The sequence below is a fragment of the Polypterus senegalus genome, chromosome 12 (genome assembly GCF_016835505.1).
Source record: "Polypterus senegalus isolate Bchr_013 chromosome 12, ASM1683550v1, whole genome shotgun sequence".
Taxonomy (NCBI): Eukaryota; Metazoa; Chordata; class Cladistia; order Polypteriformes; family Polypteridae; genus Polypterus; species Polypterus senegalus.
This window is the reverse complement of record NC_053165.1, coordinates 151891547-151963635: the sequence shown is the minus strand read 5'-3', so window position 1 is coordinate 151963635 and position 72089 is coordinate 151891547.

The window sequence follows — 72089 nt, the reverse complement described above, 5'->3', positions numbered from 1 at the left end:
TTGGCCTGTCCACCTTATGCCCATGTTATGTGCTGGCACCCTGCCCGGGGTTTGTTTCCTGCCTTGCACCCTGTGTTGGCTGGGATTGGCTCCAGCAGACCCCCGTGACCCTGTAGTTGGGATATAACGGGTTGGATAATGGATGGATGGATACTTCCTAGGGCAGTGGCATTAGGCAACCCGCCTCTTCCTCCCCTACAACTATAAAACCCACTCCCCTAATCCTCTTGTTTAGTCATTGTTATTGACTCAGTCTCCTATGATTACTTGCTATTTGTGGACATTGACAATATATGGGTCCTCCCTGCATGGAGTTTGCAGGTTCTCCCCGTGACTGCGTGGGTTTCCTCCTGGTGCTCCCACAGTCCAAAGACATCCTAAATCGTCCCTGGTGTGTGTGTGTGTGCCCTGCCAAGGGATATGTTTCCTGCCTTGCACCCTGTGTTGACTGGGATTCCATCCAGCAGACCCCCGTGACCCTGTAGTTAGGATGTAGTGGGTTAGATAATGGATGGATGGATGGATAGTCCTCACAAGATCAGTAGCAATGCAAATAGAGAGATGAGTGGTGCCTCTCCTTTAGGGGTAAATGGCTTAAGTAGGTTTGGAAATGAATGTCTGGATAGATGGAAGGATGGATGGATGGATGGATGGATGGAATGTGTAGAGATAATTAAGGAGGAACAGTGGCCCTCACCAAGTTGAATATGAATGCCACCAGTATAGGTGTAGTCTCCAACCCCACCAACAACCTTTTCATTGGTTTAGGAAGGTTAGAAGATGGACGGACAGATAGACAGTGAGCCCTCCCAAGATGGGTATGAGTGCCAGTAGTCAGCACACAGCTTCAGTCCCTTCTGGAGAAATGAATTAAGTAGGTCTGAAAATGAATGCATGGATGAATGGAATATAAAGAGCTAAGGAGTTACACTGATCCTCAACAAGATGGACATGAATGTCACCAGAAGGGATGGAAGCTTCAGGTTCTCCTGTTAATATTCTAAGAATGTTCGAAAATGAATGGATTGAGAGATGGATGGATGAAGTGGGTGTAGATGGGTAATGAAATCCATTGGCCGTCACCAGGTATGAATACCACTAGTAAAGACCCAGGCCATTGACCCTAAAACCTTGTAAATGAACTAGAGAAGTTTGAACATGGACAGCTGGACAGATAAGTGGTGTCTACATAGCTAAGGGGGTGATAATAATAATAATAATAATAATAATAATAATAATCCATCCATTTTCCAACCTGCTGAATCCGAAAACAGGGTCACAGGGGTCTGCTGGAGCCAATGCCAGCCAACACAGGGCACAAGGCAGGAACCAATCCTGGGCAGGGTGCCAACCAACACACACACACACACCAAGCACACACTAAGGACAATTTAGAATCGCCAATGCACCTAACCTGCATGTCTTTGGACTGTGGGAGGAAACCCACAGAGATATGGGGAAGCAAACCCGGTCTCCTTACTAAGAGGAGGCAGCGCTACCACTCGCCACCCATAATAATAATAATAATAATAATAATTCTTTATAATAATAATAATAATAATAATAATAATAATAACAATTCTTTATAATAATAATAATAATAATTCTTTATAATAATAATAATTCTTTACAATTACATTGTGCTGTTCTCGCTCTGCTCTGACCCTTAACAAAACTAGACGTGAATGCCACTCATAGGGAAGCAGGCTCCAGATCCAGAAGTATATTGGAAAATTAAAGTATGGATGGATGGACAGATAGATGGATCGGTGGATGGATACATGAATGGATGGGTGGGGTGTATATACTGAGTTAGACATGGATGCCAACAGTAAGGGTGCAGTTTTCAGCTGCCATCAACCTGTAAATGGATTATGCAGGCTTGAAAATGAATGTCTGGATGGATGGTTGGATGGTAGGGTAGATGGATGAAGAGTATGTAGATAAAAAAGGAGGAGGATTGGACCTCACCAAGGTGGACTTGAATGCCACCAACCAGAGTGCGGTCTCCAGCCCCCAACGACCCTGTAAATAGGTTATGCAGGTTTGAAAATAAACAGGTGGATAGACAACTGTTAAAGCATCAGAGATAACACTCCAGCTAAACCATAACCATACAGGCCTTTCCAAAGTGATGTTAAACCCCTGTCCACTGGGCACAGTAGCTCACCGCTTACATTTTCATGTTTTGTCCAAAGCGACTTACAGATATACTGCACTCCCTCACACTAGTTGGCTCTGACCATGAGAACCCTGCAGGGTCACTTTCTTCCAAGCCATTGAACCACTCGTGGGTCCTGAGTGAGTCCCAATTTTTGTTCCAGTGCCACCAATCCACAGCATCCTTTAGTGCCCCCTGGCATCCCTTGCATCGCTCAGTCTCCATGGCTGTTGGCTTTTTAAGGGGGGCACTGCTATCCAGTATGTCCCCCCCCCTTAGCCACACCCCTTTTTCTGGACATTCTTGCCCTCTTTAGGGAGCACTGCATGCGTTTGTCACACACTGGCACTGTTACCCAGCCTAATGCCCTTCATTAGCATTACAGCATGAAAACAGGACACACTGCCACCTTGTGGCTGCTATGCTCTGGTGCAGGCACCTTTCCTGCTTCCAGTGTGGCTCTTTGCTTCTCTCATAGATGCTTAAGAGGAACCCAACCATCCTGATGGTACTCCCCACCACCTCCACTCCCACCCCAGTCTGCCTCTTCCCACCTCTCAGCCTTATCATTCCAGCAAAAAAAAACAGGAATGCAGTATCGGCTTTTCTTATAGTTAACATTTAAATAACAAAATATAAGGCCTTGTTCTTTTTGTGTGTTCAATATGGAGGAATAAAAGAAAACTACATGTTTTTTTTTGGTTTGTTCTTATAAATCCAGAGCTGGGCCCCGTAAGTTAAAACAAAGAAAAGCAAAGACCGGGAAAAAAAAAATCGAAAATCGGAGGTCTTCCGTGTGAAGAGGAAATGAAAGAAGTACCTGAGCCAGAACAGTGGCGCTTTGTGAGAATGAAAGGCCCGTCTGCCTCCTTTCATGTATCCTCACACGGCGCCGAGATGTTCAGAATGCACAACGGCGCAGGCTTGACGTCCTCGCTGTTTGCTCAGCGGATGGAGGCCTCGGCGAGAAGTCAGGAGGGATCAGGAGGCAGCATTTGAGTGCCTGACATTTGCATCGCTTTTCTCCTTCAGGCTGAGCGCACTTCGGTTTGCCTGTGAGGTTTTCAAAGTGTCACGGCGCTCCTCGCAGATAACCAAAAAAAAAAACTTGAAAGGGGTAAAGCTGGTGGACGGGGACAGCGGGCATATTAGGGGCGCAATCGTGTACACAGAACGCTGGATTTTATTTAGCATCTTAGCTGAATCTAATGAGGAAACCACAAAAAAAGGACAAAAATCAAAATGAGGAATTAAAGGCGGAAAGGGGCGCAAGTTAGGTAAACTCTGAACTTATGAGTATTTTACGTTTTATGATTAATTGTTTCTCGGTCCGTAACTACAAATTTCACGGGTTAACACTTAAGGCTTTCCAACTCTGGTCCTGGAGGGCCCAAGTGGCTGCAGGTTTTCATTCTAACTCTTTTCTTAATTAGTAATCTGTTTTTGCTGCTAATTAACTTCTTTTCCTTTCATTTTAATTGACTTGTTTTTTAAGATTTGTTCCCCTGAATTCCTTCATTTCTTTCCTTAAATGGCACCCAAACAGAAATGCAATGTGAAGTGAATGAGCCAACAGAAGGCAAATGAAGTCAGGGCCTCAAACTCTACTTTCATTCCAACCAGTTGCTTCATCAGGTGCCGAGTCTCGTTGTTAATTAAACTTGTTCTTTAATTTCATGGCGTGTTGCTGCTCTTGTGCAATGGCAGACATTTCTGAAATTGTTTTCTAAGAGCAGCATGGTTCAAATGTTTTGTGGACCTGAGCAGATCAACATTCCTGAGACCTTCATCTTTCTTTATTTTCAGATATTGTATGATGGACACCAGTTGTTTGGGCTCATTTTGTATCTCATTATTATTTGGCTGCTAATTAAGGAAAAAGAAACAATTAAGGGGTCTGAGTCTTCAAGCGCAAGTCAATTACAATGAATTCAAATGAAGTTAATTGGCAGCAAAAACAGGTCACTCATTAAGAAAAGGGTTAGAATGAAAACCTACAGCCACTGTGGCCCTCCAGGACCGGAGTTTGGCGACCCCTGGTTTAAACCACTGCATTCACTTTCTGGATTTTATGTGTTGGTACCACCACAGCTCATTCTTGGTCCCCTGTGTGCCTGTGCCAGTTTTAAACCCGAGGAATAGGGTTATTCAAGTAGGGAAAAATAATTTTAGGATTTGGGTAATACAATAATAAATTAAGATAAGTATGAAGGGAGGTATAGGGGTATGTAAAAAAAAAAGTTGAAAAAAAAATTAACATCAGGGCACCAAACAATAGGGTTAAGATGAGGGTTAAGAGAGGGTAGAACATATAAAGACTACATTAAAATGAAGATAAAAATTTAATATAAGGGCACAAAGACAATAGGGTTTAAGATAAGGGTTAGGATTAGGGTTAAGGTTAGAGGAAATAAAACTCTGAAGAGTGGGCACTGGCACACATAATCCAAAATATATATATATATATATATATATATATATATATATATATATATATATATATATATATATATATATATATATATATATATATATCCATCCATCCATTTTCCAACCCGCTGAATCCGAATACAGGGTCACGGGGGTCTGCTGGAGCCAATCCCAGCCAACACAGGTCACAAGGCAGGAACCAATCCTGGGCAGGGTGCCAACCCACCGCAGGACACACACAAACACCCAGCACACACTAGGGCCAATTTAGAATCGCCAATCCACCTAATCTGCATGTCTTTGGACTGTGGGAGGAAACCGGAGCGCCCGGAGGAAACCAACGCAGACACGGGGAGAACATGCAAACTCCACGCAGGGAGGACCCGGGAAGCAAACCCGGGTCTCCTAACTGCGAGGCAGCAGCGCTACCACTGCGCCACCGTACCGCCCACTATATATATATATATATATATATATATTTAACCCTTAAACCACCAAATACTTGGGAGGCTTAATGCACCCCCTGGACATAAATATGTTTTTGCTGCACTTTTTAAGGAAACGTCACAATTCACCAAGAAAAAGTGAAATTTTAATGGAACACATATTTTTTTCAAGCTGATCATTTTTCACACTGCCAATGAACTGTAAAAACTATAAAAAAACTACTGCAATAATCTATTCAGTAAATCAACTGCGCTTAAACTGGCTGCACACAGAGGCCAGCACTGACACTCGCAGGCCAGTCTAGTACAGAGGCTGAATCCCCAGGACAGTGATGCTGATTCGCTAGGGGCACCAGTGGTCATGAGCTGGCTGCTCAACGAATGTACGGCATGGACTGATCCATTCCGGCGTGTTGGCAAATTGCAGTGGGAACCGGTTATAGCCGGTTGCGGCGGTTTAAGGATTAAGTCACTTATACCCAATCAGAATTCTATTATAAAACGTATAAAACTTAAAATAATAATCTTAATACATGTTCTAAAATGATTTGTAAAATGCTGAAACTATCTTCAAATGATATTTTAAAATATGCATTAAAACCTGCTATACACTCACCTAAAGGATTATTAGGAACACCTGTTCAATTTCTCATTAATGCAATTATCTAATCAACCAATCACATGGCAGTTGCTTCAATGCATTTAGGGGTGTGGTCCTGGTCAAGACAATCTCCTGAACTCCAAACTGAATGTCAGAATGGCAAAGAAAGGTGATTTCAGCAATTTGGAGCGTGGCATGGTTGTTGGTGCCAGACGGGCCGGTCTGAGTATTTCACAATCTGCTCAGTTACTGGGATTTTCACGCACAACCATTTCTAGGGTTTACAAAGAATGGTGTGAAAAGGGAAAAACATCCAGTATGCGGCAGTCCTGTGGGCGAAAATGCCTTGTTGATGCTAGAGGTCAGAGGAGAATGAATGGGCCGACTGATTCAAGCTGATAGAAGAGCAACTTTGACTGAAATAACCACTCGTTACAACCGAGGTATGCAGCAAAGCATTTGTGAAGCCACAACACGCACAACCTTGAGGCGGATGGGCTACAACAGCAGAAGACCCCACCGGGTACCACTCATCTCCACTACAAATAGGAAAAAGAGGCTACAATTTGCACGAGCTGACCAAAATTGGACAGTTGAAGACTGGAAAAATGTTGCCTGGTCTGATGAGTCTCGATTTCTGTTGAGACATTCAAATGGTAGAGTCAGAATTTGGCGTAAACAGAATGAGAACATGGATCCATCATGCCTTGTTACCACTGTGCAGGCTGGTGGTGGTGGTGTAATGGTGTGGGGATGTTTTCTTGGCACACTTTAGGCCCCTTAGTGCCAATTGGGCATCGTTTAAATGCCACGGGCTACCTGAGCATTGTTTCTGACCATGTCCATCCCTTCATGACCACCATGTACCCATCCTCTGATGGCTACTTCCAGCAGAATAATGCACTATGTCACAAAGCTCGAATCATTTCAAATTGGTTTCTTGAACATGACAATGAGTTCACTGTACTAAAATGGCCCCCACAGTCACCAGATCTCAACCCAATAGAGCATCTTTGGGATGTGGTGGAACGGGAGCTTCGTGCCCTGGATGTGCATCCCACAAATCTCCATCAACTGCAAGATGCTATCCTATCAATATGGGCCAACGTTTCTAAAGAATGCTTTCAGCACCTTGTTGAATCAATGCCACGTAGAATTAAGGCAGTGCTGAAGGCGAAAGGGGGTCAGACACCGTATTAGTATGGTGGTCCTAATAATCCTTTAGGTGACTGTATAACTGCAATTAAAAACAAGTTCAAAAGAACTGTTCCCTACTGGCAAGTAAAATACTCTTAAAATAATTTTAAAGCAAATAAATAAAACTGAACATCTAACAAAATCTAAAAGTATATTTTTCAATTGAAGTTTTTAAAAAGAAAATGAAACAGGGACTAGTCTAAAGGTTAGTATTGGGGACTCATGGGAGAATTTTAACCTCAGGGCTCCAAATGTGATTTTTAACGTTAAGGTCTAAGATTAAGAAACTTTAAGATAAGGGTTGGGTGATGGAAGGACCAAATACAGTAAGGATATGTTGATGGACAGGGCATCTAAAAAATGAAGATGAGGATAAAAAGCCAATCTGTGAGGGTTAGTAAGGGTCAGGGTTAGGGATATGGAAGTTTAGCTCATGACGTAAACTGGGGAGTGGATGAGGATGAGCCGCAGCTCCTAACCTCTCGTCCTCTTTCAGTCCTAGAGTAGTGGGTGGGCCACTCTTAAGATGAATGACAGCCCTTCAGCGTTACCCCGCGCCTTCCAGTTACCCCCACTATAAAAGAAGTAACACAACTGAAAGTTGGTGTTTATTCCAAGGACCTCAGCAGTCTGAGCCCACAGAAGCATAGAAAATACGATTGATAAAGATCCGTGGACATTCGCCACTCATCTGTGTTTGGTGTTGATCTTTCTTTCAAATTGGCGTCGTCACTATTAAATGGGATATCAGCACTTTACCTAGAGAGGCCTCATTTCTCCTCACAGTGCCCTTTGTCAGATTTTCAGGTCTTTTTTCTATCCCAATTGTCAATTGTTTAAAACCAACAGCTTGCCAAACAGTTCCTGTGTGCCAGGGCTGGATTAACCCCTTGGGGCAACTGGTCATCAATGAACCTAAACACGAGAAACTGGACTCATATTTGACATGCAAGGTTGCATTAGCCCCCTTCGTTCGACAAGGGATCAGAGAAAGTAAAATAAGACATTTTTTAATCGGCGATTTTAATTTCCAGAGTGCGAATTTCAAACCAGCAGTCCGACTTTAATCCCATTATTTTTGCTTATTTACTTGCTGATGACGATATTTCAAACCAACAGGCAATTTTTCATTTTCTAGATCCTGGTGCCAGTTTTTAAGTCTGTTATTTCTGTATGCTGGTAGGTTTTACCTTTGATGTGATGGTGCCAATGCTCACCTTGTTAGCACTGTAGAAATGTAAAGAATTTTTTTATTAACTAACATGTGCCCACTTACTTGGAGTTATGAATTTTTGACTTTTTCTGTGCTAGTGCCAATTTTATTTTCTGCTCCGATAACCTTGTGCCAGTTTTTTTTTTTTTTACCTCAGCTCAGAGACTGTCAGTGGTGGTCTTAGAACATTGAACCCCCAGCCTGTTTTCATCCCCCCACCCTCTTTGGTTCTCCTGCCAGTTTCTAACCTTGAATGTTGTGGTCCCCGGCCGGGACACCCAGGAAGACCAGAGGAGGGCTTGTGCCTCCTCCAGACCGCAAGGGGGCGTCCGTCCTGGTTATGTTGGGGGCCTCGGGTACAGGGCTTGGAAGCCCAGCCCTGTAGGGACCCGTGGCCACCGCCAGGCGGCGCCCCAATGCCTGCATATCCCTGAAGATGACAGGGGACACCCGGACGGCTTCCGGGTGCGCAGCCGGCACTTCCGCCACACCGGGGTGTGGCCAGGACTGATTGCCGGGAAGCAGCTGGAGCCCATCCGGGTTCCCATATAAGGGGCCGTCTCCCTCCAGTCAGCAGTGGATGTCGGGTGGAAGAGGACAGAGCTGGAGAAAGGACGGGAGGAGGCCAGGAGAAAGGCATTGGACTTGTGTGGCCTGGATAGTTGGGGTAACGGTACGAGGGGCACTGGGGGTGCACGCGAGCACAAATTTGTATATATTACTGTAAATAAACGGTGTGTGGTGGAACTATGTTGTCCGTCTGCCTGTGTCGGGGTCCCAGTTCACAATGTCTGTTTCTTTAGTGCACCTGTGCCACTTTTCAGTTTTATTAATTTAACAGCCTGGTTATCACCTCCTCTATGCCCATGCCAATGTTTAACCCTAATTGCCTTTTTTTATTTTTTTATTTTTCCCTATTCAATACAAGGAGTTCATTTTTACCCAGTTTTTTATGTTTTGAGATTTTGATTCTCAGAGCATACATTTCACACCAGCGGTCCTTCTTTATGCAGGGTACCCAATTTCCAGATTTTGTGCACTGGTGCCAACATTTTAAAGCAGCAGCCAGTTATTTTTCCATTTCTATATCCCGAAGCCTATTTTTATGCCAGTTATTTTTGTATACTGGTAGCAGCTTTCCCTATTTATACAGCAAAGCCAATGTTTATCTCAAATGCCCCTTTGTAACTATTGGGTGCCCATGTCAGTATCTTATCTGGTGTGCTGGTGCCAATGGTTTATGCCAGTTGTCATGCCAGTTTCTAGCCCAATTGTCCAGTTTTAGGACCCAGGTGCTAAAGTGTTTACCCCCTATGTTCTTGTTGCCAGCATTTTGGCTTTTTTTACCTCATTGGTTCATTTTTCATTCATTGAGCTTGTGCCAGTCTTTTAGCTTAGAATAATTATCTTTCAGATTATTCTCTTTCAGTTCCAATATTTTAAAATAAACAGCTCAGTTTTTAGCCAGTTCCAATTTTTTTTTTCACTTTGACTGTCCATGTGTTGTAATGACAACAATTGGGGAAAAAAAGATCACAAGGGGGTTGGAGACCAACAGAGCCCCCCCCCAATTAACACCAGCAAAACAAAGGCCAACATAAAAGTTCAGACAACAATGATGGACATCTCAGTCCTCTGTAGGCTATGCCTGCCATCTCTCGGTGGCTTTCTCTATAATCAGTGTCTTCTGTGGAGCTCTGGGCTTGTCGGATGTGGGGTCTGATCGCAGACCGTCATGGAAAGTCAGAAAACGGCACACAACCTGAGTGCAAGTCAAATGTCACTTCAGTCAAGCCTGAGTGAAGATGGTGCGGTGCCAGTCAGGCTGGTAGAGCATCACGTGCGACCCCCAGCCGTTTACAACCTTTGTGATCTGTGGACCTGCTGAAGGATCACAAACTCTCTGTGGAGCGGGAAAGGTGGAAACCGAAGGTGTGGTGTAGGGGCTTCCATCTTGGAGTTTCGAACAGAACAGAATTCAACTCATTAGATCAGGGAGTCTGGTCCTCTCTGAGTTCTGTTTGTGCAGCGGTAGATCAGGGAATGGGGGTCCCTTCTGGACTTCAAGACATCCAGATTTATTAGCATTAGATTAGAGAGTAGGGGTCCCTATCTGAATTTTGCTTGTACAGATTTATAAGAATTAGATCAGAGAGCTGGGGGGTCCCTCTTGGAGTTTTGAGGATCCTGAATTAATCGCATTAGATCAGAGAATGCAGTGTGTAGGCTCCTTCTCTGAGCTTTGTTTGTACAGATTTATAAGCATTAGATTAAAGAGCTGGCGGTCCCTCTTGGAGTTTCAAGTGACCAGATTTATTCACATTAGATCAAAGAGCTGAGCGGGGTCCCTCTGAAAATTTCAAGCATCCAGAATTATACTCATTTGATCAGGGAGTCTGGTCCTCTCTGTGTTTCGTTCGAACAGCTTTATCAGCTGTAGATCAGGGAGATGGGGGTCCCTCCTGGAGTCCCAGACATCCAGATTTCTTAGCATTAGATTAGAGAGTGGGGGTCCCTATCTGAATTTTGCTTGTACAGATTTATAAGAATTACTGTATTTTTGGCTCCTTAAGACACACCTGACCATAAGATGCACCAAGGTTTAGAGGAGGAGAGCAAGAACAAAAATATCCTGAACCAAATGGCGTACTGATATATTTAATAAAATATAGCAGAATAATATTCAACCATGTAGAGCCAACAGCGGTTTTAAGTACCATCATCCATCCATTATCCAACCTGCTATATCCTAACTACAGGGTCACGGGGGTCTGCTGGAGGAAATCCCAGCCAACACAGGGCGGTAAACAAACCCCGGGCAGGGTGCCAGCCCACCGCAGGGCACACACACACACTAGGGACAATTTAGGATCGCCAACCCACCTAACCTGCATGTCTTTGGACTGTGGGAGGAAACCCACGCAGAGACGGGGAGAACATGCAAACTCCACGCATGGAGGACCCGGGAAGCGAACCCGGGTCTCCTAACTGTTTGGCAGCAGCGCTACCCACTGCGCCACCATGCAGCCCTAAGAACCATCATCACTGTCATTAACAAATGAGGAGAGACCTTAAGGTTCAAGCACTCTTCTACTTTTCTAGAAACCCTAAGAACTCCTCATCGCTAGGGTCAGAATTTATGAAGCTCAGCTGCTCACAATCACTTTGCAGGAGCTCGTACCTATCATCACGCGGCATGAACTGTCCAAAGCACATTTGGACCAATGCTCCCTGAAGTTATATCGCCAGTCCAGTCCCATCTCTATTTGTAAGGCCACAAAGCCCTTCATCTCGTCTTTTGTTGTAGGTTTCCACTTTGAAAAACGAGAATGGGGTGCAAGCGTAGCCCGCGATTCAAAAAATTGCTCAGCATACCTGTTTGTCTCATCTGACAGTAGTTTAAAGGCAGCCTCAGGAAAGAACAGCCTGAAGTAGTCCAGCGGGCTGGTAATCCGTCATGTCCAACAGCGAGCCATGGCGTCTTGTGAAGTCCGGTAGCCAGTTTGGCTCCCACGGATCAATCTCTGGGTATTCCTGCCACACGCACCTTGCCGTAGGTGCGTCGGCTGCGCGAATGCACTCAGCTGGGGTGGCATTGGCTGGTGTCCAATCAGCTGATGCCAGTTCCTCAATCTATTGCACAATCTCCTGATCACTCTCAACAAAATGAGATTCCGAAAAATCAGAGTCCGATTCCGCGATAATGCACAAAACATCGTCTGCTGAGTATTTTCTTTTCTACACTCGCTTCGCTCCCTCGTGAGATGTCGATGCCATCTTGCCTTTGTTTACATTTGTTTTCATTTCGTAACTCACGCACACGCAAGGATTAGATGCCGAGTCAATGAGTCTAACAGTCCTCCAAGCAGAGAGGGAATGCCTGTAACGTAACGGTGAGTTTTGTCGCCATTAACAGCTGATTGTCGCCCTCTAGCCCTGGAAGTCGACTTTTGTCAGGTGATACACATCACGGTCTGTGACGCAATATTCGCTCCATAAGACGCATAGGCATTTCCACCCTTCTTTTGGGGAAAAAAAGTGGGTCTTATGGAGCGAAAAATACAGTAGATTAGAGAGCTAGGGGGTCCCTCTTGGAGTTTCAAATGTCCAGATTTATTTACATTAGATCAGAGAGCTGAGGAGGGTCCATCTTGCATTTTTTGAGCATCAAGAACGATACTCATTGGATCAGAGTGTCTGGCCCTCTCTGAGTTTTGTTCGTACAGATTTATCAGTGTTACATCAGGGAGCTGGGGGTCTCCTCTGGACTTCCGGACATCCATATTTATTAGCATTAGATCAGAGGGTGGGCTACTCCTGTCTAGAATAACTGTTAGTAATTTATTCACAACTACTTCCTAGGGCCTGTGGTGGGCTGGCGCCCTGCCCGGGGTTTGTTTCCTGGCTTGCACCCTGTGTTGGCTGGGATTGGCTCCAGCAGACCCCCGTGACCCTGTAGTTGGGATATAACGGGTTGGATAATGGATGGATGGATACTTCCTAGGGCAGTGGCATTAGATCAGACCGCGTCACTATCAGATCACACACTGGTGACACACAAGCCGGCTCTCTAAATGGAATCTGTCACAACTTTTTTAGTCGCTTGATTACAGCCGCTGTAAGTTAGCAAAAATAAAATAAATAAATTCTGGGAATGGAATGTGGGAGGTGTGGGTAGTAGTAGTTGTAGTACATAAATATTTTGTAAAATGTGGAGCTGCTTACTTTTCCAAGATAACTTTTTGAAGTCAAGTCAAGTTGGGGAGCATGCACTGGCACAGCGTGTTGCCACACCCACTACACAACGAAACATCTCGGGATCCCACTTTGCAACCCCCCCAGGCAGATACCCGGTCTAGTCCCACCCTCTATCTGCTGCAGCCAGGTGTTACGTGGGCGACCCCTTGGCCTGGTCCAGCCACTCGGGTCCCCAACAATGAGGATCTTAGAAGTTGGATGACCCTCGGGGAAACGCGCCACATGGCCGTGGTGCCGTAACTGACGCTCCCTCACAATGCAGGTAATGTGCCTCATTTGGGACTCCATGAGCAACACAAAGTCAAACCAGCGGTACCCACCAAAGAGACACAGTACCAAAGGAGTCCAGTCTTCGTCTCAGGTCACTGGATAGCGTCCATGTCTCACATACAGGAAGCACCAGGACTCTAAAGACTTGGACCTTTGTCCTTTTGCAGAGATATTATCAGAAGTGCCTCACACCCCTTTTCCAGGGACCTCATGACCCCCCATGCTCTCCTAATCCATCTACTGACTTCATAGGAAGAGTCGCCAGAGACGTGAATGTCACTACCGAGGTCAGTAAACCTCTCGATGAGGTCAACACTCTCTCTGCAGACAGACACACTGCTGATGGCCATGCCCAAGAGGTCACTAAAGGCCTGATGTTGGTTTTTATCAGGGCACTCACAAGCCCAGACACTCAGACTCCTCACTCAGTCTCTCTAGAGCCTCCATTGACTCCGCGAAGATCACAGCATCGTCATCAAAATCAAGATCATTGAATCTTTCTTCTCCAACAGATGCCCCACAGACGCTGGACCCCACGACTGCCCAACACCCAGTCCATACAAGCAATGAACAGAGTAGGAGCAAAAACACACCACTGACGAACCCCAGAATCAACTGGGAAAACACAGAGGTCCTGCCTCCACTCTGCACAGCACTCACAGTACCAGTGTACAGGCCGGCCATGATTGTGAAGGAAGATAATTAAAATGTACCATCAGCTAGAAAGCAGAAACTGCTCTGTGCTATAAAATGAAGCCATTTCAGTTTGTAGCAAATAAAAACGACAAAGAGACAATCGACCAGTTTCACACAAGTTCTGAGAAAATGGACATCCTAAAGTGGTGACATTCACAAATCTTCACAGTGGTGACACTAATGCACAGTAAGCCATACTAAGTTACACAATAAAACAGATTACAGATACGTTAAACTGTTAAAGATTACAACAATGGAACTGACTGACAAGTCACAAATCATACAGGGTGGCGCACGAAAAACCGAACCATCTCCGACTCCAACGTCGACGTACGTTTCTTGGCCTGTACACGAAACGAGCAACGGGGCCCGATTCTTTTTGCAGTTTACAACTGACCCAGTCTTACTCCACTTCTTCACCAACTCGTAAATACGGCTCTTTGCTGGTAGGTTTGCACCAGGAAACTTCTGTATGAAAATGTCCCACGTTTCCTTAAAAGAACCGGTAGACACATACGCCTCCACTGTTCCAATCCTCGGTTGTAGAGAATACAAGTTCCAGATCTCTTTCACGCACGTCTGTACCCACTGGCTTACAGCTTCAGTTGGGGCTGCTGACCCCATCGCGACAACAAGGCTCCGCGATCGTGACGGCACCCGCCTGTATAATATCCCGAGCCAGCTGGTCGGAGACAGTTTGGATTTTTTGTGCGCCACCCTTTATTACTTATAATATCACTAGCACTTTCAAATACTTCTGTAACGCAAAAGTCTCAACAATGTTTGACACGTCAAGTTGTGTGGCGCTCGTTTACGACTGAGAGTTTAGCCGAGCCATTAAGTCTGTCTTGTTACATGGAGCTTCTGAGGTCATTTTAAGTTGGAGGACGATCATTCACACGCAGCAACGGTCATTGGCGTAGTCAGCAGTAACACATAAGCCATGCAAACGTCGCTGAAATTAGACGACAGGGCACAGTGATCTGTCAGCAACAGTTCAGATACTTCGAAAACGGTCGACTTGGTTGACGGGATGGACTGAAAACATGCACACGACTTGATAACAATTGAGCAGAAAGCGCCGGTGACATGTCTGTGCTATAGCGTTCAACGGGAAGATCGGCAGCAGCATACAATTTGTCGTCAGCCATTGAGGTCAGAGCTGATGGTAACAAGACATTGAACGGTGAAGCCACTGCATCGAAACTGTGAAACGACTGTTTTAGTTAATATATCCAGAATTAAAAAAAAAAGTCGATATGGACCCCTAAGCTCGTATAGTCCACTGCGACACCATTAGGTCCCACTTGGAGGTTCAAGCACCCAGATTTTATTAGCATTACTTTGGAGATTAAGTGGTCCGTCACTGAGTTTTCTTTGTCCATGACTTGGAGTTTTGAGCGTCGGCACTTACTAACATGAAGAACACCGCTGATCTGTTGTGAGAAAGCGCCAACCTGTGCCCTGGGGTGAAATTACCAGTTGACAACACATGTGTGACAGACGATATGTAGACTACCCTTGGAACCTTATATTTATTTTGCATTTTATTAACTTTTTTGCTTTACTTTATTCGATCTTATTGTGTTTTCTACACAAATGCTGCAGTTATTGTGCTGTTTTATTTGCACAATCTATTCCTCCAAAAAAAACTGAAATAAAGGCTTGGTGTTTATCAAAATTCACCATGTTGATCTGATCATTTAGACTTTGCACTAAATTAATATTAATAGGGTTAGGCTTAGGCAGTCAACTTCAACAGCTTACAAAGTTATTGTCTGTTACACCCGCATTGTTATCACTCTTTAATTTAATATTGTTCTTTATCAGTATGCTGCTGCTGGAGTATATGAATTTCCCCTTGGGATTAATAAAATATCTATCTATCTATCTATCTATCTATCTATCTATCTATCTATCTATCTATCTATCTATCTATCTATCTATCTATCTATCTATCTATCTATCATATAGTGCCTTTCCTATCTATCTATCTATCTATCTATCTATCTATCTATCTATCTATCTATCTATCTATCATATAGTGCCTTTCCCATCTATCTATCTATCTATCTATCTATCTATCTATCTATCTATCTATCTATCTATCTATCTATCTATCTATCTATCATATAGTGCCTTTCACATCTATCTATCTATCTATCTATCTATCTATCTATCTATCTATCTATCTATCTATCTATCTATCTATCTATCTATCTATTATATAGTGCCTTTCACATCTATCTATCTATCTATCTATCTATCTATCTATCTATCTATCTATCTATCTATCTATCTATCTATCTATCTATCTATCTATCTAATAAATTCCATCGTGCCAGGAGGATGAGTTGGAGGGTCCTTTGAGGTTTTTTTTTTTTGTCTGGGACCCCCCCCCAGAGTCCCCAGAAACACCTCTGTCCTGCTTTACCAGTGTGAACCTTTGAATATCTCATCGACATGACATACGGCTAAAGCAGTGCGGCGGATGACATACGAGAGGATAAAAACGAGCCAGACTGAGCACTTTGGAATTATGGGCTTGCAGGCACAGCTATCATACGAGCCCCAACAAAATTCTTGGAAAAATGTGTAATATTAGGGATGGAAAATGGAGAAAACAATCCTAGAAAAGATTAAGCACTTCACATAAAAATATCCACCAGTAGGTGAGGTGACCTGATAACAGTAACTGCATAATCTGGCAATTAATGTGGCATGAAGAGAATTCAACAAGGAAGTTATTACTATGACTTCAACAAAATGAAAGCTATTAAGCCATAAGAGAAGGGTTATTACACTAAAAACAGTGTCCTTGGACCAAACATTACGCAGATTAAAGTACTTAATGGCAGGCTGAGCATAAAGACGCCGTGTTCAATGATGACTGCCAATTAAAAACTGAAGCAAGACGACACCTCCAAGAAAATGATCTAAACATCCCCCTGTCAGGAAGAAAGGCTCAGTGAGCTGGACGGGGTCTTGTAGAAAAATGCAAATGGCAACTCTCTGCTCTGGTTTTAGTCTTTCTTTAATTTTGCACCCAGCGCTTAAAATGCGATTGAATTTATTCACAGGCTGGGCCCGGCTGAAGAAGACAACGGCCAGAGGGGATGTTAGTTTCAATGCTTTGTTAACTGTGCCCTGTAAGTGATGGTGTCAGGACAAATGTGTGACACGTTGACTGCTGGACCCGTTATTACCCAGATGGTGCAGTGTGGGTCTGTGTGTATGTGATCGACGATGAACTCTATCAAAACTCGCACGAAATGTCAAGAAATGTATTAGAAAGCAACTGTTTTATTAGGAACAGTAACTGACAAAATCATAATGAAGCTAATTAGGTACTTGAGTCTCACCAGTAACAGGACTGAAAATCTCCATCTGAATGAGCGCCCTGGAAATACTGTGGGAAACTGCATGGGGAGGAAGGGACAGGCCATCCTGGACAGTAGCAGTCACCCCCTCCACAGCATTATGGGGGATCAGAGAAATAAACACAGCAGTCGTCTTCTCTCAGACAATCATCTGATCCTACTGCTGTTAGAGTTTAGAATGCTGTTGTCAACCCGAGTGAAACTGAGCAGGGGCCTCATGCGTAGAATTCACACTCAAACATGGCGTACTGGTCCCCAGCTAATTGTGGTGCTGAACAGGTTCATGTAGCTGACATGCCTACGACAATGTTCACCAGGAGGACCGCCACTTCACAATGATAAGAGGTAGAGACCAGATGGCAATGCACAGCGACCAGTGAAGACAGCCTGGCAGCAAGCCTGCCGCACATTCTTGGCAAACTGGCAGCCACAGCATGCAGCAACAGACGTTTTATGTTGATTTATGTGTGAAACCATTGCTTTTCAGAAACTACTGTATGTTGTTTGGAAAAAATATTCAGCCCGCAAAGAGTTAATTGGGTATTTAGAAAGAATCCAATCAGTAAAGTGAATTGAAATGCCCATCGTACTTTTTTAATAGGCATAAAAAGGGCAAGAATACTAAGGCTGGTAAGTGTCAGAATAGGCCACTTCTTCTTTGTGAGTGAAAAGAAATTGTAAATCTTCAAATGTCTGTCTCTCCTGCACTTCTTTGTACCCTCAGGCGAGTCATAGCTATGACCTTACGTTTCCAGGTGGAATGGTCAGCTCAAGCTGGAGATTTTTATTTTATTTTTTTTCTCATTTGAATGGCCCTGGCCTGCTCTCCAAATGTCGCACATTACTTCACAGCTCACGCCAGGCTTTTACCGAGGGACTTTTTACTCAGACTTTTATGGTGTTCCTTGGGTCCTTTAATGTGCTGCCTTCCATTTTAATGGCCGCTTCTTTGGTTTCTTATTACTTTGCTGCACTCCCTTCTATTTGGGTGGTACGTATGTCCTTTTGACACAGTTAGCTACGCCATTCTAACTATACATCACTTCATTAATTTTTAAACCCTCACAAGGGAGGGCTTGGCACTCATTGTCAAGGCTCCCTTTAAAGGAGTTTTAGCTTTTGTGCCTCGGCAAGCAAAGTCACGCTGACTTTCTTTCTTCATTTTGCCTTCCTTAGGAAAAACTCCAGTTGACTTACAAGAATAAAAAAAGGAACAAAAAAACAGCTCAGCTCAAAACAGAAGATCCAATTTGGTTTTTATCTCAGATATTTACTGCAGTCATCCACTCACACTAATTATCAAAGACTATATATGATACGTCGACATACAGTACATGTGTACAGTGCACATGTATTCACATTCTGTATCATTTATAATGTATTAATGTTAATAGTCACAGATTATGGATACTGCATTCACTTGCATGTAGATAGGATTTATTCACAATATTGGGCACACATTACATATAATCTACTGTATTAATAAGCATGTGAATAGTAATCATTCTTTTGTGTTAATTAGTCACAGATAATATATGATGTTGGATACAGATTAAATACAAAACTAGCTGTGCTCTCTGTCTAAGACGGGCTGAACTCTAACTAATCAGATCTCAGCATTAGCATTTGCAGTGCACCATCTTTGGAATATATTTTGTAATGCATGTAGTAACAAAATGCATTGCAGTTGTCATTCCTACAGATGGTGCATCACAAATATTTGTTGCAATAAAAATATTTGTGAGATGTCATCTGTTGGAATGACAGATGCAATACATTTAAATACTACAAATGTTTTCGATGCGCTATCTTTTGAAATGACAAAATATAATCCATATGTCTATTATTTGCCATTTGGAATGGGATTTATCAAAGCAGTGTTAAGATTTGTAGTGTGCCATCTGTTGGAATGACAGATGCAATGCATTTAGATACTACACATGTTTGTGATGTGCCATCTGTTGGAAGGAGAAATGCAATGCAGTTTATTACTACAAATGTTTGTGATGCACTGTCTGCTGAATGATAAATGTAATGCATATGTCTGTTATTTGCCATTTGGTATGGGATTTGTCAAAGCAGGGTTAAGATTTGTAGTGTGCCATCTGTTGGAATGACAGATGCAATGCATTTAGATACTACACATGTTTGTGATGTGCCATCTGTTGGAAGGAGAAATGCAATGCATGTGTCTCTGTTGTATGCCATTTGGTATGTGATTCATCAAAAGCACTGTTAATATTTGGGATGTGCCATCTGTTGGAATGACAGATGCAATACATTTAAATACTACAAATGTTTTCGATGCACTATCTTTTGAAATGACAAATATAATCCATATGTCTATTATTTTCCATTTGGAATGGGATTTATCAAAGCAGTGTTAAGATTTGTAGTGTGCCATCTGTTGGAATGACAGATGCAATGCATTTAGATACTTCACATGTTTGTGATGTGCCATCTTTTGGAAGGAGAAATGCAATGCATGTGTCTCTGTTGTATGCCATTTGGTATGTGATTCATCAAAAGCACTGTTAATATTTGGGATGTGCCATCTGTTGGAGTAACAAATGCAATGCATATGTCTCTGTTATATGCCATTTGTTATGGGATTCTTCAAAGCAGCGTTAATGTTTGTGATGCACCATCTGTTTGAATGACAAATTCAATGCACTTTATTTCTACAAATGTTTGTGATGCACTGTCTGCTGAATGATAAATGTAATGCATATGTCTGTTATTTGCCATTTGGTATGGGATTTGTCAAAGCAGGGTTAAGATTTGTAGTGTGCCATCTGTTGGAATGACAGATACAATGCAGTTTATTACTACAAATGTTTGTGATGTGCCATCTGTTGGAAGGAGAAATGCAATGCAAATGTGTCTGTTGTATGCCATTTGGAATGTGATTCGTCAAAAGCACTGTTAATGTTTCTGATCTGCTGTCTGTCTGTCTGAATGACAAACGCAATACATTAAAATACTACCAATGTATGTGATGCACTGTCTTTTGGAATGACAAATGTAATGCATATTTCTGTTATTTGCCATTTGGTATGGGATTTGTTAAAGCAGGGTTAACGGTTGTGATCCACCATTTATTGGAATGGCAGGTACAAGAAATTTGGATATTACAAATGTTTGTGATGTGCCATCTGTTGGAGTGATAAATGCAATGTGTATGTCTCTGTTACATTGAATTTGTTATGGGAAAAGTCAAAGCCACGTTAATGTTTGTGACGCACCATCTGTTGGAATGACAGATGCAACACATTTTATTACTACAAATGTTTCTGATATGCCGTCTGTTGGAATGACAGACAGAGCAACCAGACGGACACACAGAGATACAGACACGCATCCTTTTATTAAGGTGGACTAGCAATAATACCGATCAAAGGCAGGTAATGGAATACATTTTAAAATATTCCTTTCATGTACCATCAGCTTTACTCCTACACCTTTCTTTGGTATCCTCATGGGTGTCTGCTTCACTACCCTGGCGCTTCCTGTCTCAATTGCGTTTCATTGAGCAATCACGGTGTGACTGTCCAATCAGTCTAAAGCCAAGGTGACCAATCGCATTGCTCAAAGAGACTGCACACACAGACACACACAAACACACACCATAGATTTTTATTATAGTACATAGATATCACAATGGGGTCAACTCATTCCATTTACTTATTTGCCTGATGCCTTTATCCAAGGTGACTTACAACATCTGAGATACAATTGGTGACTTTTCTGTTTCCAGTTGGAGCTGTGATTTGCTCAGGGTCACACAGTGTCAGTAGCAGGACTTGAACCCACAACTTCAGGGTGTGAAGTCCAAAGCCTTAGCCACAGTAGGAACCGATTCCTGAGTGGCCCCATGCTATACTGTGTGGCGGATGGCCGGGGGTTATGCCCAGCCGGGACACCTGGAAGGACCAGGAGAGGGACTACACCTCCCCTGGACCACGAGAGGGCAGCCTCCCTGGTCTGTATGGGAGCCATGGGAACTGAGCATGGAAGCTCAACCCTGTTGGGGCCCGTGGCCACCACAGGGGGGCGCCCGAAGGTTTGTGGAGCCCTGGATGACAGCACTTCCGCCACACCTGGAAGTACTGCCAGAAGGAATTCCAGGGACACCTGGAGTGCTTCCGGGTGCTCATGCGGCACTTCTGTCACACCAGGAAGTGCCACCGGAAGACCGTCACAGAGCACCTGGATCACATCCGCCTCCCTCGAGTAGAGGTGGAAAGACGGCAGGAGAAGTCTGGAAGGGAGAGATCCGAACTGAACAAGGGTGTTTGGTGCGTGGGCCCTGTGTTGTGTGCCGGACTTTATAATTAAAATGTGTGTGTTTTGGATCATTCAGTGCCCGCCTGTTTGTGTCCGGGCTAAACTTACCACAACTGTCATCTAGCCAGCAGGTCACGATGAACCATAATGTCTAAAGAGAAATCCTCATTTTCAGATTTGTCCAAGTATCGCCAGTGCACTTTGGTCTTCTTTGTACGCCCTGCGAGCCGAGTGCTTTATTCTGTAAGAGTACCAATGATGGGCGGCACACACACAGACAAAACCTGAGACTCTCCTCTCCCGTCAAGTTCCGGCAGTCCCATTCAACTCATGGCCTGTAAGCAAAGCCAGCAACGTGGCAGAGGAGTCCAGCCGTGGCGTTTAACGGTTTAGCAACCAGCGGTTCTCATTTCAGATGCTTTTATTGATTTATTAATCTATTTATTCTTTGTTACTGAAATCCAGCAGTAGAAAACAAGAGACTGAACGGCAGGAGAAAAACATCATAGCACAGACCCCAAAGCGTAGTCACATTTTTAAATACATCTGGGGCTGTAAATTAGTTTTGCGCTTTGTAGACAGAACATTTTAATCTTGAATCTTCAGTGAAGTTAACTTTCTTGAACGTACTGAACTTCAAAGGCGTCTTTAGTACGTGTTGTTCTTCTGACAGCTGAAATCGTTCTGAGGGCTTAGAGTGCAGTCGCTCAGCGAGGAGCAGAGCATTTGTTTAGCTTCATTTTTTTTTTTAAATGTATCTTTCAGCCTCAATTCAGCAACAGAATCACTCGTGTGAAGTAAAACACGTTCTCATTATTCCTTTTCTGACTGCAGTTTTAGTTTTAGCTTTGAATCTAAGTCAGTGTTTCTCAAACTCAGTCCTGGGACCCCCGTGGCTGCAGGTTTTTGTTCCAACCAGATTCCTAATCAGTGACAACACCTGATAGCAATGATCTCATTTAGATAGATAGATAGATAGATAGATAGATAGATAGATATGAAAGGCACTATATATTAGATAGAGAGATAGATATGAAAGGCACTATATAATAATAATAATAATAATAATAATAATTATAATTAATTACATTTATATAGCGCTTTTCTCCGTACTCAAAGTGCTATATAATAGATAGATAGATAGATAGATAGATATGAAAGGCACTATATAATAGATAGATAGATAGATAGATATGAAAGGCACTATATAATAGATAGATAGATAGATAGATAGATAGATAGATAGATAGATAGATAGATAGATAGATACTTTATTAATCCCAATGGGAAATTCACATAATCCAGCAGCAGTATACTGATACAAAGAAACAATATTAAATTAAATAGTAATAAAAATGAAAAAAATTATAATAAAATTAATGTTAGCATTTACCCCCCCAGGTGGAATTGAAGAGTCGCATAGTGTGGGGTCTCCTCAGTCTGTCAGTGCAGCAGGACGGTGACAAAAGTCTGTCACTGAAGCTACTCCTCTGTCTGGAGATGATCCTGTTCAGTGGATGCAGTGAATTCCTCATGATTGACGTTTTAATTAGCTAGGATTTTTTTTTCTTTTATTCGACATTCGAAAAAGCATAGCAGCACGATTTTTACATTTATAAGACATTTAGAAATATTTCTGCTTTTGCTATAGATTTAAATGCTTAACTCTCTTTTGTTGATTTCATTTTATTTTGCCCTTTCTCTGTGCAGTTTTCCCCCTTCATTGTATCTTAATATTGACAATTAAAAAACAAAGAGCAGAGCAAACATTAAGGCAAACAACACTAAATAATCAAAGGCTGCAACTACTTTAGCATTAGACCCACTAATTAGTAAATAATGGATTAATTAAACAATTAGAACACCTTGAAAAGTAGAATGAAAATCAAGATGGAAATACTGTTAAAAAGAAACAAAAATACATTATGCCTATACAGTATAACTGCTTGGTACATTTTAATATATTTTTTTTTTTAGCAAACGTAGTTTTCTAATTAATATATTGTTCCCTAAACACAGAACTTGGGAAATATCAGTTCACTTAATTAGCCCAGGAGTTCAATTAAAAACAGAAGCTGGTGGTAACAAAAACCTGCAGCCTCAGGGGGTCCCCAGGACCGACGTTGAGGACCCCTGATCTAAAGGCGCTTTTCCACTGCATAGTACGGCACAGCACGGTTCAGTACAGCTCACCTTGGTTCGGCTCAGTTCGGCTCGGTTTGCGTTTCGACTGCAGTTTAGTACCGCTTTAGAGTGAGCGGGATTATTCACGTGTTGTTAGAGTTGCGCTGCCTCTACTGCCATGACACCGTGGAACTTTTACAACAACACGCAGACAACGACAACGCGTAAGGGTAAGCATCTAAAAAAAGCACATCACTAGCTAACTTTTATCACTGTTACAAAGCATAAAATGAACTTAACTGCCAATGTAACATTAAAATGCTGATTCTGTATATTACAGATCTTCCACATGTTGCAAAAAAGTCGCCGCAACAGACCATCTGTTTGGACATTTAACCGTGCTTCAGAGTGGTGGGATGTGATTGTTCCCGGTTTTACAAACAATCAGTGGCTGGAGAACTTTCGAATGTCTGAAGAAACATTCATCCACTTATGCAACAAACTGCGTCCAGCGATGGAGAGACGGGACACAAACTTCCGCGTGTGTGTACCTTTAAAGAAAAGAATAGCCAGTGACGCAGTAATGACGATTTTCTCCGGCCAATTAGTGACCAGCAGAGTTTACACGTCACGTTTTGGTAACAGTTCGGCGCGCTTGGAACCTCGGCTGAGGTGGTACTAAAAAAAGGACCAGGTACCAGGTAATGTTCCCAGTGAAAACCCCCCAAAAGTGAGCTGAACTGAACCGTGTTGTGCCGTACTATGCAGTGGAAAAGCGCCATTAGTGCGGTTTGCACATTCGCTTCATAGCCACGTGGGTACTCCAGATCTCCCCGCAAATTCCAAAAAAACACACCTGTTAGAATAATTGGTGACACTACATTGGCCCTATCAGGGTGTGTGAGTGGGGCTCTGGCCATGGGCGTCATTGTTAGTCGAATGAGTAATGATTACCCAGCACCCACCTGGGTACCCTTGAAGCCTGGAATGAAAAGTTTGTTTTCGGGCTTAACTAAGGTGAAGACGCAGAGACAGGGGTTGATGAAGTACACTGATGTCTTTTCTCCTTCCTCCACGGACCAACAGAGCAGAAACCCAGCTAGAACTCCACCCACTTCTGCTGTGAGGCCACACCCCTCTTCTACAGACCTCACTTCCATCCAGAACCCGCCTCTTCCTCCCCTACAACTATAAAACCCACTCCCCTAATCCTCTTGTTTAGTCATTGTTATTGACTCAGTCTCCTATGATTACTTGCTATTTGTGGACATCGACAATATATGGGTCCTCCCTGCGTGGAGTTTGCATGTTCTCCCCGTGACTGCGTGGGTTTCCTGCTGGTCCAAAGACATCCTAAACTGTCCCTGGTGTGTGTGTGTGCCCTGCGGTGGGCTGGCGCCCTGCCCGGAGATTTGTTTCCTGCCTTGAGCCCTGTGTTGGCTGGGGTTCCCTCCAGCAGACCCCCGTGACCCTGTAGTTAGGATATAGCGGTTTGGATAATGGATGGATGGATGGACAATATACGGGGTGGACCCCCCCAAACCTTTTCATTTGTTCTCTTGTTTCCTTTACAATGTATAGGGCCAAGAGTTCTGTGCTACATTATTATTTTTTTAATTTTTATTATACTTTATTCTGGCGCCCTGCCCGGGCTTTGTTTCCTGCCTTGCGCCCTGTGTTGGCTGGGATTCCCTCCAGCAAACCCCTGTGACCCTGTAGTTAGGATATAGTGGGTTGGAAAATGGATGGATATACTTTATTAATCCAGAAGGAAATTATTTGGTTTTTTGCATACTCCTTGGGGTCAGAATACAGGGGCAGCCATTGTACAGCACCCCCGGAGCAATTGAAGGTTAGGGTAGCATCTCTTTTGGCAGTGACGGGGATTTGAACTGGAAACCTTCGGGATACCAGCACAGATCCTTAGTCTCAGAGCCACCACTCTGCCCATTTAGAACAATTAGAACAATCTGGACGAGAACAGGCCACTCAGCCCAACAAAGCTTGCCTGTCCTATCCACTTAATTCTTCTAAAAAAACATCAAGTCGAATTTTGAAAGTTCTTAAAGCCGTCCTGTCTACCGCACTACACGCTACACCCCTGGCTCTGGCACCCCTTCCCAGACTGGTTCTTTTGTTGCCCCTGATGCTGTCTGGATAGGCTCTGCCTCTGTAGCCCTAAAATGGATTAAGGTTGGTTTGATTGTGTCTGGTAGGGGTTTTCATTTATAGCGCCTTTCCTAATACACATTTCTGAAGCCATTGAATGAGCATTAGAACACAGTGTACTCTGTTGGGACTACTTGCTGATGTTTCCTCACAGTGTTCAGGGTCACACCGTAGGCCAGAGCAGCATATACACCTCTGACTGTGTGGCTTCAAACCACAACTAACTCTGTTAAGTGGGATTTTAGATCTTCTGGAATTCAATCTTTAAAGAAATCACAGATTTATTCAGTGTAAAATTGTCCATGGGGTATATAATTTAAAATATTGTTTAATGGGTTTAGCCCCTGACCCAATTTGTAATTTACACTCTCATAAAGTGCCTGCTTCCTTTTTAGGCGCTGTCACACATGTGCGATTAGGAGGCAGTCAAAGAGCCTAAAGGTGAGTGAAACATCGCGAGATAGAGGGCTATCACGTGGTACTTACCCAAATCTCTTTTGGTCAACAGAACACCTGAAGAAAAATAGTTCCTCCACTTCCAGGTTCCAAAATGGCCGCGACGACGTCACTTCCGACCAACCATGACGACGTCACTTCCAGCTCCGTCAATCCACCTCACTTCCGTCCAATCATGATGACGTTGTTTCCGGTTCCTGTTTCCAACGTCACTTCCTGCCAACCATTTCCTGTACCATAATCCTGTTCTGTATAAAGCCGCCATTTTTGTCAAAGAAAGTTGTTCACTGTTTTACTTTTGGAAACTCTGAATCATTTACATTCTTTATTGTCTGGACGACAATATATGGGGACGGTCCCCAAAACTTTGTTTTTGTTTGTGCTGTCTTCTTTGGGGAAGAATAAACACCACAGTGCGTTCGTGTAAAATGCACAAAGCCCCTATTGCAAAAGCCCATGTCTGTCTGTCTGTCTATCAAAATGAAAAAACTCAGCCCCACTGTGGACCAAGTTTATTGAAATGTTTCACACTTTTTCTGCAAAGACATTTGTCAAGGCAGTTTATATTTCATTCAGGTATCTCGAATAGACCATACTGTACGAAGTGTCCAGATTTTGAAATCTCCCTTTGAAAAGCATTGGCGAATTCGCACACTCGTCCATCTTAAAATTGAGATACGTTCGGTGCAACTTCAACTACAAATGAGTTTACTGTTTCAGTTTTACCTTGAAGGCGTTCGCTTAAACTTGTATATTTTGTGGATTTTCCTCTTTTACTTGTCCGACAGCCGCTCAGGTGACCAATGCAGGTCAGTCAGATGCCGAACACACACACACGAGGAAGCCGCTCACACAGCGGTGCCCTCTCCTGGTGCTTTACGGAAGTTAACTAACAGAAAACACTGCAAAAAATGAAATCTAACCCAAGTGAAAAATATCTAACCCCTTGTAGACGATTGTCGCAAAATCGCTTCAAACCGCTTCTGGCCTGAATGCAGCCGAGGTGGCTTATGTATCCCTCCAATGCCAGTTGATGCGTATTCGATACGTACCAAGGATCATATTGGAAGCACTGGTCATGCCATCTAGCAGTCATAGTGGAAACTACATCTGCCTGATAGAAGTGAAGCGTTGGTGTGGCCGTGCACAAGGATTTTGGCTACTAATTTCGAGAAATTGTCCAAATTTGAGGTAAATTGTGGTAAGATAAAAATACGTACCAGCTTATTGTTTGCTTGCGTGCTATATTCAAATGAACAATCTCCACTTCATTTCAACAAAGTGTAATTGCAGACGGCAGTACCTATTAGGTCAGTCATTTAACGCCCATCAGATTAGACTAAGATTAGCATTAGGGCCCCATTACACTGTGGTTAAGATTAGGGTTGTAGGACGGTTATCTGACTCAAAGTGCGTTTTGTGACTGACGTTGTGGGCATCACCTGGCCAATGTCATAGGTATTGCAAGCTGCAACTAGACCCCCCTTCTTAATTTACCATCTGCTTGACAGCAAAAACACAAATAATTTCTTTTTTATATAATTGTACATAAACTTGGGCAACAAGGGGTTAAATCACGACATTAAATCTATTTTTCCTTATTGTAAGAGTTATTGACTAATCCACAATTTGTATTTATGATTATTTAGCTTGCTTTAAGAAATCGTGTCAAGTAATTTACCCCTTTGGCAGATTTTATTGCTAAATACAAGCAAATCGACTCCCATTTAAAGTTTTTGTGTCTAGTTTTTGAAAAAAGTCACGTCTCTAAAAATAAATGGAAGGGGCTAAGCAGTCATGTGAGCATATATAAGACTGAATGGACTGAAGAAAATGATATGTAGATTATTATTGTAGAGAAATCACCCAGCAGCTAAATGGTATTTCATCTCATTAATAACACGAGAAAGGTGCCCACTGCCCTAACCGATATAAACAGATGATGGATCTGAAAATGGACAGTGCTGTTGGCAGATGGGGGTTCATTGGCTTAAGCCCTGATCTCAGGTGCCCAGTCCTGATCTTTTAGTTCCCAGATATACACAAATGATCGCAGCGAGCCCCTGATCTTCTTGCTTATCGTGTACCATTCATATTCCCTTCATAAAATAAATCCGTTCCTTACCAAGTTCTTACTTATTGTTATCATTTTAATGAATTGCTAGGGGGCTCTGCCCATTGCTCGCTTCGCTTGCCCTCCACCAGGTTTAGTTAACCGGATATACAATTTATAGAGATTGTTATTTTCATGGGAATTGTTACATATGTATTATTTTCACTTTTACTTTAAAACTTTTGTAAAAAAAATATTTAGAATTAACTTTTCTTCAAGATCGCATTGAATTTTGATTCCGTGTTTGGACTTTCATCGTGACAATGCAACGTATAACTACCTGCGAGTGAATATCGTTTCTTTCTCTCTAATAAATTAAACAACTTTTTCGAATGTTAGTCCATGCTGTTTCTTCTTTGCTTTGTCGTTGACATGTCATCTAGAACATATAAAATTATTGTCCTCATAAAATTTATAAGAGCTGAGCGCGCAGGAAGTGTGTCTGACAAAAGCATTCACACGACTGAGGTTAGATGACCGTGGTCTAGTTTGAAAATGGTTGTAAGTAGGGCGTGACTTGAAACAATCTCATATTAAAAGTCTCCGTCATACTGCGCCAACGTGTTTGGAATCTTTTTTTTATTCTCCTGGCAACACGAATTACGACCTTCGACTTAAAAGTTTAAATCCGAACAATATATTCGATCTGTTTTCGCTCTTCCGTTATTTCAGTGAGTAATAATTTCCGCTTGTTTGTGCTAAAGCGATCTTTACTATCATTTTTTATATTTTTTTAGTTTATAATTTAAAAACAGAATAAGAATCTGATATACATGTTGGTTTTAAAATAAGCCCAATTAAAAGCGTGACAAAAAACGTGACATAAAAACGTCACCATTGCACTTTTAGGCTTAGGATTTTGTATATATATAGTGTAGATTATTATTATTATTATTATAGATGTGTGATCTCGATCTCACGCAGCCCTTCGAACATTTAAAAGCCTGTACAGCAGCTGTCCTTTTGTCTCACTGCCTTGTCTCTCTTCACCCCCAGACATCCTCAAACACTATTCGATCTCTTTTCGCTGTTCTGTTATTTCACCAAGTAACATTTACCATTTGTTTGCGCTAATGTGATCTTTACTATCATTTTTTTTGAGTCTTTCGAATTTTCCTACTTCCATTATCTCTAACCTGCTCTGAATGTGTATCACGCCAACATTTTTGAATTCCTTACGACGTTCTACTTTGCCATCTACTCTTTGTTCTTTATCCAGGGAGTGGTTAAATCTCTTTCTTCAGGAACGTATAAAGCCACTCGTGTTGTGAAGGGTGGGCTGAACGCACGCTAAGGAGATCAGCTGCTGTCTTGCTGCTGCCGAGCTGCATGTACTGCTTGTCGTACTGTGCGTCGATCATTTAAGAGCCTGTACAGCAGCTGTCCTTTTGTCTCATTGCCTTGTCTCGCGTGACATCAAAGTGTCTTCCGAGAAGATCATGTCTCCCTCGTCTCCCTCCCAAGATTTTTTTTATAATAGAGAGACTGGTTTTTAACTATGCGGTGGGCTGGCTCACTGCCCGGGGTTTGTTTCCTGCCTTGTGCCTTGTGTTGACTGGGATTGGCTCCAGCAGACCCCCATGACCCTGTAGTTAGGATATAGCAGGTTGGATAATGGAAGGATGGATGGTTTTAACTAAAATCAATAACTAGATGAGTTTATTTTAGCTGCTTTTGTCCTTTCATGCTGTAGTACTGACAGTGATTTTATGCTAGTATTGCTCATTTTGTATTACAAGTTATTTTCCAATTGCTAATTATTGGGTTCTACTCTAATGGGTGCACTTTCAAAAATGTTATGTTTAAGAAAAATGAACAGCAATTAGTCACAGACACCCCCTCAGTACTAACACATGTCAGTTGACGCCATTTTCACATCACTTAAAATTGCCATCTGCTTTGTATGAAAGCTGCTGAGCCATCACAAGCCTCTTCTTGTTCTCCATTTTAAACTCCATTGTAAAGTGCTGGTAAAAAGCTCACATGCAATGTCGCCTACTAACACATGACATTGCATTCTGTTATCGCTATTAATTTTAAATAGTAAATAGATAGATAGATAGATATTTTATTAATCCCAAGGGGAAATTCACATACTCCAGCAGCAGCATACTGATAAAGAACAATATTAAATTAAAGAGTGATCACAATGCTGGTATAACAGACAATAACTTTGTATAATGTTAACGAAGAGTCGCATAGTGTGGGGTCTCCTCAGTCTGTCAGTGGAGCAGGACGGTGACAGCAGTCTGTCGCTGAAGCTACTCCTCTGTCTGGAGATGATTCTGTTCAGTGGATGCAGTGGATTCTCCATGATTGGCAGGAGTCTGCTCAGCGCCCGTCGCTCTGCCACAGATGTTAAATTATATAGCCTTTCACCCAGGCAAAGATCCATCCAGATGTGAAAGGCACTATTTACAACAACAACAACAACATTTATTTCTATAGCACATTTTCATACAAACAGTAGCTCAAAGTGCTTTACATATTAAAGAATAGAAAAATGAAAGACATAATTATAAAAAATAAATCAACATTAATTAACATCGAATAAGAGTAAGGTTCAATGGCCAGGGGGGACAGAAAAAACAAAAAAAACTCCAGACGGCTGGAGAAAAAATAAAATCTGTAGGGATTCCAGACCATGAGACCGCCCAGTCCCCTCTGGGCATTCTACCTAACATAAATGAAACAGTCCTCTTTGGATTTAGGGTTCTCACGGAAGGGCTTGATGATGATGATGGTCACGTAGACTTCTGCCTTTTAATCCGTCCATCATTGTTGGAGCATCATGAAGCTTTGAGTAGGTGGAGGTGGCGCAGGCCACCACCGAAAGAAACCGGAAAAAGAAACAGAAAAGAGAGTAGGGGTCAGTACGGATTTTAGAGCCACCATGAATAGTTGTTATGATGAATTGAACATACAGAGTATCAGGATTAAGTTAAATTACGATTAAAATGAAGTTATAAAAAGGCCATGTTAAAGTAATGTGTTTTCAGCAGTGTTTTAAAGTGTTCTACTGTATCAGCCTGGCGAATTCCTATTGGCAGGCTATTCCAGATTTTAGGTGCCTAACAGCAGAAGGCCGCCTCAGCACTTCTTTTAAGTTTTGTTCTTGGAATTCTAAGGAGATACTCATTTGAGGATCTGAGGTTACGATTTGGAATATAAGGTGTCAGACATTCCGATATATAAGATGGGGCGAGATTATTTAAGGCTTTATAAACCATAAGCAGAATTTTAAAGTCAATTCTGAATGACACAGGTAACCAGTGTAGTGACATCAAAACTGGAGAAATGTGTTCGGATTTTCTTTTCCTAGTTATGATTCTAGCAGCTGCATTCTGCACTATTTGCAAACGATTTATATCTTTTTTGGGTGGTCCTGAGAGGAGTGCGTTACAGTAATCTAGTCGACTGAAAACAAACGCGTGAACTAATTTCTCAGCATCTTTCAGTGATAAAAGAGGTCTAACTTTACTTATGTTTCTTAAGTGAAAAAATGCTGTCCTAATGATCTGATTAATATGTGATTTAAAATATGTTATTTAATAGATAGATAGATAGATAGATAGATAGATAGATAGATAGATAGATAGATAGATAGATATGAAAGGCACTATATAGCAGATACAGTAGATAGATAGATAGATAGATAGATAGATATGAAAGGCACTATATAGCAGATAGATAGATAGATATGAAAGGCACTATATAGATAGATAGATAGATAGATAGATAGATAGATAGATAGATAGATAGATAGATAGATAGATAGATAGATAGATAGATGCTCATAAAATATTGTAGCAAAGAACAACACCTGCTTAAAACACAAAATAATTATCCAAAGTCAGTTTGAGAAGATCTTGTCAGTCAGTAAATGACCTCTGGTCTGTTTTGGTGTCAATACACATCAGTCTATCTATAGTCTCGGATTCCTTTCTTGGTCAGATATGTCCTTGCACCTGTGACACATTTTAGAACAACAACAACAACAACATTTATTTATATAGCACATTTTCATACAAACAGTAGCTCAAATTTTCAAAATAAAGAATAGAAAAATAGAAGACACATTAAAAAATAAACATAAGTCAACATTAATTAACATAGAATTAGTAAGGTCCGGTGGCCAGGGTGGACAGAAAAAACAAACAAAAAAAAAACCTCCAGAGGATGGAGAAAAAAAATAAAACTCTGTAGGGGTTCCAGACCACGAGACCGCCCAGTCCCCTCTGGACAATCTACCTAACATAAATCAAACAGTCCTCTTTGTATTTAGGGTTTTCATGGAAGGACCTGATGATGATGGTCACGTAGACTTCTGGCTTTCAGTCCATCAATGTTGGAGCATCATGATGCTTTGAGTAGGTGGTGGTGGCGCAGGCCGGAAAAAGAAACAGAAGAGAGACTTGGGGTCAGTACGGATTTTAGAGCCACCATGAATAGTTATTATGATGAATTGAACATACAGAGTATTAGTATTAAGTTAAAGTGAAGTTAGGAGAAAGCCATGTTAAAGTGTTTTCAGCAGTTTTTTAAAGTTTTAAAGCTTTTTAGAAGACCACATTTCCTGTCCCAGAGGACAACCTTTTACACCTGTATGGATCTGTGCCGTAACACAAACCATGAAGGTTTTACCCCTATGACCCCTACATGCAGCCTCCTCCTGGACCAATTGATCAATCCTTTGTTCTCAAATTTAGAGCATCAATCACCCAAGTGCCACCTGTTCTGTACTGTTGATGAAACCAATAGGTTGTACCTCAACACAAAGAGCAATGTCATAATTTTAAAGTGTGCAGACTGTTTTCTATAAAATAAAACATTAAAGTCTGTGTGTGTGCATGTGTCTGGTCCCTAGGAACAATCTGATTGGTCAGTTTGGTTTGGTGACGTGATCAAAGAGGAAGTGTGAGTGGGAGACACCAGGAGGAGTAACGTTTATAGGAAGTAGGTTGAGAGTCGCTTTCAAAGATGGGAAGTATAAAAGGAGGCAAGCGAGGACCCTCAAAATGACAGTGTCTGAGGAGGCAGAGAGAGAACGCTGGGCAAGGGGATACCGAGGAGAGGTGCTGCAGGTACATATAGGAGGAGCATGTAGGGCAAGAGATATCAAATATTTTAAAATGTATTTTATTACCTGTCTTCGATCGGCAGCGTGGTTAGTTAATTATTTAGATTAGATTAAATCAGATAAACTTTATTAACTCCATTGGGAAATTCGGTTTGTTGTGGCATTTAGCAGTGGATTAAGTAAGAGGGCACTCGAAATTCTTAGAAGTGTTTCTGTACCAAGAGCTCGTTTGTGCCCTGTTCTGTGAAGCCAGTCATTTACGTCTCGCCCCTTGACGCCCTTCTCTTGATTCAATGGATGGGATCAACCTGGGTGGACGGTCAGATGTTTCAGGCTGAATTCAAGTTGCCGGTGGGCTGATTGATTATCTGCTGGCGAACGGGCAGCACCTCTCAGGATTAGACTGGATAAGTGCTCTGCGGGCTGTGAAACGTCATTATTAATGGGATGCCTGAGCCACCTGAGCCGTTTAAAAGCGCTTTTGGCATTCCCTGCGTATTGATTACAAGTTGGCTCAGTTTAGCTGGAGCGGCCCCCCAGCCCAGACTCCCCAAGGCAATGGTTGGGATCTGGTGGATTTGCAAGCACAACTGAAAGTTTGTGTCGAACACCGGAAAGGCCAGACAGATTACTGACACCGGGGGGCTGAAGGGGTGCAGCGAGCCACAAGGATAAGCACCTCATAATGCTTAAAAAGCATCAGGGGCTTCACCAACCAGAATTATGGGATTGAATAGAAAAATCCATGCATCGAGAAAACAAGGTACTCCAAAAGTGTTACCCTTTAGCTTTCTGTCAATATGCATTTTATATTCTTATAATCAGATTAGACACAAAAGGAAACAGTTTGATATAACTGTTGATTAAGACGGGAAAAAAACCCCCTCGAGGTAACATCACATTAAAATCCATACGATCAGCCATGACTGAGAAGTCGCTTTGGGATATTTGACACACATGAGTTGCTGAAAATCAGAAGAGTCAAACACTGGAAAGAATATTAAGATGGAACAGAAACAAACAAAACAAATTTAAAAAGTTCAGCGTAAATTCCGGTTCCTTGTTTTTTTTTTTTTTTACACAGAGCTGCATATTTTAGGACACTTTCTTTGGACAGAATTTCCTTAAAGTCAGGTCAATTAATAATAACAATTATAATACTAAAAAAGTGTGACAATAATAAGGCCTAAGAATATTAATTATAATTCTACAAGTTAATCTAAATGCTAATATCTGGCCGTCTGAAATTCGATTACTCGCTAACCACTGAGGCTAGAACTTTCATCTTGGTTCTAATCGAAAGCTTATGACCCAATACGTTTTGGAAATTAAAAAAAATTTTAGATAATAAAATAATGTAAATTTTCTTTGCATTTTATTTTAGGACCATAAGTCCACATGTTCCACTAGTATATGAATAACACAAGATGTCATGGTGACTAACAGAGCTGCCTCACAAATGCAATAATGATTGGGGTGGCATGGGGCACAGTAGGCGGCACTGCTGCATTACCAGTAATAATAATAATAATAATAATAATAATAATAATAATAATAATAATAATAATAATAATAATAATATTACCTTCTAAAGCCTGCTTTAACCAGTTCAGGGTCACATGCCTTTCTGTCTTTTTTGTAAAATGAGGGTAGCTCAGTACAATTTGACCCTTTACAGTGATCACTAATCACCACAGTAAATCAAGTTCATTAGATATGGGAGTGTGCCAGCTTGGCACACCAAGTACCCAAGTTTGGTTGGTGTAAACTCAGTTTAACAAAAGACCTATTTTTCAAAGAAAAGAAATATAAAACATAAATTTGAACCCCGGCCAACAGTGGAATCCTAGCTGGGATATGACACCATGTATGAAAGAGAAATTAATGTTTATTATCAAAATGAAGAAGCTTTTACTGGGGTAGCTTTTTATTTAACCCACCCGCCTTATTGGTAAATTATAGTGATTATGACAACATAATCATAACCTTTCTATGTAGTTCTATAAACACATTAATTAAATTTAGGTCCCCATGAATAACTAGTCTAATATAATCACAAAATGCAATGAAAAGGAATTATAATGCTTACTTAGCTTTAAACAGGCAGTCAGTCAGTCATATCACAGCACAGGGTCATGGGGGTCTGCTGGAGCCAATCCCAGCCAGCTCAGGGCACAAGGCAGGAACAAATTCTGGGCAGGGTGCCACACACACGGGACAATTTAGGATCGCCAGTCCACCTAACCTGCATGTCTTTGGACTGTGGGAGGAAACCCACGCAGACACGGGGAGAACATGCAAACCACACAGGGAGGACCCGGGAAGCGAACCCGAGTCTCCTAACTGCGAGGCAGCAGCGCATACCACTGCGCCACCGTGCCGCCCTACCTTTAAATATATACCCATCATTCCTGTTTACAAAGTCTTAGTTAATTGTGGACACTGTGGGTGCGTACAGCTGGCCTGACCCCGACACAGACAGGCAGGACATGAGTTTCCACACAGCACACGTTTATTTACGGCTGAGGAGTGTTTTACTCTGCCCACCATGGCACAGTACATAAAGCACAGCACATTCAGTCCTTCCTTCCTTCTTTCCTTTCCTCAGTCCTTCAGCCTCCTTCCTGTCTCAGACAAGCTTCATTCACGTCCTCCCGACTCTGGCTCTCCGAATGGAGTGAGGCGCCTCCTTTCATGCAAGTCCTGGTAATGTTCCAGGTGACTCATCAGTCTTACCTGAAATTGCTCCCAGGTGTGGTAGAAGTCCACTATAGGGCTCTGCAACTCCCCCTGGTGGCTCCCACAGAATCCAACAGGACTGCACCAAACTTCAGCTGCCAGCGTGCCCTGTGGGAATCTGTGATGCCACAGCTGCCCAGGACGGCTGCCCTCTTGATGCTCTCTTCCTTGGTCCTTTCATTCCGGTTGATACCCCAGCCAGGTAATGGCCGTCGCACTATGTATGCATAAAGCACAATTTCGCTATGCAGTCAATGCACGATTTTTGGAGCTTTTATCCCAGCCAGAGAGAGACAACAGAAAACCTTTTGCAGAAAATTGTAATAAACTCAAGCCACAGGTGGTGGCGAACAACGAAGAACGACACTTTTATTGCCAGTTTGAACGTAAGGCAATTTGAGAGACGCTAACACTTTGAATTAAATCAGCCTTCAGCAATTCTCTCAAAACTTAGAGCTGCAGTCCCGTTGCCTTGTTGAGCGTTTAATTTTATTTTGTCTTGTTTGTATCTTCTATCCCACACCAGGTTACAGATTATTATTGAATAATTATATTATATATTATATAATATATATCCATCCATCCATTTTCCAACCCCCTGAATCTGAACACAGGGTCAGGGGGGTCTGCTGGAGCCAATCCCAGCCAACACAGGGCACAAGGCAGGAACCAATCCTGGGCAGGGTGCCAACCCACCGCAGGACACACACAAACACACCCACCACACACTAGGGCCAATTTAGAATCGCCAATCCACGCAGACACGGGGAGAACATGCAAACTCCACGCAGGGAGGACCGGAGAAGCGAACCTGGGTCTCCTAACTGCGCCACCCGATATAATATATATTAATATATATAATATATTAAACTATATTATTATTGCTGAATTATTATTTATTTTGTCGGCTAAGTATTTTTGTCCCCCTCCAATATTTATGACAAGTTGAATGGCAGTGTAGTGCAGCAGTCATCACGGTGGTCTCACTAGTATTCATCATGGCACAGTGGTGCAACAAGTGTTGGCATTTCTTTTGGTTTGCCTTTTCCACTGTATGCCCATGTGGGCTTTCTCTGTGCACACTCACCCTCACTAATTACAGATTATTAAAACCGTCAGGTCCTTGTAATGTGGACGGAGATTGGGGAATCCAGAGGTGCAGAAATGAGGAGAGTGGAGATCAGGTCCATAATACGGGTGCTGTAACCCATCAGTCACCATTGCACCAACCAAGACGACTCATCCATTGGCTAAAGACACAATATTATTAGCAGCAAATCAGACATCCTCATCCTCCCAAGTGTGAAAGAAGGTACGTTGGAAACTAGCAAGAGAGAGTAAGTTGGGTTTGCTTTCAGATGTTTGTACTGTTGTGGTGTTTCAGATTGCATTTGTATGAGGACTGCAGCTTAATTAAGATCAGTTGCAGGACAATTAAGGGGTCCCTTTAAGATTCTTGGTTCCTGCACTAGTGGCTATGCAGAGCCAATTACCTGCCAATTAGGGGTAGTTAACCTAGACGCTCTAGAGAAAGTTACGCTGTTCCTCCTCTACAAAAGCAGCAGACTCGCTCGCCCAGAGCGTCTCTCTCTCTCTCTCTCTCCTTATCTCGCTCGCCCAGCGCGTCTCTCTCTCTCTCTCTCTCTCATCTTGCTCGCCCAGAGCGTCTCTCTCTCTCTCTCTCTCCTTATCTCGCTCGCTCGCCCAGCGCGTCTCTCTCTCTTTCTCCTTATCTCGCTCGCCCAGCGCGTCTCTCTCTCTCTCTCTCTCATCTTGCTTGCCCAGCGCGTCTCTCTCTCTCTCTCTCTCTCTCTCTCTTTATCTCACCCGCTCGCCCAGCGCGTTTTTCTCTCTCTCTCACCTTATCTTGCTCGCCCGCCCAGCGCGTCTCTCTCTCTCTCTCTCTCTCTCTCTCTCTCTGGCAATCGTCTCCTATACTCCGTCTGAGTCTGTGTGCCTCACTCATATAGTCAACATCTGTTTACTACAGCATTGTGACTGTGTGTGTGTGCGCTGTGAAGTGCAAGTCCCCATCTTGCTCCCCAAAACACGAAGCTGAGTCTCAGTACTTTAGCACCAGCTTTATTCAGCTTGAAACAGTAACAGCGCTGTTATTTATTGTACCGGGATCTTTATAATGTTCCTTGTATGACCCATTGACGACAGGCGCTTATAGCATGTCTGCGATCTTTTAGTATGCGCTTATACAGCGAACTGCTACAGCGCTGGGAGACTGCGATTGCTTTGGGACGCTCTTCCGCGTGTTGTCCCGTTGGGTGGTACCCCACATGAGTTTAGAAACTCACACCAGCCATTATTCTTTATAAAGGTAAAGTGCAGGTTAATTTGTATTCTGTATTTTACTTTATATTTTGTATTAATCATTTTTATATGAATAGTTTTGGGTTGTGGAACAAATCATCTGAGTTTCCATTATTTCTTATGGGGAAATTCGCTTTGATATACGAGTGCTTTGGATTGCGAGCACGTTTCCGGAACGAATTATGCTCGCAAACCGAGGTTCCACTGTAATTGACAAAAAGCAGACTACGTGGGCATGGTAAAACATCTGGAAAACACAGAATGAGAAAGAACAAACTTGGCGACTATAAATACTAGGCGGCATCCCTGTGGTGTTATGGGTCCACAGCTCGCTGAGCAAAGGCCGTTTTTAAATAAATAATCACCGCACTCGCGGCGGCTTAGTGAGTGGGCGTGGTGGCCATAGCAAGCCACGGGGCGATCTGCGGTGTGGGCATTTCTCACCGAGTGCACAGGTGAGGGACTGCCCACATCCGTGATTGTTCCCGTGGCTAATGTGCTGCAGCTGCTATGGCCCCTCGCAATATAAAAAAAGCGCTAGTCGGCTTGAAGAGAAAAGGGAAGAACGAGAGAAAAAAGGAAAAGAGGACGGAGGTTATAGGGAGCGAGGAAGCAAGTCGGTGCGAGAGAGAGAGACACAGAGCGTATGGGTGAGCGAGCGAACGAGCGCTCGCGGGCAGCTGCGAGGAAGCCTGGGTGTTAGGCCTACACCCAGGAGTTGGAGTTGGAAGTCGCTCCCGCTGAGCGAAGGCCGGAAAGGCAGCGGGAGTCGGGAGGCTTGGTCGGGGATTACCCAACGTGAGCGTCCTGGCCGTTGGATATGAACCAAGTCTCGGGACTGGGATGAGTGCCATCCCGAAGCCAGGGATCAGGGGGTCTCCAGTCTCGTGTGGATGGATGTAGGAGAAAAGGGCAGCTGCAGAGAGAGCTTCCGTATGGGAGAAGCAGGTGAGACGCTAATACGAACAGAAGAGAAGCACCAGGCTTGTCATTGTTGTGGATTTTTAATGACTCCTTCCTGTATGAACGTTTTAACCTCTGGTTTTAAAAGGATTGATTTTACCTCCACGTTTTTCTTTTATGGATAATTTATTGAACTTTGGAAAGCACTGCACTTTTTGAACACTTTGTTTTTGTTGATTTGATTTGAATAAAAGCACTTTTGCACATCTTTTCCACCCCCTTGCTCAATTGCTATGTTATTGCCTCAACTGTCTAGCTCATCTCGGTGACATTATCGACGGTGTAAGGTTTAAGGGCTCCCGAACAGCGATGGGAGCTGGGAGCCGAACCCACATCGTCACAATCCCTTCATAAATCTTCTAATCCAGGTTCAAAGTAAGCATATTCTGAAAATGAATAAAGTCAAAAGACTAAACAGTTAGGCCAAAATAGATAAGTGAGGGCACCATTAAAAAGGTAAAACTGAAAAGATCACAATACAAGGAAATTAAAAAAAATAATGCTAACTCTGGAGAATACCGGACACTACAGCAAGAGATCACAAAAAGTATTTGAAAGGTCAAAAGAAAAAACAATGAAAAAGCTGAAAGTGGAGCCAAAACAAACAGCAAGCAATTTTCTGAGTACTACTTGACAAAAAGAAAAGAATTTAAGAACCCTCAGGGACACAAAAGGAGAAATCATTGAAAAGAGAAAAATGAACCAAACAAATATTTCACCCAAATATTTGTAATGAAAGAAACAAAAGGAAAGACCCATGCAGAAATAAAAAATAAACTGTGAGTTACTAAATTTTAAAAGAGTGGCATCAGATGTACTTCAAGGCCTCAATAGATTGAAGACTAATAAAAACAAATAAACCCGGACCTGATGAGATTTTATCAATTTCATGGAAAGAAATGAAAGGCGCCGTCTATAAAGCCTTATTAGGAATATTTGAGCAATCACTTCAGAGAGGAGAAGTACCTGAGGACTAGAAAGTTGCAAATGCCGCTCTAACCTTCGAGAAAGGTGAGAAATTGGATCCTGGTAAATATAGGCCGATGAGTCTTACATCTGTACTGTGCAAAATGATGGAAACTATCAAAAGAAATAAATAACAACCTACAGGAAGCAACCTCTGAAAAGGATTTTGGGGTTTATGTTAACACGACATTTTCATCGTCCCAACATTGCACAGAAATGAATTAAAAAGGCGTATAAAGCATTAGGTTGCATGGTAAGATGTGTTAAATAAAAATCAAGACTATACGAGGTGAGACACAAAAATAACCGGACTGGAAAACCGCCTGGAGGTGAATCATAGAACTATATCCCCTCCTACACGCCCTCTCAAACGTTATATTCTGTGAAGAGCCCAGTCAGTATTTGCACAACAGTCGCTACACGAGATGCTGCGATAATGTCCGGTGGAAAAAATCGAACAGTGAATCAACATCAAATTTCTCGTGAATTTTCTCTTTTTCCGTAAAGCAGTTTTCGACTGTCCTCGACCATCCTCCCTATTCGCCCGATTTAGCTCCCTGTGATTTTTTACTTGTTGCCGAAAATCAAAAGCGACCTGAAAGGAACACATTTTTCTTCAATGGATGAAGTGAAGTCAGAAACGGCAAGCCTGTTGAAGACTTCCAGCACTGTTTCAAGCAATGAAAGAGACATATGGAGCGGTGTAGAGTTTAGGAGGGGGAGTATAGAGAAGGTGACAAGGTTTAGAATGCTGTAATTCAGCAATAAGTATTTTTTATTTTGTACCTATCTAGTTATTTTTGTGTCTCACCTCGTATAATACACTGCTGAGACCACATCTGGAGTCCTGTGTGTAGTTCTGGTCACCACGCTACAAGATAGACATGTGCAGAGGGCAGCAGGATTAAAAGTCAAGACGGAGGTAAAAAGCTTAGGGGTGATTGTTGACTGTAATCTGAATTTTAAATCACATATTAATCAGATCACTAGGACAGCATTTTTTCACTTAAGAAACATAAGTAAAGTTAGACCTCTTATATCACTGAAAGATGCTGAGAAATTAGTTCACGCGTTTGTTTTCAGTCGACTAGATTACTGTAACGCACTCCTCTCAGGACTACCCAAAAAAGACATCAATCACTTGCAATGAGTGCAGAATGGAGCTGCTAGAATCCTAACTGGGAAAAGAAAATCCGAACACATCTCTCCAGTTTTAATGTCACTACACTGGTTACCTGTGTCATTCAGAATTTACTTTAAAATTCTGCTTATGGTTTATAAAGCCTTAAATAATCTCACTCCATCTTATATATCGGAATGTCTGACACGTTATATTCCAAATCGTAACCTTAGATCTTCAAATGAGTGTCTCCTTAGAATTCCAAGAACAAAACTTAAAAGAAGTGGTGAGGCGGGCGGCCTTCTGCTGTTATGCACCTAAAATCTGGAATAGCCTGCCAATAGGAATTCATCAGGCTGATACGGTGGAGCACATTAAAACACTGCTGAAAACACATTACTTTAACATGGCCTTTTTATAACTTTAATTTAACTTAATCCTGATACTCTATATGTTCAATTTCCTCAAAACAACTATTCATGGTGGCTCTAAAATCCGTACTGACCCCGACTCTCTTTTCTGTTTCTTTTTCCGGTTTCTTTGTGGTGGTGGCCTGCATCACCACCACCTACTCAAAGCATCATGAGGCTCCAACAATGATGGACGGATTAAAAGGCAGAAGTCTACGTGACCATCATCATCATCATCAAGCCCTTCCGTGAGAACCCTAAATCCAAAGAGGACTGTTTCATTTATGTTAGGTAGAATGCCCAGAGGGGACTGGGTGGTCTCATGGTCTGGAATCCCTACAGATTTTATTTTTCTCCAGCCGTCTGGAGTTTTTTTGTTTTTTCTGTCCCCCCTGGCCATTGAACTTTACTCTTATTCGATGTTAATTAATGTTGATTTATTTTGTTTTATAATTGTGTCTTTCATTTTTCTATTCTTTAATATGTAAAGCACTTTGAGCTACTGTTTGTATGAAAATGTGCTATAGAAATAAATGTTGTTGTTGTTGTTGTAGCAGTCCAGTGCATCATGGGACTTAAGGACGTGTCCTACTCTTGTAGACTCAGAGAATTAAAAACCTGCTTTTTTCACGAGAGAGGAGACTGCATGGGGACCGAATCCAACTTTTCACAATTCTCAAAGGCTTTGGTAAAGAAGACCCAGCAGAACTGAATGGTGAATGACGTACCAGTGGAAGTTAAGGGGATGTACGTTTAAGATTGAAGCCAGGGGCCACCCCTTTACTCAAAGTGTTGTGGGAATCTGAAAGAAACATCCTGGATATGGAGTTGAAGCAGAATTCTTCACAATCTTTAAGAAATATGGGGACAGCTAAAGAAATGAGCTTGACGGACTGAACGTTCTCCTCTTGTTTGTCAAATTTCTTAACGTTCTTACGGAACAGGCTACACGAACGAGTCGAGAGCCTGCAGCGAGACTAAGAGGACAAGCCGGAGCTGACAACTCTTGTGCACAAGTCCCGGGGGGGTTTTCTGTTTAATTTCTCATCTTTACAGGAGTCGACAGCCCTCCCAGTGTACCGCATGGTGACTAATCCCCGAAATGAATGGGATTAGAGGCAAATGCACTCTTCTCAGGGGCCTCTCCTCAGGGCAGCAATAAAAGTTTGTCATGCATCCAGAAGACAATGAGACCAGGTTCTTTATTACCCCCACTCCCCAATTAACGCATGCAAATTCGATACACAAATAATTAAAGAGCACGCAGTTCTAAATCCGTCGTGAAGATCGCAATTGTAAATCTTTTGTATTTCTGCGCCTCCTTTTAATTAGACTCGCATCTGGACAAAGCCGGGAACACTTTCAATTAGTCATCATTTTCGCCTAAATCTTCATCTCCTGATACCTCAAGGTAAGGAAAAGAGCAAAAAAAGACGGAAAGAAAAGAAAAAACCTTCTTCGCCGGTGATAAATTTTTAAGGCGGTGATTAGATTTTGGCTTCAGGGGAGCACTGAGGCAATAGGCTGTCAGGGAAATAAAGAATGATACCCTTCCTAGGCCTTTTAATCCATTCTTCATTTATAAATTAATTATTTTGTATTTACTTATCAGGAAAGTCATATCATATTTAGCTCTTAATTGCCTTTTAAATAACCAATGGCTGTCTGACCAGTTTACCGTCAGGGGAATACACATGAAAAAAAATTAGATAAGATCCTTGTTTGTTCAATGGGTGGCACAGTGGCACAGTGGGTAGTGCCGCTGCCTCGCAGTAAGGAGACCTGGGTTCGCTTCCCCTACGTGGAGTTTGCATCTTCTCTCCAAGTTCTGAGTGGGTTTCCAAAGACATGCAGGTTAGGCGCATTGGCGATCCTAAACTAGTGTGAGCTTGGTGTGTGCGTGTGGGTGTGCCCGGCAGTGGGCTGGCACCCGGCCCAGGGTTTGTTTCCTGCCTTGCGCCCTGTGTTGGCTGAGATTGGCTACAGCAGACCCCGTGACCCTGTAGTTAGAATACAGCGGATTGGATAATGGATGGATGGATGAGTCAAAGGGGTGACCCGGTTGGCACCACAACACTTTCAAGATGTTTCAAGTGTCCATCTAATTGTCCGCACAACTTATATGCTAGAAATACACTCAACAAAAGATTTAAGGAGCCCATGAGGAGCAGCAAGTGAGGGAATGGCACAGCATGGACTCCATAATTGAGAACAGTCAGGGTTGCACCTCTGTCCTGGCTGGCTGTGTTCAGGCCAACTGTATCGCATTGGTGATCCTAAATTGTCCCTAATGTGTGTGTGTGTGCCCTGCCTGGGATTTCTTCCTGCCTTGCGCCCAGTGTTGGCTGAGATTGGCTCCAGCGGACCCCTGTGACTCTGCGTTAGGATATAGCAGGTTGGACAATGACTGACTGACTTATTTGCTCAAATTTGGGGATTAAGCAAAGCAGCTTTAAACTTGTAGAAGTGAAACAGAAGAGCCGCCTGCCTGCCCGCCCGCCCGCCCGCCTTTTCGGAACTTTTATTTTTTTAGTTAACACATTCCCTTTTATGTAACTGAAGAGTGCAGCATTTTTGAAGGGAATGAATAACTAAAAATGATCTCCGACAATAGGGAAGGCATTTGGCTGTCAAATTTGCTACCTTAATGTGACAGAAAAGCATCTCCCCATTGTTGGGAGGCTTTTTGTGGGCAGCAAGACAGGAGCTGCTTGCCATTCATCTCTGGGAAGAGCTATCTGCTGGAATAAGCATTTTCTTTGCCTTAGAAATCCAAGGAAATATCACTGTCTTATAAAAAAGTTAATTTGTCCTACAGGACTGAAAGGTACTGCATGTTAAAAAAAAAAAAAAAATCACTTCTTGATTGTTCTGGCTTTGAAGGAAATGCAGCTCTCTGTTACGAAAAGATAAATGCAGTACTCCCTACTGGCCACTAGAGGGGGTATAAACAACGTGTGCAGCTTCATGCATAAGCTAAGAGCCACCACTGGCTGGTGTGCCAGTCTCTCCATCACATTCCAGCAATTGTTCCTGCCCTTCTTGCTGGGATAGGACTCCGCTTCCTTGAGACCCTGGATAAGTGGGCTTAGGGGAGACAGTGTGTTGTAAGGGTTAAGTCTTTGGAGCTCCAACCCCAGAGTTTGTGGGTTCAAGACCTGCTGCTGGCATTGTGTGACCTTGAGTAAGCCCCTTCACCTGCCAAATGGAAGAACAAAAGAAAAGAAACCAATTGTATCTCACATGTCTTACTTCACCTTGGATAAAAGTGTCAGCCAAATGAGTAAATGTAATGAATTAACCCCATTGAGATATCTATCTGCTATACAATAAAACTCTATGGTGTGTGTTTGTGTGTGTGTCTGGTCAGCCAAATTTACAAAATTGATGTTACTCATTATTTTATCAGCAGAAAAATCAAATCATTTTCAAACTGATTACAGAGCAGTGACACTCACGTCTCACACCATGAACACCATTGAGCAGCTGGTGATGGACTATAATAGTCTTCTCGTGGTAGATCACCCAGACCCACTGTAGTTTGCCTCTCGGACAAAGACTGGAGTAGAAAATATAATTATCTATCTGCTCCACAAGGCTGGACAAAGCTGGCAGCACTGTGAGGAAAATGTATTTTTTGAATTCTCCCAACATCTTCAGTACCACCCAGCCATCTCTGTAAAGGGGTAAACTCAGAGACATGCAGGTGGGTGCACCTTTGGTGTCCTGCACAATGGATTATCTGTCAGGCAGATCGCAGTTTGTGCGACTCGAGGACTGTGTGAGCAACACTGGAGCACCACTCCGACTAGAAATATAACAGCAGGTCACGTCACTTGCAGACATTCTCTGATGATTCTAGACTGTTTGGGTGTATCGATAAAGGGGGATGAAACAAAGGATTGGAGTCACATGGAGAACTTTGACAACTGTCAGCAACTAAGCAACAGCAAAACCAAAAAACTGCTTATTGACTTTCACCAAAGATCCTCCAGGTCCGATCACAGTTCAAGGAGACGATGTAGAGATGACGTGCTCCTACAAGTACGTGGGGGGTCCACATTAATGACAGTTTGGTCTGGTCTCAGAACACTATAAGATATTATAGAAGAAAGGGCAGAGCAGACTCTTCATTCTTAGAAGACCGAGTTTCTTTAATGTAAGTAGTGACATCCTTCATATCTTTGACAGCTCTCTGATGGCCAGTGTGTGCTGGGCTTGTCACATCACTTCAAGAGAGGACCACTGAATTAACAAGATAAGTAAAAGGGGAGGGTCTGTTATGGGACACACTCTGGACCCTTGGTGGTCATAGCGGAGGACAGAATTAAAACCAAACTGAGTGTCATTATGAACAACTCTACACATCCTCACTGTGTGACACACCAACACTGAGGGCTTTCAGTCGATGCATTACTCTAAAGAAGTGTGTCAAGAAACGCTACGCTATGGTGGGCTCCTTTGTACCCACAGCAATACACCTGTATGGCACCTCATTGGGACTGGGGCTGCCAGTTTGCTTTCGTTTACTTTTTTTTTTGCTTTATACCTGTAATCATTTTGAAGTGTGCTCAGACCAAAATAATTCTTTATTTATTTGTCACGTATATAGTTATACAGGACAACATGCAGTGAAATGCATCTTTTGGCATACCCCTTGGGGTCAGGGCGCAGGGTCAGCCATTGTACAGTGGCCCTTGAGCAATTGAAGGTTCTATCTATCATATAATGACTTTCATATCTATCTATTATATAGTGCCTTTCATTATTATCTTTCTATCTATTACAGTGCATCCAGAAAGTATTCACAGCGCATCACTTTTTCCACATTTTGTTATGTTACAGCCTTATTCCAATTCATTTATTTCCTCAGAATTCTACACACAACACCCAATAATGACAACATGAAAAAAGTTTACTTGAGATTTTGCAAATTTATTAAAAATAAAAAAACTGAGAAATCACATGTCCATAAGTATTCACAGCCTTTGCCATGAAGCTCCAAATTGAGCTCAGGTGCATCCTGTTTCTCCTGATCATCCTTGAGATGTTTCTGCAGCTTCATTGGAGTCCACCTGTGGTAAATTCAGTTGATGTGACATGATTTGAAAGGCACACACCTGTCTATAGAAGGTCCCACAGTTGACATGTCAGAACACAAACCAAGCATGAAGTCAAAGGAATTGTTTGTAGACCTCCAAGACAGGATTGTCTCGAGGCACAAATCTGGGGAAGGTTACAGAAAAAAATCTGCTGCTTTGAAGGTCCCAATGAGTACAGTGGCCTCCATCATCCGTAAGTGGAAGAAGTTCGAAACCACCAGGACTCTTCCTAGAGCTGGCCGGCCATCAAAACTGAGCGATCAGGGGAGAAGGGCCTTAGTCAGGGAGGTGACCAAGAACCCGATGGTCACTCAGTCAGAGCTCCAGAGGTCCTCTGTGGAGAGAAGAGAACCTTCCAGAAGAACAACCATCTCTGCAGCAATCCACCAATCAGGCCTGTATGGTAGAGTGGCCAGATGGATGCCACTCCTTAGTAAATGGCACATGGCAGCCCGCCTGGAGTTTGTCAAAAGGCACCTGAAGGACTCTCAGACCATGAGAAACAAAATTCTCTGGTCTGATGTGACAAAGATTGAACTCTTTAGTGTGAATGCCAGGCGTCATGTTTGGAGGAAACCAGGCACCGCTCATCACCAGGCCAATACCATCCCTACAGTGAAGCATGGTGGTGGCAGCATCATGCAGTGGGGATGTTTTTCAGCGGCAGGAACTGGGAGACTAGTCAGGATAAAGATAAAGATGACTGCAGCAATGTACAGAGACATCCTGGATGAAAACCTGCTCCAGAGCGCTCTTGACCTCAGACTGGGGCGACGGTTCATCTTTCAGCAGGACAACGACCCTAAGCACACAGCCAAGATATCAAAGGAGTGACTTCAGGACAACTCTGTGAATGTCCTTGAGTGGCCCAGCCAGAGCCCAGACTTGAATCTGATTGAACATCTCTGGAGAGATCTTAAAATGGCTGTGCACCGACGCTTCCCATCCAACCTGATGGAGCTTGAGAAGTGCTGCAAAGAGAAATGGGCGAAACTGGCCAAAGATAGGTGTGCCAAGCTTGTGGCATCATATTCAAAAAGACTTGAGGCTGGAATTGCTGCCAAAGGTGCATCAACAAAGAATTGAGCAAAGGCTGTGAATACTTATCTATCTATCTATCTATCTATTGTCATGGATGCCAGGGGCGACGACCCGGCCGGGATGCCTTAGAAGACCGGAAGTGGGCGTGCGCCCATCTGGAACCACGTGTGGGCTGCCTTCCTGGTTGCTTTGGGGGCCACGGGTACAGGGCATGGAAGCTCCACCCTGTAGGGGCCCGTGGTCACCGCCAGGAGGCGCCCCAATGCCTTGGGGACCTGTTACACCAGCACTTCTGCCACACCAGGAAGTGCTGGGGGGAAGATTTAGGATGGCACCCGGAGAGCTGCCGGGAGGACAGCCGGGAACACCTGGGGCTCATCCGGGGACTGTATAAAAGGGGCCGTCTCCATTCATTCAGGGCTGTAGTCGGGAGGCGGAAGGACAAAGCGTTTCATATCTATCTATCTATCTATCTATCTATCTATCTATCTATCTATCTATCTATCTATTTATCTATCTATCTATCTATCATATAGTGCCTTTCATATCTATCTATCTATCTATCTATCATATAGTGCCTTTCATATCTATCTATCTATCTATCTATCTATCATATAGTGCCTTTTATATCTATCTATCTATCATATAGTGCTTTTCACATCTATCTATCATATAGTGCTTTTCACATCTATCTATATACTCTATAGTGCCTTTCGTATCTCTCTTATAAAGTTTTTTTATAAAGGAGTCACTTCACTTGTGACCATTCACACTGTATACTGTCGCTGTCAATTTTAAATTCTCTACATTGGCCCCGGCTGAATTAAAAAGCAGCTTTAATTATTTTGCATTTCTGAACACATTACCAGGCCCTCCACTACTGTATACCCACGCTGTACTTTATGATGAGGCAAAGCTGCCCTGTGGTCACATGGAATGATCTACATTAGGCAGGAGGTGTTTATTCTCAGTCATGGTGCATGTGTCCATGAGCCACGGGAGATGAAGACACTTCATAAGGTGTTTATCACTTGTAAATGTGAGGAGGGAAAACAATGCATTCATAATCGAGGATGTGCAGAAAAAACTCTGCCGAGCTAATAAGAATGTCCTCCTCCTCCTCTTCCTCCTCATTTCCTCTCCTCTCGCGATGAACACCTACCGATGTGTTTGAGTGAAAACAAGAGGTCGCCGTGTGTAATTGCTGTTTAATACCTGAATTTATCCCAAACTGCTATGCTTCTGGGGGGTTTCAGCAGGTGGCTGAATAAAGAAATGAGTGCCAGCTCCACCTCTGAACGCTGTTCTAATCACGACAAGGGCACGGGCTTGGCATTCTGCTCTCTGTAAAGTGCCAAGAATTCCATAGGTGCCGAATGGTCCCGATTTTAATTAGGGACAAACAGCTGGATATTCTATAACAATTATTGGTGGAGAGACAATTAAGCAAGCCAGCGTGTGGTCAAAATTTAAGGTTTATGAAACATTTGAAAAAGAAAAACAGTGAATTCCTTTAGGTAATCAAATAAGGTTGACAGTTTCCAGTTGTGGGACACCCTCTTCATGCTGGGCTCATTAGATCCATTAGAAATGTCGGAATGATGCTTCTCCCTTAAAGGAAAACTCCAGGCAGTAATGATGGTTTTTTTATATATATTGCTTACGCCGTGTAGTTTGTAGTGATGACTGAGAAAAAAAATGTGAGAAGTCAAAGTTTCTGATAATATAAGGGTCTATGGGGAATATCAGACAAAATTATCTGAAGATAAACGGCTGTCAGGACTATGGACAGTTTTACAGCATCAGAAATCAGATACACAGCCTGAATCGTGCAAACAGCGTGCAGAAAACAATGACTGATTATTGTAAAATGTGGGCCCGATTGATTGACACTTGGACACGTGCAACTACATGTATTATGAATTGCCAGTACCGTACAGTACAGTTAATGAGTATGCATGTATCAAACACATATCTACTGTATTCTTCACCGTAGTCTATTTTACTGAATGTTTTATTGTGTTTGACTAGGCTAGTAGGAGGGGTAACTGAATGGTCAACTGTAAGGACTGACATGCTGGACTCTTATTAAGTTTATGCCTCGCTTTAGCGCATGCGGTGATCTCGTCTATCTATCTATTGTGAACATTGCCCCGGACACAGACAGGCTGACACGCTCATGTCACCAAGCACACGTTTATTTCTCATTCCTTTTTACAGTTCTGTGCTCACCAATCTCCTATACCCCTCAGTCCAGGCCAATCCAATGCCTTTTCTCTCTCTTCTTCTCTTCTACTCTTCTTCAGGCCGCCTCCTGCCTTCTCCAGACCTTGTCCAATCTTCCACCCGACTCTTGTCCCTCCTGCAGACAGATGGCCCCTTTAAATAAGAACCCGGATGTGCTCCAGGTGTGTTTCCGGCAATCTCCCAAAGCCACGCCCCAGTGTGGTGGAAGTGCCGGCTGTCTCTCCAGAAGCACTCCGGGTGTCCCTATTTTTTCTTCCCCTATGCACTTCCTGGTGTGGTGGAAGTGCTGAGGTCTAGGGTCTTCCTGGTATTGGGGTCCCCCTGGCGGTAACCCCGGGTCCCTACAGGGTTGAGCTTCCCAGCTCTTTACCCGAGGCCTCCAGGGCGGTCACCCCCTCGAGGTCTGGAGGAGGCACCAGCCCTCCTCCTGTCTTCTCAGGCGTTCCGGCTTGGTACCACCTCCATCCAGGTATGACACTGCCCCACCACCAGCGAAGACACGTCGGTCGGAGCGACTCCTCCCCGAAGAGGGTCCTACCACGTGTCCAGGGTCCAAGCCGGCACCCTGGAACGTACCACTTCGGCACCCCCTCCGAGGTTTTTGTGCCCTTTTGGAGCGAGCCGCTTGCACTTCCATAGCCCCTGCCAGTAGTGGGGCCGCCCCATCGCCAGCGAAGAATCCTCCAGTGAAACGTCCCATCCCGTGAGGGCTGGTTCCCAACGAAGCGAGTCCTTCTGTTCATCCAGGGTCCGGTCCTGCAACAACCAGAAACAAGGGGGCAGAGCCGCTGCCTGGACACCCTTTCCCGGCATCCCCCTGTGCCCTGCACTGGCAGCCCGACCGGCACCCCGGCACTTGCCTGTTTGGCACCCCCTCCATGGGTTCCGTGCCCATCTGATTGGTTCTGACGGGTCTGCTCTCACTTTCGTCTTCCCCGCCGGCTCCGGGGCTTTTTTCTGCCACTGCAGAGGACGACCTTTCTTATCGGAGGAATCGACTTTCTCCCCTCGATTCCTCCATTTATTCTGGGACGCTATAATGGTTTGAGTCTGCCTATGGGAAAGGTACAGACCCTGTCCGGTTTGCGTCCCTATAGAGCGACGGGAGACTGTTGCAGGCTTGGGGCGTAGGGCGCTAGGTGGGACGTAGGGCGCTAGGACCCAGGGCACTCATCAGCCCGTGTCCTGCCAACCCTCTTGCTGTCTCTCCCCTCCCCTCGCACACAGAACTTACCGTCACATGCAGTGTCGGAGAACTCCCTACTTGATACCGTTCATTTGGATCACGGCCGAGTTCGGTGAGTTCTCCTTTATGCTGTACGGAGCCAGCTCTACTCACCATCTCCGCGATACCAGTCCGTCTAAAGATTCCAGCGTCGCGCCGTTGTGACGTCACTGACGCGCCCGCCGTCTCCTTCAGTTTCTGCAGTTCTGCACGGATGGCATCTAGCACCTGCATCATGGACAAGCACAGAAAGTCAGTTGACGATTGACCTACCTGCTTGTCAGTCATCTTCGCCGACTGCTTTCTGTGAGGCTCCTCCAGCCCAATCGGGTCTCTCCTTGGCACAAGATGGACATTCCTTGGTCCCGCCTCTATACAGTCATTGGCGGGCACACAAGACATACCGTCCAATCCCGTGCCCGTCTCAGGGAGGAACTTCCCGTCCGCGGCCATCTTGGCTCCTCTCCTCCAGGTGCAATGCCATTCTGGCTCTTCTGGTTGCATCATCTCCTTACCGGCAGCTTTCCCTGCCGCGTTTGTAATGCGCCACAGTTCGGCGTGCAGTTGCCTTCTGTATGGACCCGGGAAGCCCCTGCCTGTAAAACATAAAACAAACCCAGCCTGTTGGCACGCAGGGATCGGAGTTGCTGGATCCCGTCTGCTTGAAGCACCACGCCATCCTGGACGCCTTCAGCAGCAACACACTCAGAGGAGCCCGCTGCACTCATCCAACGCCCGTCCAGATTTTCCTGTACCTGGTAGGTCACCAACCGCATTCTGGTGGCGGTCTGGGGTTTTTTCCCTTTTCTCTGGGCCATGAGCCCTCCGCACCCTTGGAACGTGTGCAGGTGTGCCTGCTGCTCCGGGCTATCCATAAAATATTTATTTTGGGGTCCTCGTCTTGGAACAGATGGAGGGCCCCACGTTGGGCACCATTGTGAACATTGCTCCGGACACAGACAGGCTGACACGCTCATGTCACCAAGCACACGTTTATTTCTCATTCCTTTTTACAGTTCTGTGCTCACCAATCTCCTATACCCCTCAGTCCAGGCCAATCCAATGTCTTTTCTCTCTCTTCTTCTCTTCTACTCTTCTACAGGCCGCCTCCTGCCTTCTGCCTTCTCCAGACCTTTTCGAATCTTCCAGCTGACTCTTGTCCCTCCTGCAGGGAGGCGGACCCTTTAAATAAGAACCCGGATGTGCTCCAGGTGTGCTTCCGGCAATCTCCCAAAGCCACGCCCCAGTGTGGCGGAAGTGCCAGCTGTCTCTCCAGAAGCACTCCGGGTGTCCCTATTTTTTCTTCCCCCCAGCACTTCCTGGTGTGGCGTAAGTGCTGAGGTCTAGGGTCTTCCTGTTATTGGGGTCCCCCTGGTGGTAACCCCGGGTCCCTACAGGATCGAGCTTCCCAGCTCTTTACCCGAGGCATACAGGGCGGTCACCCCCTCGAGGTCTGGAGGAGGCACCAGCCCTCCTCCTGTCTTATCAGGCGTCCCGGCTAGGTATCACCTCCATCCAGGTATGATACTATCTATCTATCTATCTATCTATCTATCTATCTATAGTGCCTTTCACTCTATCTATCTATCTATCTATCTATCTATCTATCTATCTATCTATCTATCTATCTATCTATCTATCTATCTATCTATCTATCTATCTATCTATCTATGTGGTCAATCAGCCCAGTATGAGACAGTGTTGGCATTTGGTTGAGTGTGCCCTGTCCTCTCTGTGTAACCCTGCTTTGGATTCCATGGGTACAGAGAAATAAATGCAAAATGAAAGTGTGGGCCCTGCGTGTGGCACATTTTTACTTGTATAAATCCGCATCAGCCGTAACTGTAATTCCCATAAAATTGGGATGCATGATTTCAGAGACGCTCATTTCCTTGGTGCATTGCAGAACATTTCAAGCACACTATTTTTAATGAAGAAATGCTTTTCTTCATTTTTATTTTTTTAAACTCCCTAGGAAAAGCCATTATTAAAATGTGCCACCAATGCACAGCAGAACCTTTATAAATTGTCTTCATATCCCAACCACGTCTTAAGAGTCACGTCCCGCAGAATGAAAGATTACTGATTAGATGTGCACATATGGAGGAAGCTGGAGAAGGAATAATGGGCATAAAATAAAGACAAACTTAATTCCACCGAGAAGGTAGAATAAGCAACAAATTCAATTATTAGAGGATGATGATGCAAGACCAGCAGAACCGAAACCATTAATAAAAGATAGAATTGCCTAAATAACATCTATGGGTACAGAATTATGACAGAATTATACAGAAGTGAATATTATGAATTTAAAGAGATTACTGCCATCAAATGAATAAATAAAAATATACTCATTTGCATAAAACATAACTAAGCCTTATACTAAATGCATTTCTCCCTTCTCAGAAGCACTTTCTCTGCACTGTGCCAAGCGGTTCAGAATATTAGTGACACACTGCACCCTTGTTCAGGACATAAATACCGCAAACCCCTCTGCCATCCTGCCACTATTCTATCTTTTCTAATATGGCAGGACTCATTAGCGCCCATTAGCCATGGCACACCTACAGATACCAGTATAAGGGGACCTGAGGTGTGCTTCGTATACATATTGTTTGATATGGCGTTTGGCTCAAAGTCTGTCTGTTATTCTTACCATGAATTCTTACTTGCTGTATTGTGTACACTGTGTGCATGAAAAAGAAGACCGCAAATCAAGAAGTACAGACTGACGTGACTTTTGTGACACGCAGCCATCCGTTGTTCACTTTTGGTGACTCCCTTCCATACAATCTGCAGTGTTGGTGACAAACTCTGGGGTTATGGATGGAAAGAGCAATGTGCTACAAGGTTACTGTATAGGCAGATACATGCACTTAGGGGACATCTGCAAGGTAAGCAATACCACTCTGAGTCAAGTGGGCGCGCTGTTGCTAACACATTCTCCCTTTTCATCAGCAGTGCTGAAGGACGTCAGCTGGAAGGCATGTGGTTCCATTTCCTCTCCAGTCCAGGAAGTCCCACCCCCATTTGGAGTCCCTCTATTTAAGCAACAATCCACTGATGGACAGGGAGAAGGAGTTACTGCTCAGAAGCTGTAATCAGAATTGAGAAATAGTTATTTGACACTATTACTCTTCTTCTTCTTTAGACTCTTTCATTAGGGGTTGCCACAGCGGATCATCTTCATCCATATCTTCCTGTCTTCTCCATCTTGCTCTGTTACCCCCATCACCTGCATGTCCTCTCTCACCACATTGATAAAACTTCTCTTAGGCCTTCCTCTTCTCCTCTTGCCTGGCAGATCTATCCTTAGCACCCTTCTCGCAATATACCCCTCATCTCTCCTCAGCACATGTCCAAACCAACGCAATCTCGCCTCTCTGACTTCAAACTGTCCATGCTGAGCTGACCCTCTAATGTCCTCATTTCTAATCCTGTCCATCTTTGTCACACCCTATGCAAATCTTAGCATCTTTAACTCTGCCACCTCCAGCTCTGTCTCCTGCTTTCTGGTCAGTGCCACCATCTCCAGCCCATATAACATAGCTGGTCTCACTATCATCCTGTAGACCTTCCCTTTCACTCTTGCTGATACCCGTCTGTCACAAATCACTCCTGACTCTCTTCTCCACCCATTCCACCCTGCCTGCACTCTCTCCTTCACCTCTCTTCCACAATCCCCATTACACTGTACTGTTGATCCCAAGTATTTAAACTCATCAACCTTCACCAACTCTACTCCCTCATCCTCACCACTCCACTAACCTCCCTCTCATTCACATTCTGTATTCTGTCTTGTCCCTACTGACCTTCATTCCTCTCCTCTCTAGAGCAGATCTCCACCTCTCCAGGGTCTCCTCAACCTGCTCCCTACTATTGCTACAGATCACAATGTCATCAGCAAACATCATAGTCCATGGGGACTCCTGTCTAATCTCATCTCTCAACCTGTCCATCACCATTGCAAATAAGAAAGGGCTCAGAGCCGATCCCTGATGTAATCCTACCGCAGACCTTACCATAGTCACACTTCCCTCATACATATCCTGTACATCTCTTACGTACTTCTCTGCCACTCCTGACTTCCTCATACAATACCACAGCTCCTCTCGAGGCACCCTGATTCAAGGGACTTATTATGTTTAGCATACACTCTAAAGCAAACAGTCAACACAATGTTGGGGTGGCTCTGGTACAGGTCCCTTTATGTTCTTGAGTGGCCTAGTCAAAGTCCAGACTTAAACCCCATGGAGATACCTGAAAATGGCACTTTACAAATGCTTCCCATATCAGTCTAATGGAGTTTGAGAGGATCTACCAGGAAGAATGGAATTAACTGCCCAAATCCTGGTGTACTCAGCTTGTAGAGACTTACCTAAGAAGACTGAAGCTGTAACTGCTACCAAAGGGGATTCTAGAAAGAACTGAATTAAGGGTCTGAATACTTCTAGGAATGAAAACCTTCAGTTTTTGATTTTTTAAAAATTTTATGAAAACATTATAGGTTATTGAGAATAAAGATTGGAGAAATTGAATGGGTCTGATGATGTACTGAATCCACTGTATGTATATGCTGTATATATATTTATATATATTTATCTTGTCACGCACGTGCGAGTAGGAAGATGCGCCTAGGCTGAGGTCACTTCCAGTTCCGGCAACTGAGATGATGTCAGAAGAGGGTCACTTCTGGTTCCCCTACTCAGTTTATGTCTGAACTCCAACCAAGACACTTCTATCTACCAAATCAGCCCATTTCAATATACAGGTGGCTGCCCCAATCCTTTTTAAGTGTGGCGAGTCTAATCTTTCTATATATATATACAGTATTGTAGTATAGTAATGGGTGGCCGGGTCCCATACCCGCCCGGGACACCCCTGCTGCATATATTCCAGGGGAGCAGCCATGAGCTCCTCATTACCTCCTCCAGGACGCTTGGTGGCAGCCTCCCTGGGTGACGTTGGTGCCTCAGTTTCCTACAGGGCTCTATGGGTGATGGAGTTCTCCACAACCCTGTGGGGATCTGGGGTGGCCGCCAGGGAGTGCTGCATGGATCCCGGAGCCAACATGGACACCTCTACAGCCCTGTCCAGAAGTGCAATTAACAACAGGTGATCATGTACCTGTAGCACTTCCGGGTGGGCTATAAAAAGGGCCAGCATCCACCACTCAGGAGCCAGAATCAGGAGGAAGAGGATGAGGTTTCCTGGGAGGAGTGGTAGTGCCAGAGGAGAAGTGCTTTGTGTTGCCTTTAGTGCTTTATTTGGGACTGTGTTGTGGCTGAAGGAAAATAAAAGTCTTATTTATTTGTATACATAACTCCGGGTGAATCTGTGTCGGGTCGGGCACAAAATAGCACCTTTTAATATATATATGTGTGTGTGTGTGTGTGTATTGTCATTGATACCACGCAGGAGGCCAATTTAACAGGATAAGGTGAGACTGAGACTAATTGCATGGACTATTTGCTCCACTGATACAACAGGTGTCAGTCTTCCTGGGCTATGGTGCTTGCATGGATGCCCACAGTGCAGGCTGGGAATTGCAGTCCTGTTTAACAGCCCTGTTGTGGACCATGGGTGCCACCAGAGGGATCTGCAGGAACAGACCGGCCCCAATTTTAAAGAACTTCTGCCCTGACCCAGATGCATTTCTTGGATGCAATGTGGTGGCACCGGAAGTACTCTTGGGTTTGGCATAAAAGAAACTGGGTTTCCCATATGGGTGGTCAGAGTTGGATGGAGAGTGGAAAAGACTACATTGGAGGTGTGGAAGGAGACAAGAAGACTTATATTAGAGTAAGGAGATGCAAAGATTGTGTATTTGGGGATACTGTAAGAAAAAAAAATATCTTCTGTTTGAAATCAGGGCTATGTTGGGTAGTTGTGTTTAGGGGTTTAGGATGCTGCTAGTCCCCCTACTGGTCTCTCTCTCTCTTTATATTGACATACACTCGCAAATAGGGGGCAGCCAATGGGCCTGACAGAGCGTAGAATTTCTCAGGAGGGGACTACTGAATGGCGCGTTAATGCCTTTCTCTCTTTTTTTGCAGGAAAAACGAAGAAATGAACCCCGACAAAATGTAAACAGATGACTCACCAACAACGCACTTCCACATCTGTCTACAGTCCCAGCGTGATGACTTCATGTCCAGTCCTCCCGTCTGGCTCCTCACAGTGACGTCACCTTCATTAGCCCACTCCTAAGTCACCCTCATTTACTCCATGATTGTATTATTTCCGGTTCCACCTCATAAAAACTCCCTCTGGAAACTGTCTCATTGTCAGATCGTGTACTTTGTATGCCAATTGACGGTACCTCAGTGCTACTGCTTGGCCTGAGCTGTACACACTATACGGGGACGGTTTCCCCAACCTTTAATCGTGTTCTCTGTGTCTTCTTCTACTTCACAATATATATATATATATATATATATATATATATATAGTGATGTGTGAGTTACTGTACCCCAAAACACGAGGCTGTGTCTCAGTACTTTAGCAAAACCAGTTTAATTCAGCTTGAAACCGGAACAGTACATTGTATTTATTGTAGTGGGATCTACCACCCTCCTATACCCAGACACAGCAATCAGGCAGGGTCGTGGTGAAGTAATCCTGCTCCCTGCATTATAATGTTCCCTGCATCGCCCTTCGATGACAGGCGCTCATAGTGCGACTGTGGTCGGCTCGGATTTGCTTTTGAGGTGAGCCCCTGCAGCGCTGGGAGCCTGTGGTTACCCCGGCAATGGAGAAGCTCTCTTCCACAGACGCAATGATCGCAATTTGAGATTTTTTGGGCATGTCGTCCCATTGGGGGGAGTCCCAAAAGAGTTTGGAAACCTTACAATACATATAAATAGTAAGAGATAAAGGCATGGTAAGATAATAAACAGTTAGGGCGCTTGGTGGCGATGTATCCAGCAGAGGACGCTAGTTTCCTTGTTGGAATGAGTTCTTTTGTAATTACGGTGTGTTACATAACCCAAAACTATATAGATATAATATAAAAAGCCAATACCCGTTGTGGCCCACCAGGCTAGCACCGCCTGCTGAACCCGACACAGACACGCATGGCACACAAGTTTTATTTTTATTTTTCCCTTGTGGGAAATGCCTTCCCTGTTCCCCACAAGTGTAACACAGTCCTGGCACAAGCACAGCACAAACAATGAATCCCACCCTTTACTCTTTTCCTTCTCCTCCTACACTCCTCGGGTCAAGCTACGTCTCTCCTCCTCCTGACTCTGGCTCCCCGAGTAGTGGCTGCTGGCTCCTTTTATAATATACCCAGAAGTGCTCCAGGTGCTTGATTACATATTTCCGGCAGCACTTCCAGATGTGGCAGAAGAACTGCCCGCATGGGCTCAGCAGCTCCTGCTGCAGCACCCCCTTGGTGGTGCCTGCAGATCCCAACAGGGCTGCACCAAACTCCAACTTCCATGAAGCCTTGAGTCTGACGCACCGCTGCAAGCCATGGGGTTTGCCATCTAATGTCCTGGGGGAGGTAACGCTGTGTCCATGCTCCTAGCGTGGAGTCGTCCCAGCTGGGCAAGAGCCCCGGCCGCATGCTACACCCTCCCTTAGTGATACAGCAGTAAGAAATCACATAGGAGAAATAACTTTTCTTTGTTTAACTCTTTGGGGGCTGAATCTTTTTTCCAGTTTCTGAAAAGCACACAAAGCAACAGTTTAACACACAAATCAATATGAAACGTGTTTTGCTACATGTCGTGGCTGCTCTCGGCAGTGGCTCGCGACTGTGGCAGAAGCAGGGGCAGCTCAATGACCAACAGGAATACGTGGTGGGCCAGTTGCCTGGCTGTCTTCATGCAGCAGTGGTGGTCACAGTGTGACACAATCTGGTTTGTAGCTCTTGTCATCGTAAGAGGCGGTCCTCCCGGGTGAATGTTGGCGTAGGCGCATTAGCTACACGGACATGTTCAGCACCACCATCAGCTGATGCTGGTCCATCACTTTCGTTTTCGATCTCCAGATCACTTACATCAAAATCCGACAACCCAGAGTCTGATTCAACGATATGATACGCAAGACGTCGTCCACGGAGTATTTGGCTTTGCGCATTTGCATTGGTCTTTCGCCAGATGTCGATGCCAGTTGAGGGGTTGTTTGCTCTTTGCTATTCACGCACGCATAGGAAATCTCAGTCAGATCAACGTAGCCAACTTTAAAGAGAGTTGAACTGAAACATAATGGCAAGTTTTGTCCCAGTTTACAGCTGATTACCGTCCTCTACCCCTGAAATTCGACAAAAGTCGGCATCCGCCCTGAAAGAAGTTAATGACGGTTTACGTGGCATAACAGAGGAAGGAAGCCATGAGCAGAGCCCAGTTCGGGAGTGGAGGCCCCGATGTGTAGAGTCTGCCATTTTCATCGCTGCGTTGCAAGGATTTTCAGGATTGGATGACGTTATCTCCCATCCTTCCGTTGTCTTCAAAGGTGTGCCGGGCAATGAGTATAAAGAAAGAGCTTTATACTCTTTCTTCATGTACAGGCCCCCCACTTAGGTGAATCATGCAGTTCCAAACAAGGCAAAAGAGGATACCGTTTCACGCTGACTTTGACACACAAAAATAGTATACAATGCCCATTTCTCAGTTGTCCCTGTCTTGTCTTCTAATGCTTGCCTGGATGATGAGCCCCTGTGTTAGATCTGGCTTTGCGTTAGCTGTGTATGTGAGTAGAAAGAAAAGTAGATTTATAAAATGCTATTTGTATAGTGCACAGTGACATACTGTATAGTCAGTCATTTTCCAACCCGCTATATCCTAACATATAACATACACTTATTACAGGCGAACCCTGTATATTTGATCAAAAATAACAAAAACAAGTTTATAACTTCGTTCATCCATCTTTGCAGATGTGAGTCCCAGTGTTGTCTGTCACAAGATGGTGGTAAGGAAGTGAAAGGTGAAAGGGGTGGATTCAGGGCAACGGAACCCAGAAATTACATCAGTTGTTACCCCATTGCCAGTTGTCAAGCCTACTGAAGGGCAGGGAGGAGAAGCGTTAGACAATGGCGCCACCCCTAGACTCGGAGTGGTATTACCATTCGATGAGCTCTGAGGTTGTCACCCAAGTAAGTAAGTAACTTACCCCTGTAAATTTACTGCCATACTGGTGTGCCATCTTCTGCTCGATGCTACAAGGATTGACGCTGACTGCCTTCCTGTATGGATTCAGAAAACAAATCCAAGATTCCCAGGCACCGTGCTCTTAAGTCACGGTGCTTTCTCTTGGTTTGACCTTCACGTCCCACTTTTCAGCGGCTGTGTTTTTGCCGACCTAAGAAGCCATGAACTCTTTGAAATAAAATTTGCCATCTTAAAACTCTGACTTTAAAAGCAGGTTTCAGAAACCTCAGCAAAGCTCGACTACACACAAAAATGAGACTCTTGACAGTTTTGAAAGTGAGGTTGTTACACCGAGGGCGACCTCCGCAGAGCGTCAGCGGCTTCATAACAAACAAGGCGCCTTCTGTTTGCAACGCTCGCTGAAGCTGTCAAAAGGTTTGCTGAATGCTGAGGCGACACAAACTGGCAAAGGGAGACGGCGAGTGAGCCTTAGACAAAGGTCACAAAGATGGTTTCTCATCGGTTTCAATTTAGAGCGGAAAACAGCCTCTGTTTTGAGAGCAACCTAATGATATGCGCACCTTTATGATAATTTGTGTCAAAGACAGCCTGAAGTCGTGCTTTATTTTATTTTATTTATTTTTGTCTCGACGCTTCTCCTTGACCTTTCACGGTATTCTTCATCAATATTTCTAAATATTTTCATCACCTAACTCTTCACAGTTCAATGTGGTTGCCGTTATCTAATGCAGTTTTATTTAGTGAATCGATCGCTGAATTTGCTGGGTAACATGAAATGTCAAAATTGCTGACACATTTTTCAGCCTAAAATATAGTGGATTCAGAAAGAATTAAATTAAATGTTATTAAACTCCATTCCCGTAAGGCACATGCATGACGTTATTTTCAAATGCATTGCAAAAAAAAAAGAGAAACACAACCATGTGAAAGAGCTGGGGTACCAACCTGGTGACCCCTTTTAATCAGAAGTAAAATTAACCAAAGATCCTTTATGGGAGGTGGCACAGTGGCGCAGTGGGTAGCGCTGCTGCCTCACAGTAAAGAGACCTGGGTTTGCTTCCCGGTCCTCCCTGTGTGGAGTTTGCATGTTCACCCCGTGTCTGCGTGGGTTTCCTCTCACAGTCCAAAGACATGCAGGTTTAGATGCATTGGTGATCCTGAATTGTCCCTAGTGTGTGTGTGTGCCCTGCAGTGGGCTGGTGCCCTGCCCGGGGTTTGTTTCCTGCCTTGTGCCCTGTGTTGGCTGGGATTGGCTCCAGCAGATCCCCGTGACCCTGTAGTTAGGATATAGCAAGCTGGAAAATGGATGGATGGATCATTAATGGGAGGTGCCAACCCTGGATGCCTCTTCTCTATTGTAAGATATTTTCATTCTTTCGCTCCTCACTCACTCATCATCCCACCTCGACCCCGGCCCCCCCATCTCTAAGGTTCTGCTACTGGCGATGCTCTGCTTAGCACAGCTTAACTGTCAGACTGAACACCACAGTCTACGTGCGACCCGCTATTTCTTCACCTTAACGTTCCAAAGTGTCATCTCACACTTGTGATGTTATCCTATAGCCAAGGGTTTGTAAAAGCTTTCATTGACATGTGGCGCCACGCAATCGCAGATGGCTGATGTGTTATGTGGCATATTAGAAAGCTGGGGGATGGAGGTGGGAGAGTTACTCCTGTTAGAAAAATACCACAATGAGGGCCGAGTACTAAATTTGAAATCATAAAAGCAAATATGTAAAATTACACAAATGCCAGTCCACTATGTGATGCTCCTTGTTGTCCACAGACCCGTCCATATTGAGGAGTCTTCATGAACTTTGTAAATACAATACAATACAATGCCATTTATTTTTGTAAAGCCCAAAATCACACAAGAAGTGCTGCAATGGACTTTAACAGGCCCTGCCTTTTGATTGCCCCCCCAAGTAAAAAAAAAATACGATACAATAGTGCAATAGAAATATTACAAGTACAAAGCAGAATTCAACAGTAGAGGATATCACATAATACGATTTGGTCTTGGGGACCTTGGCCATCAAGCTGCCTCCCCCTATTGGCCATTCCACAGCTGAGTCAGTGCTGGGCCAGCCAATCCAAAGAAAGGACCCCTCTTTCCCATGATTCCTGCGATCCTCCATCAGGGATGACTTTACCTTAGGCAGGCAAAACAACTTGGCAGGTGGGCCGTGGCACCAAGTGCCACATTTGAGAACCGAGAAGAGAAACAGAATAGGCAAGGGTTAGTAACAAATTCTAACAATCATGTTACTTATGTTTTAGTGCTAATGACTGACAACAGAGATACAGTCTGTACAGTTAATCAGCAGCTCTAGGCAGGGTGTGCTAAACTGAAGTTGTGAGTCTTCTGAAGCTGAGACCGAAGGGGCATCTCTTATAGTAGCAGGCAAACCAGTCCACAGTTTAGGGGCCCTGTAATTTAAAGCTTGACCTCCCACTGCTATTTTATTAATCCTTGAAATCATAAGGAGACCACCATCTTGAGATCTTAGTGGGCGCTCAGGTTTGTAAGACATGATAAGTTCAGACACGTAAGCCGGACCTCGGCCATTTAATGCTTTATATGTTAAAAGGAGGATTTTGAAATCTGCCCTAAACTTAACCGGAAGCCAGTGTAACGACTCTAGAACTGGAGTTATGTGTTCGTATTTTCTTGTTCTTGTAATAATTCTTGCGGCAGCATTTTGGATTAACTGGAGGCTGAATAGAGAACAGTTTGAACATCCAGTGAACACCGCATTGCAGCAGTCAATCCTACTGGAAATAAATGTATGAATTAATTTCTCAGAATCCTGTTTATTTAGAATACACCTTAATTTCCCAACATTTTTCAAATGGAAGAAACATGATTTAGACAACTTTGTAATGTGCTCTTTAAATGATATGCTAGAGTCAAAAATAACTTCTAGATTGCAGGCTGATTCAATAAAATTCACTGAGTTAAACGATGACAAAATACTGTTGCGATCAGAGTTATTCCCTCCAATAATTAACATCTCTGTTTTATTGCTGTTTAAAGACAAGTCGTTCTCATTCATCCACTTCTTTAATTCACTAACACAACTAATTAAAGACAACATCAAAGAAACTTCATTTGGTCTCAAAGAAAGGTATAACTGGGTGTCATCTGCATACGAGTGAAAATTAACATTAAATGGTGGCTCATACAGCATAGTGCAGGGAAACGGGAAATTTTAGAAGTAGGCGTTGGCAACCCTGGCAGTTGTTTGGGACCAATGCCACCTTGTTTAGAACCACTTGCCATTAGTTATAATGGAGCAGTGGAGTGGTGCGCAATGACAATTCACTGTGAAAGCCTTTTATAAAAATGGTGATAGTGGGACTGCTGCACAGAGGGAATTTATACGTCATTACCAGTTAGGACGTCGTGGTCATGACCCGACTGCTCATGCGATTGGGTGTGTAATTTTGAAGAAATGGGTTCAGCCTTACAAAAGAAGTCCCCAGGTGGAGCCACTTCACATACTGCCCGACAATCAGTGGCAGCTATTCAATGATTGTTTGAAAGGCGCGTCATTTCAGGCAACGGTGACATTCAGTGGCCTCCAATATCCCCACATCTCACTCTTTGTGATTTTTTTTCTGTAGGGACATCTAAAAAGCCAAAAGTACCGCACACGTCCTGCAACAATTGCTGAACTAAAAAGGAGGATTGAAGAGGAAATTGCTGGCATTCCTCTTGACATGTTACGTTGAGCAATGCAGAATTTCCACACCAGGCTGTCAGAAATTGTATGGAGAAATGGAGAACACCTTCATGATGTTTTCTTCAAAACATAAAATGAATATTGAATGAATATCGTTTACCATCATTAATTGCATATCCTGTCCAATGCATTTCATCATTAAATGTATTTTGTAATTTGTTTATTTGTGCATTTGAACGTCAATTGAAAATCTCCCGTTTCCCTGCACCACCCTGTAGAATCCACCCTGGATGCTTTCTTCATGTTCTGTCTCTCTGTGGCCCCACACACTCTCATGGTGCTTAGCAATGCCATCTGGGAAAAACGTAATGAGTATTAAAAGAGAAGCATATCCAACAATAAGTGCTCTAGTATTGTGCCTTTCTGCCTCCTTCTTTCATGAGTTATTGGCTTTGCGACTTATACAATTAAATTATTTGTTCAGATACTGTATGTATTTGGGGTTGCTGTTATTTGTATTTTTTTCTGGTGTAGCATCATTCCAGTGCTATTTTGAAATCTTTCTTGCAATAGAGTCCATGTTGCTTATAGCCGACATGTTGTTGCTAGCCATGTGGTGGTTTTCCACCAACCATGGATCAACTAGAGTTCATCGATAGCTTCTGTTTTCTTTAATTTGGTTTTCTTTAATTTCGAGTTGGTGGTGGATTTTAGGAGGCCTAGGCCTCTCATGGACCCCGTGATCATCAGAGGTGACTGTGCAGAGGGTGCAGACCTATAAATACCTGGGGGTGCAGCTGGATGATAAATTGGACTGGACTGCCAATACTGATGCTCTGTGCAAGAAAGGACAGAGCCAACTATACTTCCTTAGAAGGCTGGCGTCCTTCAACATCTGCAATAAGATGCTGCAGATGTTCTATCAGACGGTTGTGGCAAGCGCCCTCTTCTACGCTGTGTTGTGCTAGGGAGGCAGCTTAAAGGGACGCCTCACGCCTGGACAGACAGGTGAGGAAGGCAGGCTTGATTGTAGGCACGGAGCTGGACAGTTTGACATCCGTGGCAGAACGACGGGAGCTGAGCAGACTCCTGTCAGTCATGGAGAATCCACTGCATCCACTGAACAGGATCATCTCCAGACAGAGGAGCAGCTTCAGAGACAGACTGCTGTCACCGTCCTGCTCCACTGACAGACTGAGGAGACCCCACACTATGCGACTCTTCAATTCCACTCGGGAGGTAAACGTTAACATTATACAAAGTTATTGTGTGTTACACCTTCATTGTTATCACTCTTTAATTTAACATTGTTTTTTATCAGTACACTGCAGCTGGAGTATGTGAATTTCCCCTTGGGATTAATAAAGTATCTATCTATCTAATGTAAAAGACTAAGCAAGAGGCAACAAAAAGGTTTGGGGTTTTCCGGCCCCTTATATTGTCGACACTCCAGACTTCAGAAAAATAAATCATACGGTCAGACATAAACAGTATACAATTCATGCGCGACGCCATGCTAGGCGTCGCGGCCATTTTTATATGGGAGGAGCCGGAAGTGCAGGAATGCTGGGAAGGAGAGTGATGGATGATGGGAGTAATGACGTCATCAAAGATGGCGGAGGGAGGGCGGAAGTAGTCGTACTGCGGGCAAGGTCTTTATGGCGGAGCGTCTTTGGGTCTGGAAAACAAAGAAACAAGGTTAGTACCCCGCCAGCGAACATCCTTCGATTTGTTTTAAGATCCGTCCGCGATCTCCTACTCGCGCATGCGTGACACTATCTATCTATCTATCTATCTATCTATCTATCTATCTATCTATCTATCTATCTATCTATCTATCTATCTATCTATCATATAGCTCCTTTCATATCTATCTATCTATCTATCTATCTATCTGTCTATGTAATTTATTTAGTTACAGTTTTGTCATGGTTGGGTCCTAGGGTGACCTTATTAACCCTTTTAGATTTTGTAGAGCTGAACAGAGTGTCCCCAATCCCATTTAGAGCCTCGTGTGTTTATTCTCACCATCCTGGCCACTGTCTCAGTTGATTGTTCTTGTAGTTCAGCACAGACCCCTTTTTTTGCATCTGTAACTACAGGCCGTTCCATAAATTACCAGAACAGGCAGGAGAGAAAGTTACACTTTTTATTTATACATTGATTAACATAAGATTACCAAATGTGCCCACAGTACGGTAAAATGAGTTGTAAGGGACTGTCGACAGCCCAACCCAGCCCGGAATATCCAAGAGATGGAAGGATGGGGTAGACATCTTCTTTAGTGCACTGCCTCCCCCAAAACGCTAGATGGCAGCTCCCCTGGGTTGTAATAGTGTCCCAGATTCTCACAGGGCATCATGGGACTTGGAGTTTTTTTTTTACCTTAGCCCTGTTGGGTACCGTGGGTGCTGCCAGGAGGCACTGCAAAGACTGAGGAGCCGTATTGCATGGGGGTTCTGCCTTACCCAGAAAATGCCTACAGACGCCATGGGAGGAAGTGCAAAAGCACTCCTGGGTTGGCCAATATAAGCGGACTTACAGAGTTGGATGGAAGGTCGACAAAGCTTGCTGGGAGGAGCGGTGGAGGGAAAGACTGAAAGAGAAAAGAAAGAAGAGTTTTTGTGTGTTACATTATTCTGTACTTGTGGCTGTGGTGATGGGAAACACATTGGGAAGAGTTTCCCATGGAATTTAAACGCTCTTGTGTGCTTTTAACCTGTGCCTTGTGTCAGTTGTTATGGGTTTGGGGGAGCTGGAGCACCCTCTAGTGTCTACAGAGTGTTGGTAAAATTATACAACTCAATTAAGAAGCAGTTCATTTTGCGTGCTTGGCTACCAGGTGGCTCTCTGTCTTAGTATGTTGATTGGTCTCTGGTACTAAGTGTTCTGGTTTAGCTCTTGGATAGAATGGCGTTCTGCATGAATGAGCAGCAGAGAGATGGAGAGAGAAAGCACGCCTCCGTGAGCATTATGATTTCTGAGAGTTCCCAAGCACAACGTCACAAAAAAGCCCATTATAATGGGAAAAGCGTCAAATCCATCTGGTAACAGGGGAAAGCTCAGGATCTCTACAAGATAAAGGATTTATTCTTCCAAGAAAAAAATGCCCTGGAAAACAAAAAAGTTACATGCAGCACAAAACACAAAGACGTTGTCTAAAAAATAATGAACAAAGTCCCAATACAGAACCCAAGAGGGCAAAGTCAAAAACAGAGTGCAGGATCAGAACTCCAGTAGAATCTCAAAAGCACAAGAATAAACACAAGAGAACTCACCACACCACGAGCGCATTCAGAATGAAACCCAAGGAACTGTGGGCTGCCCACACGGGGTTATATTGTGGTGATGGGCAGGAGGACCACCCACAAAATGCAAAGCAAAGGCATGACTGTGGATACATAAGGAGCAAAGAATAATACAAAAGTCAAACAAAAGCAATATTAACATAAGCAAAAAATCTCAATTTATACTAATAAAAGGCAAAGCCCTCTCTGACTCACTCACTCACTCACTGACTCATCACTAATTCTCCAACTTCCCGTGTAGATAGAAGGCTGAAATTTGTCAGGCTCATTCCTTACAGCTTACTTAAAAAAGTTAGGCAGTGCTTCATTACGAAATTCTACATATAACGGTCATAACTGGAACCTACTTTCGACCATGTATACGGCCATAGCCTGCAGCTCGGTCGCCGTGTGAGGTGGAGTTGCATCCCGCATCATCACACCTCCCACGTAATTGAGTGCCTGCCCATATAAGGTAAATATTCACAGGTGAAGGACTGTGCTTACGCAAACGAAGATGAGATGGTCTAGTGTTTGGCACAAACTCTGTGAAAGTGCGAGAGAAACTTTTAAGTGCCGGGTCTTAGCTAACATTAAATAAAGCTGTGGACATCGCAAGATCACACAAGACAGCGGCTCATGTGAACTGACTGTGAACGCAGTACGTAGAGAACAAGGAAGAGCTCCAAAGAGCGCTGAACAAAAAACGCATTACACAATTGAGAAGGCAGCAAAAGAATATGAAGCGAGTGACGCATACAAGCATATTCATAAGTGCAGCTACTGAGGAAACAAAGCACGGTGTGAACCGTAAGATTAAATTAAGTTTATAGACACGCTGCTGCTGCGTTTGTCATGCTAGTTATGCAAACGAAAATGAGATGGTCAGGGATAGACTAGTGTTTGGCACAAACTCAGAAAAAGTGCGACAGAAACTTTTAAGTGCCGGGTCTGAGCTAACATTAAATGACTGTGGGTGAAGGACTGTGCTTATGCAAATGAATAGAAAGCAAATGTTACGTTATTTTTAAAATGTTTCCTTTTCTTTTTCATAACTTCTTTAACACACTTCTTCTCCGCTGAGAAGCGCGGGTATTTTGCTAGTTAAACAATAAAGACCTAGAAATAGCATTTGAAACCCACCGTTGGGGTAACCCTGGTTAAAATACAACAGTAATCACCTCAGTTTATGCTGCTCTACCTTCCATGCTTCCATCCAAAGTGCTCAACCCCACAATTCCAGAGACTTGGAATTTTTTCCTGTCCTATTCACTACAGGATTCTGATGTCACAGATAGAGTATCAAAACCGCAGCTTCACACTCAACCAGACTGATGCAAACCTTTAACCCCCAGTCCATCTGCCAGGCTGTTCATATGCTTTCATCTCGGCCACCTGTATTCTCTCAGGCCAGCAGACCAGAACTTTCTTTTTCACAAGTCTCTCCTAAGACTTTATCTACACTAGTGCTGGTCTTTAGTAAGTACAACAACCGGTTTGTAAAGTTTTAAAGTGCATATCTTTGTCATAATGTTATTCCACCATCTCCATGGTGTTCACCTTATGTTAATTATTTTTATTTTTCTGTGTTCACGTTGTTATTTATTTCTCGTTTTAATATATTTTGGATTATTAGTCATTTTGTTATTGCTTTATAGGTTTATTCTGTGAATTATTATCCACTAGTTGTTTAAGCCTGTGCTGTAAAAAGCCCGGGCTCCTAGAAAATGTTGAAATCGCCAGAAAGAAAATCGAAATGCAGAGTCGGCGGTTTTGTTTTATGGATGTGCTCACCCCCTCCTTGTCTATCAGTGGCTAAGCGAGTTTCTGTTCGTTTGTATTCCCTCGGCGGTTTCACTTTGGCGACGGAGTTGGCTTTCTTTCAACTTCATGCTGTAGCCTCGCACTTCTTTTTTTTCTGACTTGTTAACTTAGGGCCTCCTTGCCAGCTCTTTGAGCTTCATGCTGTAGCCTTGCACTGCTGGGCCGGACAGACAGACAGACACACACACACACCACCATGCATAGACATTTATATATAAGATTTGGAGGCTTCACCCCCTGCTAGCTTCGCTAGCCAAAACCCGGCCTATGTTACACACCAGCTACTCGTGTTGTGAAGAGGGGGACTGAACACTCCTCCTAGACCCGGTGATACAATGGAAAACAAATACATTTTTTTTTCCTCCTCTTTGCTCGATCAGCTGCTGACTTTCTGTTGCTGCCGTGCTGCATAATCTGCATCTCGCGTGGCACTTCGAACATTTAAAGGCCTGAACAGCAGCTATCCTTTTGTCTCACTGCCTTGTCTCTCTTGTCTCCCAGACATCCTCTGCTCCTGCTGGGGGTCCCGCTCCCGATGAGTGCCCCTATAAAGAGGAAGATTTTCTATTCTTTTAATTGAGAGACAGAACTGTCCCCTCCGACTACGCACAGAGCTTGACTCACTCCTGAAAGAGACTTATGTTTATTTGTAGTGCTTAATGAACATTTCTGTCTCTAAAATCTCCTGTGTATCTGTGCAACTGATCTAATAACACAAACGACCACACGGAGATCTCTTTAGAGTTGTCCACCAACTCGGATCACCGCACACCTCTGAGTGACGTTGAATGGCAACGTTGTAGAAATTGCTGCTCAAAATGGCGGCACACATGAAAATCAAGATGGCGTCGGAAGAGGAAACAAGAACATCCGTAATAAGTGAGGACTAAACTCTAGGAAGAAAACAAAAACTAAACAGGATTCTGTGAAACCAAAACCCTATCAACTGATTGAAAAGAGTAAGGTGCAAAAAAATGAGTGCAAAAGAACAATGATTATCAATCATAACATCTGATTTCTTCTATTTTTGGTTACTAGGGGGCTTTGCCCCCTGCTCGCTTTGCTTGCCAACCCACCCAGCCTGCGCTACGCATCAGCCACTTCACGTCTTTGCCGCTCGCGTATGTGGATTTCTCTTTCACCAAATAACAAAACTTTTAATTCTCGCAGATACGCCTCTTCATTGGAAAGAAACACTACTTTTCCCTGATGGCATCACGAATTAGATGATCTACAAGTCTCCGACTTAAAGTTTAAATCCAAACAATATATTTGATCTCTTCTTGCTGTTCCATTATTTCATCGAGTAATAATTTCCATTTGTTTGCGCTAATGCGCTCTTTACTATCATTTTTTTGGAGACTTTTGAATTTTCCTACTTCCGTTATCTCTAACCTAATCTGCATGTGTATCATGCCAACGTTTTTGAATTCTTTACGACGTTCTACTTTGTCATTTACTCTTTGTCACGTGAGACGTGAAAGTGTCTGTCTGAGAAAGTCACATCTTGTCACTCTGAAAGAGTCTCATTTCATCCCAAGATTTTTTTCTATAATAGAGAGATGTGCTCAGTATTGTCTATGTATTCTTTATACTGAGCCTAAGGGGGCAGGCCCCCAAAACATCAACTCTAGAGAGCACTTCCAGTCTGTTGTGCTGCCTAAAGAATGAAGAGCAAATTAGAAATAATGGAAGTGTATTCCAGATGGAGAACCTTCAGAAAATAAGAAAAAGAATCGTTACTGAGAATCAATCCTATGTTTGTGTAAAACAACTCAAAGCTTAAGCCAGCTAAAGGGTCTGTAAAACTCAAAATGAATGCTAACAACTGTGTGTGCAAATGTCTTTTAATTTATTTGCAACGTTGGATGACTGGGAAGTGCATGGCGCCGACGTTTTATCCTGTGTCTGTGATTTCATTAACACTGCATACCTCCAAATGCTTTGCGTGGTAACATCATAACAATTACTGTTCAAAATGGTACAGCCAAAGAAAACTAAGATGGTGCTGGAAAAAGACTTAAAAACATTAGGAAATTATGCCTAATCTAAATTTGATGCCTAAACTGAGTTCCAGATATACAACTTATGAGCTCCAAAAAAAGAGAAATTCATTCTAAGGTCTCATTCTAAGGCCTTGTTGTTAGTCAAGTCTCTGGATCAAACCTGGCGGAGAACATGCAAACCCCACACAGATGTTGTCTGGGCTTGAATTTCAACACAGGTTCCAGTGCTACCCTTTGGCAGCAAAGTGCCAGTTTCCAGCATTTTTTGACTTTCATTTCATCACCCACTTGTTGTTCAACTGATTGGCCCCCACTTTGCTTCATTTAGCCACCCTCTTTTAGATTTTAACGAACCACCCAAAGATCTTCACATTATTCCTGCCTGTCTCAGTGTCTCTGTCTCTCTCAGCATCTACAGACTGCACACAATGCCTTGCACTTTATTGAACCGAATCACCCGTCACTTCCTTGCTGCCTTCTCTAACTACATGGGGTTAACATTTCTCACCTTATTGCACCTTTCACTGAAGCCACAAAGGCTTTTAACTTAGCACTTTAAGTGTGACTCGGGGTGCTTAGCAAGAGATGTCTGTTTATTATTTTAACACCTCTCAGATCCTCATTTTATTCTGTTCAGAATTAATGGCT